Source organism: Lycium barbarum, chromosome 5, assembly GCF_019175385.1.
Source record: "Lycium barbarum isolate Lr01 chromosome 5, ASM1917538v2, whole genome shotgun sequence".
NCBI lineage: Eukaryota > Viridiplantae > Streptophyta > Magnoliopsida > Solanales > Solanaceae > Lycium > Lycium barbarum.
In genome coordinates, this window is record NC_083341.1 from 36,451,961 (window position 1) to 36,524,049 (window position 72,089).

General features: G+C 39.0%; 1 protein-coding gene and 1 long non-coding RNA gene across 2 annotated transcripts; both read left to right on the plus strand.

The window, feature by feature from the left end:
* The first annotated feature begins 29,244 nt into the window (after positions 1–29,244).
* On the plus strand, positions 29,245–37,540 carry LOC132642438 (uncharacterized). The gene is made up of 3 exons (XR_009583160.1): positions 29,245–29,577; positions 35,747–35,839; positions 37,237–37,540. It is a non-coding gene; the product is annotated as an uncharacterized LOC132642438 (long non-coding RNA).
* A 2,731-nt stretch (positions 37,541–40,271) lies between these two features.
* Positions 40,272–41,725, plus strand: LOC132642439 (uncharacterized). Its single transcript, XM_060359635.1, has 2 exons — positions 40,272–40,873; positions 40,973–41,725. The coding sequence occupies exons 1-2, from the start codon at positions 40,732–40,734 to the stop codon at positions 41,185–41,187; spliced, it is 357 nt and encodes a 118-aa protein (XP_060215618.1). The 5' UTR covers positions 40,272–40,731; the 3' UTR covers positions 41,188–41,725.
* The last annotated feature ends 30,364 nt before the right edge of the window (positions 41,726–72,089 follow it).

Here is a 72,089-nt window from a genome sequence, read left to right on the forward strand (position 1 = left end):
CGCAGAAGAGGCTGAATAGCCAAATGATGCCTCCGGTTGTCTTCGGAGATTTAATGTTGATTTCTGTAGAGTTCAGGGTAAGGTGGTTAAAGTAGGCAAAGTGAATGATAAAATAATTGATAATGTATGGAGTAAAGAGATAGCATAGCCGTCTGGCTGATGATGTTGATGGTATCATGATAGGCTGAATTAATGACACGTAATCCTGATTTGATTCGTCTTTAACCTACAAAACAGGTATATTTGTTAATGAAGTCATAAACTTGTTGTGGTAAAATAAAATTAAAGATAGAGTTAGAAATAAAGCCGTTTGGCTTTTGAGACGAGGCCATAATGAGCCGGATGATGCTTTTCTGCCATGATTGATAGACTTGACTGTTGATCTCGCGGTCTTAGGTTCCTGCACTCAAAGAAAAATTCTTAGTTGGGAGGGCGGAAGTTGATTCGTGTTGACTTGAAGCCTGACGTTGTTGGCGCTTCATTCGTCTTGTTTGTTTGGATCTTGTGATCTGCGTTTAAGCCTCGGTAGATGAACAATAGTGAAATAATTGAAAGAAAGTATTTCTTTTGAAAGGTAGGTATGTAAGTATATGTTTAAGGAAAGATATATATGTAAATATATTCTTGTGCTCTAATTTATGCTATTATGCTATTATCTGTTATTTCCTGTGCTTTGATTATTCTATGTTATCTGTGTCGCTTGCGTTACTTCATTTCCATATCGCTTTGAATCTCTTAGCCGTATCTGACCTCTTTTTATGTTTTTATTGAGTCGAGGGTCTCTCGGAAACAGCCATCCTACCTTGGTAGGAGTAAGGTCTGCGTACACTCTACCCTCCCCAGACCCCACGTTGTGGGATTTCACTGGGTTGTTGTTGTTGTTGTTGTATATATGTAAATATATGCATGTAAGGAAAAATATATAGGTAAATATGTGTATGTTAGGAAAATATATATGTAAATATATGTATGTGAGGACAATGTATATGTGAATGTATGTATGTAAGGAAAATATATACGTAAATACATGTATGTAAGCTGTAAAATACTTCTGCCAACTTCAGATGTGACACTTCTGAAACAATTGAAAAGTCCTTTGTTTATACTATTTCATGTCTGGTAGCCTTGATCTTGTTGATGTCTAACTCTTCTCTTATCTAATCTTTCAAAATATGCCCCAGTTTTGGGCTCAGAAGGGTGTACTAAACCTATGTTATGGTGTGACCGAACCTTGTATAGGTTGCCTACGTATCCGCCAAGGAATCAGGTCAGAACGTAGTTCATAAGGGTATATGAAATGGTTTGAAATTTTCTAATAAAGGGGACCGAACCCAATGTGGATTGCCTACGTATCCCACCAAGGGAATCAGGTCAGCGTAGTTCTGCTATGTAAATGGTAAAAGTTTATCAGATTTCCACCTAAATATGACTGACTTGTATGTTGATAGTCTGCGAATCTTGCCGAGGGAATCAGGCTATGTGTAGTCCTCCTTGTATAAGGATTTTTTTTTATTTTCTGTTATAATGCAACCGAACCCTATGTGGGCTGCCTACGTATCTCACCATGAGAATCAGGTCAGCGTAGTATGTACGCGTTAGGAAAGGTTGCGAACTAGGTTGTCTAACCTAATGTCGTACTTTGATTTCTCCTTGAATTGCTAGCTTTCTGTTTAGGTCATTGTCTATCGGCTATTTCGATTTCTTCCAAGTGGAATATTGTCTTGTACTCGAATTTTCTTTGTTACTCTCTCGAGATGTATGTTTTTTTATTCGTTTATTTTGTGTCACAATCGTAGAGTTGACAGTTTCGATAAATAAAGTAGAAAATAACAATAATAGATGATTTAAGGAAAATCAGAAATGCATTCATAGGTTTGCAATCCAAAAGATGAAGCAACGAAACAAAAGTTTTGAGCGTGATTCAAAAAATAACAATTCACTACATGTTCAGTCTACCAAGACTACCGGCGCATCAGAGACGGAGTACAAGTCAAAATCTTCAGAGTCTCTCCAGGTTCGGCACACCGTATTGTCAGTGCCTTGGTGTTGTGAGTAGTTGTAGCAGTAATCTTCATGTGTGTCTGTCTTTGGACTGTTCCCACGGGAGCGACAAAAGTTGATGACATGTCCCTTTCTACCTTTCCAATTGACACACTGGATTCTTTCAAATCTTGGTATCTTCGTGAGCAGGTAAAGGATTGTTGACCACATTGGGCTTAACTTCAGCGAGCTGGACTACTCCTTCCTTAATCAGGGCTTCGATTTTATTTTTAAGCCCATAACAATCTTCAGTGGCGTGCCCAACAACTCCAGAATGGTATGCACAGCGCTTGGAACCATCAAACCATTTTGGGATAGGATCGAGAATTTTTCCTTCAATCGGTTGTATTACGCCCGCTGCTTTCATTCTTTCAAACAACTGAGCCAAGGGTTCAGCGATCCGAGTGTAATTACGGGTGTTTTTGGTGTCAGTGTTTGGACGGGCTCTGGGTATAGCATATGGTCGATTTTGGTAAGTTGGGGCTTGGACGGGTTGATATGGTCGTGGGTTTTGATGTGAAGGTGCTCGGGGTTGGTAGTAGTTAGCTTGGGCGTTGTAGACAGGGTAAGGAGATAGTGGAGCTTGGTAGGGTTCAGGGTAGTGGTAAGGGTAGAAAGGTTGTTGTGGGTGGTTAAAGTATGTAATGGCTTGGCTCGGCTTATGCCCTTGGACGTTCATGACTGGAGTGACATCTTCCTTCTTCTTTTTAACCCCGTTGATAGAACCAGATTGAATAGCTTTGTTTATTGCTTGTAAAGCAATAAGATCCTGAATTTTCCCCGATTTGATTCCTTCTTCTAAGGCTTCTCCCATTCGGACAACTTCTGTGAATTTCAGTCCCATCATACCTATCATTTTCTCATAAAATACGCCAGCCTGGCATTCAATGAAAGTAGCAGTCATTTCTCTATCATTCATCGGAGGTTGAACCCTGGCCGCTTCTGACCTCCAGCGTAACGCATACTCGCGGAACGTCTCAGTTGACTTCTTGGTTAACTTAGTCATGTAGACTCTATCTGGCGTGATATCAGTGTTAAAACTAAATCTGTCCATAAAGTCTTGTGCCATGTCACTCCAACCACGCCATTTACAGACGTCCTGTTGTGTATACCAAGTAAGAGCCTCACCAGATAAACTTCTTATGAATAGCTTCATCCTTATATTTTGGTCTCTACCTACTCTAACCAGTTTGTCACAATAGGCCCTTAAGTGTGTATGAGGGTCGCCTGTTTCGTTAAACGTATCAAATTTTGGAGGTATGTAGGCTATGGGCAAATCAATGCCAGGCTGAACACACAGATATTCGAATTCTACGCTCTTGCTTCCCCTGGCAACTTGAAGGTTTCTCATTTCTTCTTTGAGACTGTGAATCTCTTTTAGCAACATATCGTCTGCCCTTGCTTTTGCTTCTTTTTCCATTTCCTCATATTGATCCACCTCGGGTTGGAACCTGACCGTTACTGGGTTGGTAAAGGCTTGTGTTTCCGCTGCATATACCGGAGGCACATACCGTGTATTTGGAGTGACAAAATGTGCCCCTTGTAGATGCTAGGTTGGATAAGTTTGGACGGTGGGGGTGTTTTGGACTGGAGGTGGTGTGTTATAAGTGGTGTTTGTAGGTGGTTGATTTGGTAGGTTTAGAGGAGTAGTTGTAGGTGGTGGATTAGTGTTGGTGGGCAAAGTAACATAGGGAGTGTGATCTAGCGATTGATTTGGTGGGTTGACGGGTGGTGGATTAGGAGTAGCATAGGTAGTATACGTGGGTGGTTGATTTTGTGCAGGAGTATAGTTAGTGTAAGTGGGTGGTTGACTTTGTGGGGGAGTATAGGCGGATGATGGATTTGGTGAATTTGCGGGGGTGATCAGAGGTAAGTTGTTGTTGGTAGGTGCATTGTTTTGTGGAGGAAAATGCTCAGGAACTGGAGATTCGAGTGATGGGAAATGAGGTGGGTTTGGTGTAGTATTTCTAGGTTCAGGGGGTGGACTTTGGAGTGTGATGGATAGATTTGTCAAGTCCCTAACCCGATTTAGTTCTCCACGTAGGTTCTCAATTTCTTTAGTCAGGCGGGCGATATGTTCATCTCGTTGAATAGTAGTTCTGTATTCGGAAGTCTCGGGGGGATCACTAGAGATCACGATGTTTTCCAAACCAGTTGAAATAGATGCGGCTGGATCAGACATAATAATTTCTTTTCCTTGAATAGCCCAACTACGTCGCGGTAATGACGATGTCTTCGACCTTGTGAGGTAAGGATGGTCAGCCAGCTCGAGTGTCAACATGAATCAACTTTTGGGAATAAAGTAAAGAAACATAAAGTGTAAATGATGTTAGTCTAATGAACATATCTAGGTAAAGTCATGATCACATAAAGTCAAGTAAGTCACGTAGCAAATAATTCATAAAGTTGTCAAACAAATGTAAACGAGTATATCAAACAATAACGCGTCCTAATATGCATGTGACCTCTTTGTGCCAGAGGTAGGCCTAACATTTGTTTGTAGGTAAAGTGTGCCATAATACGTCATCCTGTTGCTTTGATTAATTAAACAAATTCTATTTCCCCAAAATAAAGTATAAAAGTAGTGTAATATTTATTACATGTCAAATGAATACAACATAAAGTGTTTCCTAATCTAAGTAAAGTAAATACACTTTCCTATGTCTAAATTTCAGCTCCGTTTTGTGATGTCATTGATCTTCGTCATTCATTGTACTCCAATGCAAATCCATAGTCATTCCCTCCCTCCTAAAGTTTAATTAATTAGAGCAAATAGTCAATATTTAGGCACAGTTATCCTTCAAACATGCACATAAAGTATGATTGGTGTCACTTGGGGTCGTGAACCCGCTTGGACGTTTGGGTAAAGTCATCTAATGGGCTTAATACACCAAGGGTATTAAACCTCCTAGGTCATGAAATGTATGCTCTTAATAAAGGGTGTTGGTTTAGCTCTATCTTAGGCTGACTAAGAGTTGGCTTCTTATGACATAAGGCTCCCCCAAGCGGACAACTTGGGAGTGGAAAGTCCGTGGCCGTCGACTGCACCGCTGATCGACTAAATCCACAAGATCGATCCAACTAAAGGGTGATTTTGTAGTGTATGGCCGCGAAACCGCTTTAAGTGTGTGAATATGTGTGAGTTTTCCAGGAGTGGAAGAAATATGAACGGAATGACAGTTTTATCAAAGCAGTAACATTTAAACAGTTTATATCAAACAAACAGTTTATATCAAACAAACAATTAATAGCATGTAAAAACCGTTAACAAATAAATAAAGTAATTAAAATAAGCACACAAAGCCTATTTAAACTAAGTCCGTTATGGTTAGAACCTAATTATCCCCAGCGGAGTCGCCAAGCTGTTATACCCTATTTTAACCGGAGTTAAAACAGTTTATAACATTTCGGTAATTCCGGGGTTAATTAAAGTTAAGAGTCGCCACCTAATTATTTACGGTGAATTAGGGCACCTATGTTAATTAAAGCAATTATCTAAAGTTGATTTAAAGTCTACGAAACCAAATGATTCTAGGTACGGGTTCAACGAATCTAGAGGGAAGGTATTAGGCATCCTCTAAATTCCATTAATAATGGTTAACCGTCCGGACTTACGATTTAGTTAGGCTAAGTGTAAATATAGTATTATAGAAAGGAACACAGCTTTATAAATAGGACTAGAGGTATAGATAGACATGTAGGAATGCTATTTAAAATAGGACTTGTAGAAAATGATAATTTGCATAAAAGAGTTTAGCTAGAATAAACTAAAAGAAGCGAAACATGGAGTGTTTATATGTATTTGAAAAGGGCGAGTTATGCCGACTCACGAATTAAAAGAATTAATGTAAACATTAATGTTAAGGAATTTTAAAAGTTTCATAGGAAAAACTATTAGTTTAATATATATTGTGCAAAGGTTGTTTCAGATGTGTATTTCAAATGTTGAAAAGAAATTAAAGGGGAACAGTTATCCATGGGAACTAATTTGCCTTTTATTTCTCAAAAATAAGAGTTAACGTTAGTGTAAAATTAGTAACGCTTTAAATTTCTAAGATAGTAAGAGTGAATCTTGATTCTCAGAATATGTAGTCATGCTATTTTAAAAATCAATTATTCTAATAAAAAAAAAAGTATAGATACTATAAATAATTTAACATAAAAAATTAAAAAAATAAAAAGGGGGCGGGGGGCGGGGGGGGGGGGGGGGGGGGGGAATGAAACCTAAGAATTAGTTATTAATTCTCTTTTAAATTAACTACTCATTACACTAAACTAAACCTACTAATTCATTAGAGTTCATCTAAGCTAAGAAAGAACAAGAATACGATAAAGTGTTAGTCAATCTATACAAGTCAAATACACAAAAGAAAATAGAGTAGAGAAAATAGATGGGCCTAGCCCATTCAAAGGCTGTGGTATTCGGCTCCTTTGCTATCTGGACTTGGCCCAAGAATTTTCTTTTATATGTTGCGGATGGAGGACGACTCGAGAAGAGAATTTCGTTGGGCTTTGGCCCGACAACGAATGCGGCAGATGATGAGTCCTGAATTAGGACTCCATTTTCTCCGATGTGTACATGTAAAGGGAAAAAAAAAAAGATAAAGAGATTAGTATAGAATCATCATGTGATAAACTCAACAGATTTCGATAGAGAGCGTATGAAATAAATAAATCTTGAATGCATTATGAAAAACAGTGGCTTATAGATATGCTGAAGCTGTAACTGAAAGCAAATTCAGGTCATATAAGAGGGCTACTACCATGTTCATTCACGCATCAAAAGAGAAAAAAAAAAGGAATTAGCGTTCTAAACAGCGGACTGATACTGAACTTAATTTTGAACAAACTAAACAATGCAGATACGTTTAGCCAGTAGACACATGGTGCTAAAAATACTTCAAGACAATTCACATTCTACTGTATCAGCTTTTAACAGAACAGGGGATTGCCCATGATTAATATGTTAATGACTCCTAAACAAGCAACAAGGAAAGGAATTAGACAAACGTAGCAGACCCATGTTCGGATTAGATGTCCATAAAGGCAAGAAAATGAAGCGAGACACAAAGCAAACCAAAGTTGCACATATACTTCAACGAGCAGGCCCAATAGATTGTTTTGGAAGGACAGTCACCAATTTAAAACAAAAAGAAAAGAGGAATCTGAATCGTTTAAATTTATACGCTACTCAAGCATAACCACCAAACAACTACGCATGAAAGTTACAAACACATATCTCAAAGGAGAATTGTACTTATCCAAAATGTATGCTAGTCAACGAACAATGAAGTCACTTAGGCATACTGAAAAATGAAGTCACTTGCCACTCTTTTACAATGAATCCAGAAATCACAGAAGCTGGTTAAAGAACTAATTTTAACATATCAAGTTTAATCGAAATTTGGATTTGCACTTAACAGAAGGTTTCATCTAGACTGAAATTTCTATCCCAAAATTATCAAACCAGACCTCACGTTTAATGACGATGGTAGACATTTTTTTTTCTGGATTAAATAAACAGCTACCATAGAACATAACACATGATATTAGCAACTACAAGAAGGAAAACATCACATACAAAAGCTCAGGACCTTAAAACAGTTGAACATACTTAATTGCTGAATCAAGTCTATGAATACAGATTAACGCAAGCATCGATATTTAATCAAGCATACAAGCAGTCTTGGTGCCTAATCTTAGTTAAATTACCAACAAACAACATGATTAACATGCTGAGCAGGCTTAGAGCTACACTGCACAGGATTTACCCAAGAGCTCAACCAACTACAAAAATTAACTCACATATGCATCAAATAGAAAATGAAAATGCACTACAAGGAAAAAAGGGGAATCGTCGACCTGTTTTGGGTACAGTGAACTAGGTGTGGGAGTCTCGGATCGATGCTCGAACACGACGAACTTGAACTTGAACTCAACAAGAAAAGAAATGCAACTAAATGTAGACTTAACGGAAGTCGCAACTGAAAATTGGATTTTTTTTGAAACCCAGCTATATTTGGTAAGCCACTCGATATTTCAAAGGCATACTCCTTCAAATCAGTTTCTGTGCTAGACTTAGGCGACGACAGTTGAGACAAAATTCTAGCCAAGTTTTAAATATCAGTTGCAGCTCGTGCTAAGTCATTTTGAATAGATAAAGAGCACTAAAATCGTAATCGATTCATACTTCGTAATTCACAGACCAAAACAAAATGAAGCGACGACGCTCACAAAATCAAGCTAGGCTCTACTGAACTCTAAATACAACAGAAACGCAAGGTTAAGAACACTAATTTGATATTTCAACAGCAACAGAACATATGTGATTTCAAACCCACAGATGATTTCAACACAACATTATCGGCTAAAGAAACTACACAGCAGACGATATTACCTTTTGTGGTACAGTGAAGTGGGGATCGACGAGGCCTCGAATCTACACTCAAACCACGAACAGATCCGAATCCCAGATCGAAACGAGACCAGAATTTTATGTCAAGTAAATGTTCAAGAATAGATGATGATTGATCAAAAGTGTATGAAATGTGAGGGTAAGCTCAGGGAAACGCTGAATAATATTTCCCTGAGAGACGCTAAGCAAAAACTGGTTTAAAGATGTTGAGTAATTCTATTGTCCCAAAATACCGAATCAATTCCCAAAAGATCTGAAAATCCCCCCAAAACTGAAAATCATCCCCCCAAAACTGAAAATCCTCCTCCCTTCCCCCCTTTCAAACGATTCAACTTCGATTCCCTTTATAGGGTTTCGTTTCGGGTTTTTTTTAAAAAAGAGCGTATGAGAGAAGACGAAGGCGTGGGGGACAGGTGTGTGTGGAGAGGCAGAGAAGTGGGGAACAGAAGGAGGTGGAGATGGAAGAGAACGTGGGAGAGAGATGAAGGAAGGAGAAAGGAAGGAGGCGGCGGTGAAGTTTGAAGAAAGAGAGAGAATGAAGGAGGAGAGGAAAAAGAAAGAGAAAAGGAAGGGGAGCGGATTAGGTTAAGGAGGAAGAGGTGGGCTGGACCGGGTCGGGTAATGGGCTGGTCCGAATGGAAATGGTAATGGGTTGATCGTTTGAATTAAATGTGGGATGATATAATGTGGGTTGGGTATTAAAATGTGGGTTGTTTATTTGGATAGGGAAGTAATATTATATTTTTCTTTTGGACCATTAATTTGGTTGAGAATTATTGATCCTTTCTCCGCTATTTAATTATTTTTTGGGCTTCTAATTTACTAACTAGTACAATATATACTATATGGATACAATTAATAATTAATATGTAAAAAATAAGGATTTAATAAAGTGTTGTTTTGTAATTAATTTAACGAGTCCAAACCTGAAAAATGAAATGATGACGAATCATTTAAAATTTGTGGTAATGTAGCGTATAATGAATTTATGGGTCGAGAAATTGGATAAAACATCTTGTGGGATGTTTATGGAATATTTTTTTGTTGATAATATTGTTGTTGATGTTGGTATTGTTGTTGTTGTTGTTGGTTGTTGAATTGAGATTTTTGGCTAGGCATGTAAACAGAGGAGATGCTGCCGAAATTTCGGCAGATTCTAGAAAGATTTATTTGGAGGCTTAGGATAAGTAAATAACAACGGGCCTAATAATAGTATGAATGGTTTTATATGTAGATTTCAAGACAGGAGGTAGGTTGGAAAGTCGAGAAGCGAGTTTCCAGGTATGCTAAGGCTATCTTTTCCTTCTTTTTGGCATGATCTATGACAAGCGCGAAGTGTAATGATATCCATAATGAATCCATTCCTAGATGTATGATATCCGACTTCCTTGACTTCTTATGTCTCGAAGGGGCATCCATAAGTTGTGTGAATTCATAATGATGTCTAATTCCCGAAGGGGACATTCTTAAGGTTTCCTTATGCCTATGCATTTCACATTTGATTTTTGAGTCTTGAAGGAGACAAATGAAAAGGGGAAGAAGTTCTCATTTTTGAGAAAAAGGGGAAGAAGTTCCCATTTTTAGGAAAAGGGAAAAAGTTCCCGTTTTGAACTAAAAGTTTCTCCGAAGGGAGTCTTTTGATGGTTTTCAAAGATTTTCATGCATTTGCATATTTACATACATGCACAACATCATTTCATGTGGAAGGGGAAAGGGCTAAGGCGTTATATACGCAAACCACATGATCAGCTGGTATACGATGATTATGATGCCCGAAGGGGCCATTATGCTATTATGCCTGAAGAGGCTGCGAGCAGGACGAAGGCATGCATATTTATCATAGTTGGTTACAGGTACAGATTGAGTCTGTTACTCTTTTATCATTCGAGTCGAGATATATTATTTCAGTTCTGCCTTACATACTCGGTTCATTGTTCATACTGACGTCCCTTTGCCTGGGGGTGCTGCGTTTCATGCCACGCAGGTGTATACAGATGCGTAGAAGACATTGGCTATAGAATGTTCCCAGGCTATCGGCTGGATTGGTAAGCTCAATCTCAGTTCGGAGTGTTGCTGACTCAGAGTACTTATGTTATGGTATCTCGTGTATGTTAGAGACTTTTGCAGATAGTGTCCTGTGGAGAGTATGTCGCAGTTGTGTAAAGCGACCATATAGGTCGATGTGTTTTATGCTTTTTTTTTAAAGATTCTATTATGACTAAAGGTTTTCTTTGAATTAACGATAAGGGAGAAGTCCCTGATTTGACGAAAAAGTTTTATTAAAAAGTTTTTTTTAACCTGGCGGAAGCGTCATTTCGTAGATTAAAGGTCCATAAAAAGTTGTGACTCTTAGATGGAATAGTAGTATGGCACTCAGCCGAGTAGGGTCTTGGGTGTCAGTCGCGACCCTTCAGTTTGGGTCGTGACAAAGGAGATATCATAATGATTGGAGGTCAAACGAATCGAAAAGAATGCATTTTCGCAAAAAGTGGGGTTTGTGGGCAGTTTACGGCCACATATTGAGTTTGCTATGCAACACACTAGTCACAAACTTCCAATTTTTAGGCAGCTCACCGTCCAACACCACCCTAAGATGTGGTGGAGAGATGCGGCCACAAGTTGCCACTTGCTAGGTTGCATCTCCACAACAGGTTGAGACGGAGGGGCGGTTCAAGGGATTTCATGTATGCACTTTCCATAGTTCTCTCTCTACCTTATAAGGGCATTATTGAAGGTTCTCCATCATTCTAAACAATCACAAGAGAAGATCAAGCTCTAAAAACCCAAGCTATTTCATGGAAAATGATTGTTCTTGCTTCTACTTGAGGTTGTGGTGAAATTGGTGTTGGAGTAAGTTGTGGGAGGTGAAGTTCGTCTAGCATAAGGTATTTTCTTCATCTTATTTCTTAATTTTAGTTGACTTGAAGGTTTAGCAAGTCTTAAAATGAAGAGAATCAGTAGAGAAGTCACAACGTATTAAGTTGAAGATGATGGCTATGGGTTGTTTTTGAAAGGGAGTTTTGGATTGATTTAAGTTTAATTTGATTATTAATTTGAATGTAATCTCTTGGCTATGGTATTGTTGATATATTATTGTTGTTTGGGAGTTGTTTTGGAGTTTGGTGGAAGTAGAAGATATAGGAAGTGCTGCCCAATTTTCGCTAGCTCACCAATTAATTTAGTTTGACCTTATGAGAGTTTCAATGACTTGACCTTAGTATGAATCATCTTGAATGTTGATTTGCAAGTTCAGGAGGATATGTTGAGTGATTAAGTAGATGATGAGGTATGTTAAGGCTGTCCCTTTCTTTCTTATGGAATGATCTTATTGGAACCAACCTATACAAATGATATCCGTATTGACTCCATTCCTAGAAATACTAGAAGCTTATGGTTCTTGATGTTCTTATGATATTATTAATCTTTGTCTCATGATTATTGATCTTATCTTATGTTATTGATCTTACTTAGTGATGTTGATCTCATCTTATGTTTATTGTTCCTTCAAGGTGAGATATGTTCATGGTGATAGTTCCATAATAGTAATCGGAGGTTTGCTGACCTTACTTAACTCTGATAGAGTTGTAACGTTTCTTTGTACTCTCATGCATATATATATATATATATATATATGTAGCTATTTTCTCACACAGAGCCATGCTATAGTCGACCAGGTACAACACTTATTGTTCACACCACTACAGTTGGGTACGGATAACACCTAGCCTTATTATGGCCAGGTACGGATGACACTGAGCCTATATGGCCTGGTACGGTAATATGATATATGTATATGTACGAAAATGTTTTTTTAAAAGGAAAGCATGCAAGATATGTACCTTCAGAGGTATTCAGATGTACTGGTTATCTCTCTTATCTCATATTATTTTTCATATCTTTATTATGTTGTTATTCATTCCTTACATACTTAGTAGATTATTCGTACTAACGTCCTTTTTGTTTTTGGACGCTGCGTTCATGCCCGTAGGTAGATAGGGAGACGGATTAGGCCCTTTTGCTATTTCCTCATATTTTGTACAGGAGCGCTCCATTGTTTCGGATCTGTAGTTCTGTTGGCTCGATTATTTTGTGTATATATATGGGCATGGAGGGGTCCTGTCCTGTATGTATTTTGTTATGCACTCCATGTAGTGGTTCGTAGATAGATAGGTACAGTTAGATGTTCAGTGACCTTCTCGGTCCATGTTGTGTGGTATTATTATTTTGGTAGCCTCTTCGGCAAGGGTACTTGAGACCAGTTGATGACGTATATATATATCCTTTGGGCTGGAGTCCCTTACGGTTTATGATATCTATCAGTTAGCATTATGGCCCACTCAGGTATGATGATGAGATGCGTGTATATCATGTGGTGCTCGATATGTTAGCTTTGAGTTCCCGTCATGGCCCTCCAGTTGGGTCGTGACACTAGGCTAAAGAAAATATATGTATATCATATATATGCTGAAAATTACAAGGCTCTGACATGTCTCTCTATTCTTTCTAACATCAAAGATATAAGAAGGGGATGAGAATCCCTCAAAAGAGTAGAACACAATACTCGGGAAGCTGTATATCACTATGACGAGCTCTACTCAACAAGTTTCTAATCATCAGACTCATTAAGCTCTTACCTATAACAAAGGAATGCATATACGAACTTAGATGACACTAGTATATTGCGTATATCAATTGGTAATTTGGTTCGAAAATGAATCAGGCAGCATTGCCCCTGTCGTTTAATAGCTAAACTCAACCAACAACCAACAATAGCAACAACAACCTCTTTTAATCCTTTTTAAACTCACACCATCAGTAACTAATAATATACACCAAGACAACCTCAATATACGCTTTGTATACAATACATTGCACACCCTTCTTCCAAATTCATGAGGTAAATCAACAACAACATCAAATCCTATCCATACACAAGGAAATGACCTCAATAACATAACAACAACATAGTCAAAACAGTCCATAATCTCAACATAAGCTCTTAGTACAAGTTTGTGCTTTCATTCACACTTTCTTCTTACAATCAAGTTGTTTAAGAGCTAAATAATGTTATATCCCGTGTTTTCGCATAATTGGAAATCGTGAAAATAATTAAGACTTGTATGTTATAAGGAAATAATTTGATTTTAGTTAATATGTCTATGTTGTTTATGAAAGTATTGGTGCAAAGACAACGGGGAGGGCCGAGGGCAAATTTGGAATTTCGGAAATTAGTTTCGGGAATTTCAAATTGAGATTTTTACGAATTGGGCCAAGAAAAAAATTGAACAAAAATTGAGGCCCAAACCACTTAGGTGGCCGGCCAACTATGCTAGGCCCAAGCCCATGTCACATGACAAACATGTGACTTTTTTTTAAATCAAGAGAGCATATATATATTTGCTCATCCTTAGAAATTTCAAGAAAGACCAAGAAATTGAAAGACAAAAAATTAAAAGGCCCTTCGGCCGAACCCTTGGAGAAAAAGAAAAATAATTTTCTAGTCTTTGTGTTTGATCCAAAAATCTTGTTCTTCCCATATTTATAGAGTACTCAAGACGCTCTTCAACGTGATATAATTTATTTGGCGGAAGAATCACGTTTGCGACAAGTCGGAATTTCAAGAAAAGGTAAGAATTTTTACCCTTTTAATGTTATGGAATTGGTATGAATATGATAAGGATTGAGAATAGACGAGAACCTCGTAGTTTTGATGTATGTATGAAACCGTGGGTGTGTGTCTGTGTGGTGTTGTGGCCGTGACTTGTGTAGTGCGGAGGGCAAGTGAAATTGATTTTGTTTAAGTTGATTAGTTGCGTCGTTGTGGTATTTATGACGTAAATGAATGTTTAACGAATTGAATTGGCGTTGGAAATGGTTGCGGATTATTATGGGAAAGTATATGATTTCGGTATATTTGTATATATTGTTGTATAATTATGATATTAAGACTTTAAATGTGACTTATGGTTATTGTTAATGAACTTGGAATGAAACAATGCGCGTTAGTATGTTCGTCGTAATTGTTGACGATTCGGATGAAATATGAAAAGTGACGAACTTCTTGAATTTGCGTATATTGTTTGGAGCATAATTGGGATGTGTTTGAATAATCTTGAATGAGTGAATGAATACAATAAAGTGGACATTAGTTGATATTGTGAAGTTTGAATGAAAGTTGTCAACTTATATGATACGGAAGAATATTGGAGTTAGAATGATTTAGTTGTGGTTTATGTTGTTTGTGATGTTTGGATTGTTGTTGTTGATGTTTATTGAGCTGAGCTAAGTCTCGGGGGTGTTAGATATATAGGGGAAATGCTGCCGAAATTTCGGTAGGCAAAAATGAAGTTAAGGGAATTCTTAAGCCTTAGAATCTCTAATTAGTAACTTTGACCATTTGCAGATACTAGACGAAACGGGATTTGAGTTTGGGGTGAGCATAAGACGTCTATAAGGTATGTAAGGCTCCCCACTCCTTCTTTTGGCATGTCTTAGTATGCTAGGTTGATATCGGAACCCCGGGGGATATCCTGCTCCTCGAAATCCGATCTAGAAAATGGCTACTATTCATTCAATCCAATTGAAACCTAATGACTCTATTTTGGCTAAAAAGCAATCAAACGTTCGAAACTTATGCAAATGCAATCGGATTACTTCGAAACCTTTATGTATGATCCCATAGACCCTAAATGTCCGTAATTCATGTTCGCCACCTCGACTTGACCCGAGGTGGGCCCGCTAACCCCGAGATGCCTTATTTGTGCTATTAGGCTCTCTTTTAGGAAAAGTTTTGATAAGGGATCTTCGGTTATGAAATTGTCTTCTATGAAAGAATGTTTTGATTGTTATAAAATACTAAACTATATTTTGAGCCACCCGTACCACCTTGAGAACACTTCTGTGAAATGAACTTCCGTACTAATTGATTATTCGACTACTTTAATTAATGAATTGACTTATGAAGTAATTAAGTTTTGAAAAGCTATTTTGATATACGAATTGCATGGTTTGCTCACGACTCCGCTCGTGCCCTTATTATGATTCGTTCACCGGTTCCCGGGCCGGTTATGATTCGTGCGTACTATGATAAATTCGGCCGTATGCTGTGTTACGGTTCCCGAGACCTCGCCATAGGGCCGGGTTCCGTTTGGAGTTATGCTGTGATATGGCTGGTGATATGTTATGCTCATATGTGTGCTCGGGGATGTACGGAGATTTGAACCTTCTGGTGTTATGCTGTGTGTGGCACCAGCGTCGGAGTGGTGACCACGTTCCTGAGCTTTGCATGATTTTATTTGCATTATATATATATATATGTTTTGATACAAATTTTGATATATCATTCAGTACTTCCCTTTGTATCTGTTTGCTTTTAGTTGTGGCCCATATTTCTGTACTCTATGCTTTACATACTCAGTTTATCTTCCGTACTGACCCCCTTTTCTCGGGGGCTGCGTTTCATGCCCGCAAGTACAGACACAGGTGATCCACCTCTGTAGGCTCCACTTTCTGCTATTTCGGCGTACTCCCTTTGATCCGGAGTCCACTTTTGGTACATACATCTTTTGCTATGTATATATATTTCTGTATATCTGACTATTTGGGTACGGCGGGGGACCTGTCCCGTCATATGATTCTGTCGGTCTGTTTAGAGGTCTGTGGATATGTTTGTGGGTTAGGGTCTTTCTGTATGGATATGTGCATATGTTGTTTGGGCGATCCCATACGCCGAGGCGGCCGGTCCGCATATGTTTATACGTTTCTTTGTTAGCCCTGTGTGGCCTTTGTTGGTATTTGTTGTGTATAGGGTTATTTTGGATAGTCTGTAAAACAAAGGAAACTCTGCCGAAATTTTTCTGGAAATTATCTAAATTTGGAATATAGCCTTGTCGGCTTCTGCTATTTACTTGAATGCATTGGATAGATGGGTTCGGGTGTCCAGGTAGGGCGCCAGTCGCGGCCTACGGGGTTGGGTCATGACAAAAGTGGTATCAGAGCGGTTTGTCCTCGGAATGTCCACAGGCCGTGTCTCGTAGAGTCTTGTTTATCGGTGTGTTGTGCACCACATCTATAAACAGGAGGCTACAGGGCATTTAGGGTGTCACTTTTCTTTGGAATCTTAGATCGTGCGTTAGAGCTGTGCTATTAGGATGATTTTGATCTGATTCGTTATTGTGTTTGCAGTGATGCCTCTGAAGAAGGCAACGGCAGCCCAGAAGGGCAAGGTAGGGATGGCAGGCACTAGTCAGGCACAGCGAGTTACCCGGGCTCGTGTTTATGATTTGCCCGAGGTTGTGCCCCATTCAGAGGGATCTGCTACACCACCACAGGCGGAGCCTGGAACAGGTCCATCAGCAGCTCCAGGGGCCCGAGTACCCGCACCTGAGCCTCCAGCTCCTCACCCAGGGGCGGAGGACAGGACACTGAGAGAGGTTGTGCAGTTATTGACCACTCTGGTAGCGGGACAGGCTCGCAGACGCGGGCGGAGAGATGATGATGATGACGACAGGCGTGACAGCCTGAGGGTTCGAGAGTTTCTATTATGTGGCCCTCCAGAGTTTTTCGGGTCTAAGCCCGACGAGGACCCCTATGACTTTATTCGGGGGATGCGGCGCTCACTCGACTTGGTCAGGGCTTCAGAGACTGAATCTGTTGAGCTGGCTTCGCATAGACTACGGGATGTTGCTGCTCACTGGTATGAGTCCTGGGAGCTATCCAGGGGTGAGGGTGCTACCCCAGCTACTTGGGACGAGTTTGTGACTGCTTTCACTCACCACTTTCTGCCCCCAGAGTCACGGCGGGCGCGGGTTGACCGATTTTTGCATCTGCAGCAGAGGGGTCGGAGCGTCCGTGAGTATAATATGGAGTTTGATTCTTTGGCCCGGTATGCACCTGCCATAGTAGCAGATATGGCCGATCGGATGCACAGATACGTGATGGGGTTAGACCGCTATTTGATTGATGGCTGTATGGCGGTGGCATTGCAGGCAGACATGGATATTGCCCGAATACAGGCTTATGCCCTGGGTATGGAGGACCGACATAGAGCTGATTATTCTAGCAGAGATCGGGACAGGAGGCCGCCCAAGAGGGCCAGATCCGCAGGTTATTCTGGAGATTCTCGAGGCGGACAGCCTCAGCAGCAGCAGTCAGGCAGACATCCTCCTTCGTCAGGCCGGGGTACACAGCCAGCCGGTAGGAGATTTGACAGTGCAGGACAGTCTAGGGCCGGTCAGAGCTCCAGAGCATCAGGGTCACAGATAGCTAGAGGTCCCAGCCAGTCCAGACCACCCAGGCCCCGTTGTTCCCATTGCGGGAAATCGCACCCGGGAGAGTGTTATCGACTTACTGGAGCCTGATTTTCATGCGGTGGTCAGGGCCATCTTATGCGAGATTGTCCGTTGGCGAGCGGTTCTGGTAGTGTGGCTCAGCCGACGGGGTCAGCCGCTGGTTCATCATCTGCTCCATCTGTTGGACGCCCTACGGGGCGAGGTATGCCGGCACCGGCGAGACGCGGTCGAGGCCGTGGCAGTGCTTCAGGTTCTAGCGGTCCCTCGAACTGCATATACGCATTAGCCAGCCGCCAGGATCAGGAGGCCTCGCCGAATGTCGTCACAGGTACATTATTGGTTTTCTCCAGATCTGTATATGCACTGATTGATCCTGGTTCTACTTTATCATATATTTCCCCGCTCATTGCTAGTAAAATTGGGATAGTGTCTGAGCCTATAGAGCCATTTGAGGTCGCTACACCGGTCGGGGATTGTATTATAGCGAGGCAGGTCTATAGGGATTGTTCTGTGACTATAGGTGATCGTTGCACTAAAGCTGATTTGATAAAGTTAGATATGCTGTAATTCGATGTCATTATGGGTATGGACTGGTTAGCTTCCTGTCACGCCCCAAAACCCACCCTAGACGTGACCGGCATCCGACGTCATGAACAACATCGGAAGAACCTAAACGACATAATAATAATACTTGAACCCGCCAAGTTCAATATTCGCCTCCAACAATTTATAAATTAAATGTAACACATCATGAACACATGAATTTAATCAGCGGAAGTCTTTATAAGTAATAGCCATCAACGTGGAAAAACACCCATTAAGTCGTACGAGACTTTTGACAATCTACCCACAATTCTGACAACTATCTGTGGAGCTTCTAAGAGACATAACAATTGTCAAACTTCGGGACGCAGCCCGAAAATACAAAATAATAAACGTAACAGAAAGTGTCCCACGAACAAAGATGTGGGCTCACCAAATCCACAGCAGTAGCAAGTCCTCTTAATCGTCGAAAGTATCACGAACCTGCTCTTCTTCGTTACCTAACATACCATCAAAAACAACAATGGTATGCCTGAGTACTTTCGTACTCAGTGAGTGCCTTGGGGACAACAAGTATTATGAAAATAAAATATAATAATACATAAAGAAATCAGTTCTGAAAAAAAAGATGGCATAAAAGCAGTCATTCCACTTTGTGATTCTCAATATCATTTGTTAAATAGTTTACAAAGCCATCAATCAATATAAAAACAAGTATTCAGTATGTGTATATCCATAAGAATTATCAAAACTGATTATAAAGTCTTTGTGAGGCTACCCCCTTAGGGCCCTATTCACATACTCAGTATTGTCCATGTGTAGGCGCAAATCTAGCTCGACGTGTGACTTACACCATGTCGCAGCATGTCCCCCAGCCTCACTGAATGGGAATCGAACCCACAGGCGCAAATCTAGCTCGACGTGTGACTTACACCATGCCGCAGCATGTCCCCCAGCCTCACTGAATGGGAATCGAACCCGCAGGCGCAAATCTAGCTCGACGTGTGACTTACACCATGCCGCAGCATGTCCCCCAGCCTCACTGAATGGGAATCGAACCCGCAAGCGCAAATCTAGCTCGACGTGTGACTTACACCATGCCGCAGCATGTCCCCCAGCCTCACTGAATGGGAATCAAACCCGCGACCATGCACTTCTTTACACCCCAAAGGAGTCGCCTCTTATGAAATCCCCGGTGACCACTCATCCTCCCGAATGGCTAGGCATAAATACATCAACAGAGTTCATAGCTTAAAAGACGAATTACAATTCATCTTAAAGCAGTCACATCCATTTACCATTAAGGTTCGTTATGCCATAACGTAAAGATAAATCATTCCAATCAATGTTTTGAAAACATACAACTTCTTTAAAAAGATTTCCATGTCTTAAATCATCAATGGGAATATCATTACCAACCCTTAACCATCATTATTAAGCATCTCTTATAGAGGAAAACATTCATAATATCACATACATATATAGGGTTTGATACAATCTAGGTTTTAATGTGGGTTTGTCCCCTCACACACTTTAACCATTATTTAAACATGAATTAGAGTTCAAGGAACATGAGAAGATTGATTTTCATTTCATTCATTAAAGGATCTTGAAATTTAATCCATCCTTAAATTACTTCCAAAACAGCCCACTATACCTTCGGATGCCAATGCTTGTATACACTTCTTTATTTCCGTATATCCATAGTATAACAACAACAAAATATAAAACAGCCCCAAAATACACGAAAATCATATAAAACAGCCCCAAAATATTGTCACAAAACAGCCACGAAATCATATAAACAGCCCCCAAATATATCGTCACAAAACAGCCCGGTATACGCTTTGTATACAATATATTCATACACTTTATTCTCTCAATTTCAAGAACAACAAATTATCAACAACATCAACAACAATATCAACAATTATTTTATATCAATATCCAACTAATCCTATCCATTTAATCATACCAAAACAGCCCACAAATCATTTGATATCCAAAAATTATAACCGAACTTCCAATGTCGTTTTCTCTATTCTAACTCATCAAATCTATCAATGGTAAGGATAAAAACATCATTAAAATCTTAGGCATACCTTATATGAGCATCCACCACGAAAAAAACCTCCCCCAAGTTAAATTTTTAGCTTAGAACGACGGCAACAACTTGTGCTACACTTTATCCTTCACGAGCCTCGGGATTCGGGGCCTTGAACTTGATCGATTCTCCACTTTATCTCTCTACTTCTCCTCTCCCTCTCTCTCTCTAAAAATTCTGAACCTTTGGTAGGGGAAATGTGGATGCTAGGGCTGATCATTTCCCTTAAATACTAAGGGAAATGGGCCTGACCCGGTTTTGAATTGGGTTGGGCCAACAACTTGACCTTTCTGTCTTAAAACGTCCATATCTCCTTATCCCGATATCACATGGAGGCCCACGACCTATGGTTGGAAAGGTATTTCAATTATCTACAACTTTTGTTCTTTGAGTTTACCCAAATTCCCAATAAATAATGGGGTTATGGCCTCCCGAAGTCATAATCGTCTGAAAACGTACTGTTTTCACTGTGTTACGCCCCCAAGGGACGGTCCGTAACTCATGTTACGGCCCGTAACTTGGAGCGTAACACTGGCCAAATTTCCAGTGAGGTTCTGGAAATTTTTGGGACGTTACGACCCCAAGGGACGGTCCGTAACGCAGACCAAATTTCCAGTGCGGACAGGCTTCAGTAAAACGGTCATAACTTTTTGTACACAGCTCCGTTCAAGACCCATAATATACCGTTGGAAATATCTTTCAAATATCTAAAACTTGTATTTGAGGAAGTTTTTTTCCAAATTCTTAACAGATTTTTACGAAAATCGCCCAGAAGACAGACCTACCAAAACGTAGGCGAATTTAAGAGCCCTTAAGAACTTCGATTGTTGGTTTGACTTCAAAACGACCATCCTCCACCCGAATTCATCAAGAATGGTTTCATATAGATAAAATATCATCTTAACACTAGATTTTTACATATTCACACCTAGTTCAAATTTACGGGGTGTTACACTTCCTGTTATGCTAATGTTGACTGCCAGAAAAAGGTAGTCCGTTTTCAGTTTCCAGGGGAACCAGTTATAGAGTGGTTCGGGTCTACAGCATCGCCGAGAGGTAGGTTTATTTCGTACCTCAAGGCTAAGAAGATGATTCAGAAAGACTATATCTATCACTTGGTTCGTGTGCACGACACTACAACTGAGACACCTACCATTCAGTCTGTTCCGGTCGTTAATGAATTCCCAGACGTATTTCCTGATGAGCTTCCGGGTCTTCCGCCCGAGCGGGAGATAGATTTTTTACTATAGACTTGTTGTCGGATACGCAGCCTATATCTATTCCTCCGTACAGAATGGCACCGGCTGAATTGAAGGAATTGAAAGAGCAGCTGAAAGATTTGTTGGATAAGGGCTTTATCAGACCCAGCACATCACCCTGGGGAGCGCCGATATTATTTGTAAGAAAGAAAGACGGGTCACTGCGCATGTGTATCGATTATCGGCAATTAAATAAGGTGACTATAAAGAATAAATATCCCCTCCCCCGGATTAATGATTTGTTTGATCAGTTGCAGGGTGCTAAATATTTTTCGAAGGTAGATCTGCGCTCAGGTTATCATCAGGTGCGAGTGCAAGAATCAGATATCCCGAAGACTGCTTTCAGGACCCGGTACGGGCATTATGAATTCAGAGTTATGTCTTTCGGGCTGACTAATGCTCCAGCACTATTTATGGACCTGATGAATCGGGTATTTCGGCCTTTCCTGGACATGTTCGTGATTGTGTTTATCGATGATATTTTGATTTATTCACGATCAGTAGAGGAGCATTCGGATCATTTGAGGACGGTACTTGGCACTCTCCGTCGACAGAAATTATATGCTAAATTTTCCAAATGTGAATTCTGGTTAACTTCTGTGGCTTTCTTGGGGCATATTGTCGGAGCAGACGGTATTCGGGTCTATACACAGAAAATTGAAGCCGTACAGAATTGGCCCAGGCCTACTACACCGACAGAGGTGCGCAGTTTTCTGGGGTTAGCCGGATATTATCGCAGGTTCGTGGAAAATTTTTCTTCTATTGCAGCACCACTGACGAAGCTTACTCAGAAAGCAGTGAAATTTCAGTGGACAGATGCCTGCGAGCGCAGTTTCCAGCTGTTGAAAGAAAAATTAATTACAGCCCCAGTGTTAGCTCTTCCAGAAGGATCAGACGGGTATGTTGTCTTCTGTGATGCCTCTGGTATTGGGATAGATTGCGTGTTGATGCAGCACGGTCGAGTCATAGCCTATGCTTCCCGGCAGCTCAGACCACACGAGAAGAATTATCCCACTCATGATCTTGAGTTAGCCGCGGTGATTCATGCTTTGAAGATTTGGCGGCATTATTTATATGGGGTCCACGTTGGTATTTATACGGACCGTAAAAGTCTCCAGTATATTTTTAAGCAGAAAGAATTGAATTTGCGGCAGAGAAGATGGCTTGAATTATTGAAAGATTATGACGTTGATATTCTGTATCATCCTGGAAAAGCCAATGTGGTAGCGGATGCACTTAGTCGCAAGTCCATGGGCAGTTTAGCTGATGTACCATCTGATAAGAAAGACTTGGTTCGTGAAATTCATCAGTTGGCCAGCCTTGGAGTTCGTTTGGCGGATTCTGGAGATTCTGGGATTTCTGTTCGTGCAGTTGCTGAATCATCTATTATAGCAGAGGTAAAGCAGCGTCAGTTTGAAGATCCTATCCTGGTTCAGTACAGAGATGTGGCCCTTAATAAAGACAAGACTCCGTTTGAAATTTCACCTGAAGGGGTATTATTATATGAAGGCAGATTCTGTGTTCCGGATGTTGCAGGCTTACGGCGACAAATCATGGGCGAGGCGCATAATGCGCGGTATTCTGTTCATCCTGGTTCCACTAAAATGTATCATGATCTCAGAAGTTTTTATTGGTGGGACGGTATGAAGAAAGATATTGCTGAATTCGTTGGTCAGTGCCCAAATTGCCAGCAAGTTAAGATTGAACATCAGAAGCCCGGAGGGTTATTACAGGAGATGGAAATTCCAGCCTGGAAATGGGAGATGATTAATATGGATTTCGTTGTTGGGTTACCGCGCACTCCACGCAGGTATGATTCTATTTGGGTTATTGTTGACAGATTGACAAAATCAGCCCATTTTCTTCCAGTCCGGACTACTTATTCGGCTGAGGACTATGCTAGACTGTATATCAGAGAGATAGTTAGACTTCACGGAGTCCCTGTATCTATTATTACTGACCGAGGTGCCCAGTTCACGGCAAATTTCTTGAGGTCATTTCAGGAGGGATTAGGGACTCAGGTGAGCCTCAGCACAGCTTTTCACCCTCAGTCCGATGGGCAGGACGAGCGCACTATTCAGACGCTGGAAGATATGTTGCGGGCCTGCGTTATTGATTTCAGGGCAGCTGGGATGATCATTTGCCGCTTATTGAATTTGCTTTTAATAACAGTTATCACTCCAGCATTCAGATGGCACCGTATGAAGCCCTTTATGGTAGAAAATGCAGATCTCCTATTGGTTGGTTCGACGTGGGCGATACTAAGTTAATTGGGCCAGATGTGATCCAGGAAGCGGTGGATAAAGTAAAACTTATTCGGGAGCGATTATTGGCTGCTCAGAGTCGACAGAAAGCTTATGCAGACAGACGACGTCGACCGTTAGAGTTCCAGATTGGCGACTGGGTATTTCTGAAGGTGTCGCCCATGAAGGGTGTCATGAGATTCAGTAGAAAGGGTAAGTTGAGCCCGAGGTATATTGGGCCGTATCAGATTGTTCGGAAGATAGGAGAGGTCGCCTATGAGCTAGACTTACCATTCGACTTGGAGGTCGTACACCCGGTATTTCATGTGTCTATGCTGCGGAAATGTATTGGTGACCCTTCCAGGATATTCCCAGTGGATGACATTCGGGTAACGGAGCAGTTGTCTTATGACGAGCAGCCTGTAACTATTCTGGATCTACAGGTGAGGAGATTGCGCACTAAGGAAGTACCTTCTGTCAAATTCCTGTGGCGCAACAACAATCGGGAGGAGATGACTTGGGAGGCGGAGGATGAGATGAAGAAGAAATACCCCCACTTGTTTCCTGCAACCACAGGTAATTTAAACCTTCAAATTTGTTGTATTGATTGACGAATGAATTGTGTGTGCTAACTATAAAGGGAGACTCCCCCGTTATATTATAAGACTAATTTAACATTCGGGGACGAATGTCCTTAAGGGGGGGAGAATGTTATATCCCGTGTTTTCGCATAATTGGAAATCGTGAAAATAATTAAGACTTGTATGTTATAAGGAAATAATTTGATTTTAGTTAATATGTCTATGTTGTTTATGAAAGTATTGGTGCAAAGACATCGGGGAAGGCCGAGGGAAAATTTGGAATTTCGAAAATTAGTTTCGGAAATTTCAAATTGAGATTTTTACGAATTGGGCCAAGAAAAAAATTGAACAAAAATTGAGGCCCAAACCACTTAGGTGGCCGGCCAACTATGCTAGGCCCAAGCCCATGTCACATGACAAACATGTGACTTTTTTTTAAATCAAGAGAGCATATATATATTTGCTCATCCTTAGAAATTTCAAGAAAGACCAAGAAATTGAAAAACAAAAAATTAAAAGGCCCTTCGGCCGAACCCTTGGAGAAAAAGAAAAATAATTTTCTAGTCTTTGTGTTTGATCCAAAAATCTTGTTCTTCCCATATTTGTAGAGTACTCAAGACGCTCTTCAACGTGATATAATTTATTTGGCGGAAGAATCACGTTTGTGACATGTCAGAATTTCAAGAAAAGGTAAGAATGTTTACCCTTTTAATGTTATGGAATTGGTATGAATATGATAAGGATTGAGAATAGACGAAAACCTCGTAGTTTTGATGTATGTATGAAACCGTGGGTGTGTGTGTGTGTGGTGTTGTGGCCGTGACTTGTGTAGTGCGGAGGGCAAGTGAAATTGATTTTGTTTAAGTTGATTAGTTGCGTCGTTGTGGTATTTATGACGTAAATGAATGTTTAACGAATTGAATTGGCGTTGGAAATGGTTGCGGATTATTATGGGAAAGTATATGATTTCGGTATATTTGTATATATTGTTGTATAATTATGATATTAAGACTTTAAATGTGACTTATGGTTATTGTTAATGAACTTGGAATGAAACAATGCGCGTTAGTATGTTCGTCGTAATTTTTGACGATTCGGATGAAATATGAAAAGTGACGAACTTCTTAAATTTGCGTATATTGTTTGGAGCATAATTGGGATGTGTTTGAATAATCTTGAATGAGTGAATGAATACAATAAAGTGGACATTAGTTGATATTGTGAAGTTTGAATGAAAGTTGTCAACTTATATGATAAGGAAGAATATTGGAGTTAGAATGATTTAGTTGTGGTTTATGTTGTTTGTGATGTTTGGATTGTTGTTGTTGATGTTTATTGAGCCGAGCAAAGTCTCGGGGGTGTTAGATATATAGGGGAAATGCTGCCGAAATTTCGGTAGGCAAAAATGAAGTTAAGGGAATTCTTAAGCCTTAGAATCTCTAATTGGTAACTTTGACCATTTGCAGATTCTGGACGAAACGGGATTTGAGTTTGGGGTGAGCCTAAGACGTCTATAAGGTATGTAAGGCTCCCCACTCCTTCTTTTGGCATGTCTTAGTATGCTAGGTTGATATCGGAACCCCGGGGGCAATCCTGCTCCTCGAAATCCGATCTAGAAAATGGCTACTATTCATTCAATCCAATTGAAACCTAATGACTCTATTTTGGCTAAAAAGCAATCAAACGTCTGAAACTTATGCAAATGCAATCGGATTACTTCGAAACCTTTATGTATGATCCCATAGACCCTAAATGTCCGTAATTCATGTTCGCCACCTCGACTTGATCCGAGGTGGGCCCGCTAACCCCGAGATGCCTTATTTGTTCTATTAGGGTCTCTTTTAGGAAAAGTTTTGATAAGGGATCTTCGGTTATGAAATTGTCTTCTATGAAAGAATGTTTTGATTGTTATAAAATACTAAACTATATTTTGAGCCACCCGTACCACCTTGAGAACACTTCTGTGAAATGAACTTCCGTACTAATTGATTATTCGACTACTTTAATTAATGAATTGACTTATGAAGTAATTAAGTTTTGAAAAGCTATTTTGATATAAGAATTGCATGGTTTGCTCACGACTCCGCTCGTTCCCTTATTATTATTCGTTCACCGGTTCCCGGGCCGGTTATGATTCGTGCGTACTATGATAAATTCGGCCGTATGTTGTGTTACGGTTCCCGAGACCTCGCCATAGGGCCGGGTTCCGTTTGGAGTTATGCTGTGATATGGCTGGTGATATGTTATGCTCATATGTGTGCTCGGGGATGTACGGAGATTTGAACCTTCTGGTGTTATGCTGTGTGTGGCACCAGCGTCGTAGTGGTGACCACGTTCCTGTGCTTTGCATGATTTTATTTGCATTATATATATATGTTTTGATACAAATTTTGATATATCATTCAGTACTTCCCTTTGTATCTTTTTGCTTTTAGTTGTGGCCCATATTTCTGTACTCTATGCTTTACATACTCAGTACATCTTCCGTACTGACCCCCTTTTCTCGGGGGCTGCGTTTCATGCCCGCAGGTACAAACACAGGTGATCCACCTCTGTAGGCTCGACTTTCTGCTATTTCGGCGTACTCCCTTTGATCCGGAGTCCACTTTTGGTACATACATCTTTTGCTATGTATATATATTTCTGTATATCTGACTATTTGGGTACGGCGGGGGCCCTGTCCCGTCATATGATTCTGTCGGTCTGTTTAGAGGTCTGTGGACATGTTTGTGGGTTAGGGTCTTTCTGTATGGATATGTGCATATGTTGTTTGGGCGATCCCATACGCCGAGGCGGTCGATCCGCATATGTTTATACGTTTCTTTGTTAGCCCTGTGTGGCCTTTGTTGGTATTTGTTGTGTACAGGGTTATTTTGGATAGTCTGTAAAACAAAGGAAACTCTGCCGAAATTTTTCTGGAAATTATCTAAATTTGGAATATAGCCTTGTCGGCTTCTGCTATTTACTTGAATGCATTGGATAGAAGGGTTCGGGTGTCCAGGTAGGGCGCCAGTCGCGGCCTACGGGGTTGGGTCGTGACAAATAATTACATGAACATGAAGATGAGATGATAACTTACCTCAAGAACTCAGGAACACACAAATTTAGGGACTACTTCATCACGAAGTATATTCCAAAACCTCCACAAGAAGAGAAACTATAACTCAATAAGACAACTGGAACTTTCAACACTTGAATTAAACTTTAATCTTGGATTTCACCTTGAGGTTACCTTAGATATGTTTGAGAGGGTTTTTAGAGTTTTTAGGAATCTGGGGAAATGTTAAACTGAACTAAAATGAAGAAGGACCGAAATATATACAAAAAGAAGCTTCCACCGCCTTTGATATATACGGTCCGTATAGCTGGACTGTAAATCAGCCACAAGATAACACCCACCCATTTTTTCAATTATATGGTGGGGTCCCTCAATTTTACGGTCTATATTCCCATATATGGTCAGTATATCACCCCTCAAAACTCAATCTTAGTTGAAACATATTCTCGTCGATTCGTTTAACTTATAATCCTTCCAATAATTACTATACAAGAACTTAAACTCTTATATACTTAAGGTTAAGATGGTTAAACACTTTCAATCTCAAACACAAACTTGATTCCCAGTCTACGCAAGTCAAACTTAAGGCAAAACTTTACGCATAAAAGTACGAGGTGTAACAAGGTCTGGGTTACGAGGTGTAACAAGGTCTAGGTGTGACTCTGATCACATGTCAAATTTGGTATTGAGACTAACTCACACCCAAAAGCTAGCTCAAAGGAATGACGATTTTCCAAGCCTTATAAGAAGCCCAAGATTCTCATCTGTCATTGATGTGGTTTATTTTCATCAATTTCAATTACAACCCGCCTTCTTTTTCTTTCTTTATTAAATCAGCTCACACCTAGCAAAACAAATAATATGAATTTTACAAAAATGCTTATCTTCATTATAATAAAATAATAAAGATGAGAAATACATGCAATCTTTTTATTTTATTTTTTGTTTTTAGCATAGAGAAATACATGAAATTGTAATAACCATACACGGTAGATTTCCATTAGAGAAGATAAAAAGCACACACAATGAGACAATAAGAAAATAAACTATTACTTTCTCAAGATAACTCTTGAAAGAATGTGACAGGGGAAGGGGAAGTAACGCAAAGGAAAAGAAATTATAATGATTTGTATGTCATTGAAAGGTCATATATAAGAGGTTAAGAAGTTAGATCTTCATTCCAACTCAAATTTCTTTCACATTCAAATTCGAAAATCTTATCAATTAATAAATTGTTAAAATTAGATTTTTTTTTTTTTTGTCAAAATTAAGAAAATGTATATTTGAAAGATAGGATTCTGAGATCCTATTTATCCTTATCCTACAATGATATAATTATTTATATAATCCTACCATAAGAAAATTTTATAAGAAGGAGCAATTAAAAATTGGAGATCAAACTTATTCGTCTACAAACAACTCATTCTCTTTCCTTATAGTAATGACAGATCTAATTCGTATGCTTTTTTTTTTGTTACATTTAAAAATATCTATATATATATAATCTAAAAAGTATTACTTATTTGATGATTTTTTTTTAAAAAAAATTCAATTATGCCCATATGGGCTTTTTATTAATTTCAGAAAAAGAAAATGTTCAAAAGCCCAACCCAAAACCGTGTCGGCCCAAAAATAGAGCAAAAATAAAGAAAACAAAAGCAACAGAAAAACAAATAAAAAATGTCACTTTCCTAAATGAAACACTAAAAAATCGGGGCTTCATCTCTTTCTTTCTCTATATTTGTCACTGTTGTTCCTCGCTGTCGGTGGTGCGAAGGTGATGAAGACCTTGGTTCCTTTCTGATTCACACTTCCAGGTGTGGAATAGTTCTTCATCTTCTTTTTGAAACACTTCCAGGTAACTCAGCTTCAAATTTCTCTTCATATTCGACTAAAATTTAGCTAATATGTCTAATACTTATTGTTTCTTTACTCTGTGTATTCGATTGTCCCTTTTGCCGATTTTCCAAAAAATCCACCTCGATGTTGAGCTTGTGCAAGTCTTGAGTTCGAGTCACTGGTCAGTGTACCTTCATGTTATCAGGTATTTCCTTCCTTTCAAACTCGACTTGTTTGTATGGTGTGTTGTGATGTGGATTTGTCTCTGCTTTGGCTGACTCTGAATAGTCTGGACTATTGTGTGTGAATAGTTGTGCTGATGGTTGGCAAAAGTGGTTTCTTTACTGATTGAGTTCTTGCAATATATCTGTGTGAGTAATTCTCCTTAAATAACATAAATATAGACTTGTTGTATGTCCCTTGGATTGAACATCATGGGCTGTTAATACCACCAAGTAGACAAACAATTTCTCTACATTCGTGAAACTTAAGTGAAAACTATAGTATAGAGATATGCGTTGCCCCTTGATTTTACTGTACTGCTTCAAATGTCCAGACAATCCATGATATATTACCATTATGCTTGATCCTGTACTCCTGCTGCATGTTATGTTTATACCTGCACAAAGAAATAAACTGTTAGTTAAAAAACTTCCTTTCTCATCCCTAAGGATTTGAAAGGAAGAGGTTTTTCCCCTATTCTTCCTCTTGATTCTCCTATCACTTCTCCTCAGTCTTTTCTTCCCCTGCATTATGAAATTACCTTATTTGAATTCTCAAATATGGAGTCTGTGATTTATCACTATTTAAAATCCTTCTCAGCTATACATCCATGTACATGAAGTGCTCAAATTCAGTGATTCCTTTGTCTAAGGCTCTATTAGCTAAAGAATCAGCTAATTGATTACCTTCCCTAAGAATATGAGCATAAATCACTTGCCCCCCTTTCCCCAGATCCCTTATTTCTTCAATCCAACCTGGAGCCTTTTTGGATGGGCTTAAAAAAAGTAGCTTATAAGTTGTTTTCAGCTTTATAAGCTGCTTTAGATAAGTTAAGCCAAACAAACCCAATTAATTTTTTGGGCTTATTTTAAGCAAAAAATGGCTTTAAGCTGGCCAACCAAACACTCAAAAAAGCTGAAAATAGCTTATAGGCAACTTATAAGCCAATCCAAACGGGCTCCTGGTATACTCCAAGGAGATTTCCAAGCTTCAGCCAGAATCCTCTGCACCAATTGAGAGTCTGTTTGGGTAATAATTCTTTCAAGATTCTTTGATATGCACCACTTTAGTGCCTCCAAGATAGCCACTGTTTCTGCTGCATTGTTAGTCACTTGACCAATTTCTTCAGATTTTGCATGGATAAGATTTCCATGCTCATTCCTCACACAAAAGCCAAATGATCCTCTCCCTGGATTACCTCTAGATGCACCATCAGTGTTGCACAAGACCCAATCCTTGGGAGGAGGATTCCAAACCACCTTCCTGTAGGTCACCTTACTTCTGTATCCCTTCAACATTTCTAGTAAATCCTGCCATTTATTAGGAATAAGTTGAATGGAAGGGTTCCTGAATTTGACTACATTCTGAATAGTGGCAAAAATTTGAAACTTGCATTTGGCTATAGTCCTCTTTTCTCCATGTTAAGAGCATTTCTTATCTTCCAAAGTTCCCAAATTACTATAGCAGGCACAACACAATAAATTGGCTTCAACTTATTAGAGACAGGTTGTTGCTACCATTTACCTATGACCTGTTGCAACTGTAATCCCTCAATATTAATTCCTACATAAGAAGCAAAAAAGGACCATGTCCTATTAGCAGCAAAAGACCTAGCAAAAGTATGTTGGATTGTTTCCTCCATAGGATTTATGCAGCACTAACATCTTGATGCTAGGTTGATTTGCATTCTCTTCAAAACATCATCCAAAGGCACCTTGAATTTCCAACATCTCCATATGAAGAATGAGATCTTAAATGGATGTCCTTTTACCCAAATGTACTTATATAAATCACTCTCCTGATCCCTCAATCTTAAATAATCCCATGCTGTGTTGACAGTAAATTCTCCTTTGTTTTTCAACAACCACCATACTTTATCTATGACTTCTACTTGAGATACAACTGGTAGTTTTATGATATCACATATATGTTGAACCACATCTTCAGGTAAACAATTCTTTAATCTATCCACATCCCAATTGCCTTGTCTGACCAACTCATAAACATTCTGAATTCTATCATCATAAGTGTCCCCAGTAATAAGATGACACAAAGCACCCAGACCTGCCCAATTATCATACCAGAATAGGGCACTGCCACTCTTTAATTGCCACCAAATATGATGTTCTACTTAATCCCTAGCTTTAAGCATCTTCTTCCAATTTTGTGATCCATATTTCCATTGTACTACAACTGCATTTTCATTCTTGCAGTATTTATTACTCATGAATGCACTCCATAAAGTTGGTGAAGTTCTAAAATTCCACCATATCTTGCAATATAAGGCCATTGAGACATCATATAATGATCTAAAACCCAAACCTCCCTCCTTTTCTGGTAGACATAAATTCTTCCATGCTGACCAATGCCTAATCTTTCCTCCAATAGTATTATTCCAGAAAAATTGTGCAAATAACTTGTGCATTTGATTGACCACACAATCTGGAGGGTTTAGAGCAGATAAGAGATGAATTGTCATTCCTTGTAACACATGTTTAACGAGAATAGCTCTACCCCCAAAGGATAGCATATTTCCTTTCCATGACTGCAATATATTCATAATTTTGAGCAAAATGGCATTTTAGAAAATCTTTTTCCTTCTACTGTAAAAGATGGAACAACCTAAATAGGTAAAAGGAAACTCTATCCTGCCAAAAGCAATACTCATTTCCACAATCACCCTTATATCTCCTGTGACATTGTGATGCATGTAAACAAAACTTTTCTCTCTGTTTATTTTTTGCCCTGATGTTTTCTCATATTTCCTCAACACCTCCATGATTAATTTTAATGACATAACATCTGCTGAGGTAAAAATGATCATGTCATCTACAAAAGCAAGATGATTCACCTTGGGACTCCATTTTTGGAGTCCATATCCTATAAACTGTGGCACATGATGTAACTGATTTAGGTTTCTAGACAGAACCTCTTTAGTTAATATGAATAGTGTAGGAGATAGGGGATCACCCTATATTACCCCCCAGGAGATTGAAAAAAACCATGCTGCTGTCCATTTATCAGTATAGAGTACTAGTTGTTACTAACTATCCTGAAAATCATGTCCATTATTTCAAGAGAAAAAACAAATTGCCTCATAACCTTGGTAGGAAATAACTATGTAACTTTGTCATAAGCTTTTACCATGTCCAACGTCATCACCACATTTGCTGACTTGGTCCTCAATTTTATATCTGCAACTATTTCTTGAGTCAACAAAATATTCTCAACAATGCTTCTCCCTTTTACAAACCCTGCTTGATTAGGAGAGATCAGTTCCTCTAAACCTTCTGCCATTCTTTCATGAATTAACCTTGAGAAAATCTTATTACTAAAATTACTCAAGCTGATGGCTCTCATGTCTGAGAAAGTAGTAATGTTTTCTTTCTTTGGCAATAGGACTAAATTTGTATGAGTCACAAATCTTGGCAATTCATTACCACAAAAAACGATTCTTACCATATTAGTCACATCCTCTCCAATGATATCCTAACAGGATTGGTAGAATAAACTTGTAAACCCATCAGGGCCAGCATCACTTTCTCCTTTGAGCTTAAAAACAATATCTTTTACCTCCTCATTCTCTGGCATAACAGTAATTCTACTGTTTTGTTCATCTGATATTATTTTAGGGAAATAGTCCAGAATCTCAAAGCTAATAGGGTCAGGATCCTTAGCAAATTGATTAGTGAAATATCTAATTGCTTCACCTGCAATGTCTTCCTTGTCCTCCAACCATGTGCCATTCTGATCTTGTATTCTTGTTATCTGCAATCTCTTTCTCCTCCCCTGTACATATGCATGAGATAACTTAGTATTCTTGTCACCATCATCAAACCACTGCATTCAAGCCTTCCGCTTCCAAAATGCTTCTTCTAAATAGAGATATTTGTATAAATCTACTTGGACCTTATGCAGATTTTCCTTGTTTATAGTAGAAGGGTCCACTTCAAAATGTTCTTCCTACACTCTTATGATATCTTCCAAAGATTTAATTTGCTGAAAAATATTCCCATAATTATTTTTGCTCTAAGAGACCAAAGTAACTTTTATCTTCTTCAATTTAAAGTGGAAAATAGGGAATGAATTAGCCATGAAATCTGCCCTCCAATTATCTTTCACCAAATCCAAAAAGGACTCATGTTTCACCCAAAAATTTAAGAATTTGAAAGGTTCCTTTATATGTTCAGTATTCCCAGTGTTACACCCCGGAAAATTTTGCGCTACCTAGACTGTAGATAGCTTAGTGTGAGCCCGAACAAGAGTAAAGTTATAGAGGGATTAAGGAGGAAGGTTATATTATAAGAGTGTAATAATATGTATATATGATATGTGGAAACCATATGGGGTGAATCGGTTCATATATCACTTGACGAAAAGCCCTTGTTACTGTAAGCTAAGTGGGGCCCACACGTAGGGAGTTTTATAAAGGACATATGAAGAGATATATGAGTATTACATGGGAAGTTGAGCAAGTCCTAAGAAGGACCCTTAAGCCAAATATGGGTATAAGCCTTCCAAAAGGACGATTTTTAAGAAAATATTTTTGGATGATCTGACTTGGAGGGCCCAAAACGCCCTTATAAGTTTGGAATTTGGACAAACGCCAAGCATGACAGTTGTAGATAATTGAATTATCTTTCCAACCATATGTTGTGGGCCCTCACACGGTATCGGGATCAAGCGTTATGGCCTTTTTACGGAATGAACATGCAGTCAAAAAAATTAAGGCTGCGCGAACGCGACCAAAGGTGGCGTGATCGTGCTGAGTTAATTTTATGTCGGTCCAGGCAAAACCTGGACCGTTATATAAAAGGGGGATGCCCCCTATTTTCACACCAAACACACCCAAACCTCCCCAAAACATCCAGAATATTCTCCAACTTTCCAATATCAACTTTTTAGCCCAAAACCAGGTATAATTCCCAAATCCTGGTCCAGACGGCGTATCGTTGCAACTGCCAAATTGTGTATTGATGCGTTGTGGCTTAAGATCAAGGTGGAGGAGTGAATATATAGCAATATTACCAAGATAAAGGTATGAATCTCTTCCTATTTATGTTAAACCCGACTTATTTATGAAGAAAGCGTGGCAAAATAATTGTATACTGAGTCGATTAGTTATGAAAGTTGGGAAATAGCATGTGGGCTGTTTTATGGAATACTTTGGTGTTGGAAATGATGCTATTGATGTTGGTATTGTTATTATTGTTATTGGTTGTTGAATTGAGAATTCGGGCTAGGCATATAAACAGGGGAAATGCTGTCCGATTTTCGGCAGAATATAGAATAGTATGATTTGAAACTTAGAACAAGTGTGCGATAAAGAGGCTTACTTTAGTGTAAATCCTCTTAAATGTACACTTTCCAGCCCGGGCAAATAAGCGTAGCTAATAAGAGGTGGAACAGGTATGTTAAGGCTTTCCCTTTCTTTCATTTTGGCATGATCCTATGATACAAGCGAACAACGAGTAATCGAGACTCCATATTACTCTACACTTAGAAGTACTAGGAGTATCTCAGTTATTGATGATCCTGTACCCCTCTATTATGATTATTCCTTCTGTTCATGGGTCCTAAACGTTGTATTATGATAATGTTAGTTTATGTTATGCATCACATTTATTTGCATACATGCATATTGACCCGTGACCAGAAGGCATTATATACGCGTATATTATATGTATGTGGGGTATGGGGAAAGGGCGAGGCGTTATATACGCATTACCACCTGATCAGCTGGTGCACAGTGATAATGATTATTATGCCCGAAGGGGCCATTATGCTATTATACTCGAAGGGGCCATTATGCTATTATGCCCGAAGGGGCCATTAGTCTGCTATGCCCGAAGGGGCCTATATGGAACGTTCCTCGGCACTATGACCTATGCATTGCATATCATACGCCCTCATAGGCATTTTCAGCAAGCAGAGATATATAGATATGTTTAGATAGTCAGACATACAGATGCATTCATACAGATATGTTCAGACACTTAGACATACAGATGTACTCAGTCAGTCAGTTTAGTTTATGACTTTCTGATTGTCTTCATGACTCCTATGTGTATGTTACTCTTATGCCTTACATACTCGGTACATTATCCGTACTGACTCCCCTATTGTTCGGGGGGCTGCGTTCATTCCCGCAGGTTCAGATAGCTAACCGGAGTAAGCCAGACCAGTAGGGCCTCTTTCCAGTTCCAGCCAGTGAGCTCCATTTGGACCGGAGCTACAACCCTTGGGTACGCTATTTCGATATGTATATAGTTGGGTATGGCAGGGCCTTGTCCTGTCTCTTCTACAGTCTGTATCTTATAGAGGTCTGTAGACAGTGATATGTAGTCGTGATGTTATGCAACCTCGTTGGCGTTTATTTTGTTGTACAGTATATATGTAGCTTCCAAATCGGCTTGCGCTGTTACTCTCAGTATTTATGTTATATGTACGCGTTTGTCGTGAGTTCCCGGTACAGTGCCTTTTATGTTGATTGTTCGGGAGATGGTGCAGCTCAGTTACAGTTTGTGTATGGGCCCAGGATAGTCAGTGAGCAGTAAATGCAAGCATAGGACTGCTTGGCTAGTAGTGGTCGGGCACTTGTTACGGACCATCGGTTTGGGTCGTGACACCCAGCATATGAAATGAGTAATGGAGCATGATCTGAGCGAGCTCTAACCAAATGTTGAATATCAATATTAGGATAAGTATCCTGAAGCTTCTAATTACTCAAACACCTGTCTAGTCTCTTGAAAATACAATCCACTCCACTTTGGCCATTACACCATGTGAACTGACTTCCTTTAAAACCCAAGTCATTTATCCCACAATTCTGTATGCCTGATTTAAAGTCTTGCATTTCATACACACTAACTGGAAGATCCCCATATTTCTCCTCTTATGAAGTAATTACATTAAAGTCTCCCCCTATCATCCATGGAATATTCCATGTATCTGATAAATCTTCCAAACTTTCCCACATTTCTCTTCTTTGTACTTGAGTGCATTTTGCCTAAATCACAGTAATAAGGATGGCCTCTTGTAATCCTTGTGCTTGCAATTTTACTGTGACCAGTTCTACAGTGAAACTTTCTTCAACAAATAACCAGATCTTCCCAGTATTATTAGCAACAACTATGTGTATATGTAATTTATCTTCATAATCATCAATTGAATTAGAATTCTGAAAAGGCTCTAGCAAACTAATAAAACCAAACTGATACTGTAAATGCATACTTGTTAATCTTGGAAAAGCTTCCATAGTATTAATAGTTCTGATATTCCAGATTAAAGCATTCATATCAAACATTGTTCTTATATAGGGCTCTTCTAGTTTGGTATCCTCCTGGAGGAGCACTTGTATCTCTTGGTTTTTTCTTCTTGCCTTTACCCCCTTTGTAACACTTAGGATATATATCCCCTTCCTTTATGGCCTGTTGAAAATGCTGTTGCAATGATTGCCCATTAATGTCTTTCCCTCCACTCTGCTGCTGTTGTATTTCATGGTTCACCTGTTTAGAATTTTGGTTGTTCCCCTTCATATTCTCCTTATTGCTACTATCATTGACTTGATGTGACACCTTATTAGATGATCTTTGTTGCACTGAACTGTTACTCATCTTTTCTTCTTCCTGTTCCTTTTCAGAATGTGCTTTGTTGACCTCATATTATCTGCTGGACCTGCTACTACCTTGTGTACTCTGAGGTAACATCTGCACTTTCATGTTTTCTTTTTCATCACTACTTATTACCTGCTCTCCTTCTGCCATAGTTCCTTTACTTGTTGTTGATGCTTTTGCTACATTCCCCATGACTTCCTCATTGATTGTATTAGTATCAGATATGTCCTGTCTCTCTTTCATTATGCTTTTATTTCCTCCTGAATCTGCTGTTGAGAATTCCTTGTCTGTTTGCTTGTCTTTCCCTGATGCATCTGTACTTGCTGCTCCTCTTCATCCACCTGATACTTGCTTATGTTTGCATTCAAACCTGATTGAGATGGTGACACCTCTTTCCTTGCTTGCCCAATTGATTACTCATATTTGATTGAGTAATCTCTGCAATCTTGTCCAGCTTCGTATTACTTTTCTATATGTCCCCTGTATTTGAATTTGAGTCTCCAAAACTATATCTTGTTCTGTATCATTATCAATTGCAACCCCATTCTTTTCATTTGTACTTGCATTATTTCCTTTTTCCCCTAATGCTTCAAAAGCATTCTGAACTAACACTCCTTCTTTATGAGTATTTTCCTTTCCAACCTCTGCAATTATAACTCCAGATTTATCCGTAATATACTTGTTTTCCCTCCTTAACATCTACTCCTATTTCCCCTGATTGTGCCACCCTCTTGGCTTGTTTTCATGTTGTTGTTGAATTGGCTCTGCTTGTAAAGACTTCATTTCCTCCCTATGCTTTTTTTGTAACTCAGGATTCAAAACCCTGCATTCATTCTCTCCATGACCCTGTAACTTGCATTTCTTGCAATATTTGGGAAGGTAGTCATAATTAATCATTATCCATTTTGATTCTTTCTTTCCAGTGCTGTCATCAATTTCAGAGATATTGATTCTTTTAGGATACTTTGCTAAAATATCAATCCGTACCTTCACCTTGGCACAACTAGGCCTAGTTCTATTAACAGTTGCCAAATCTACAGTCAAAGGTTTACTCACAGCAGATGCCATTGAGAAAATAGCCTCTTTGGCAAAAAAAAAAATAATAATTGGGAGGTAGTTCAGGAAAGATGATCCAAGCTATTGCTTTTGTAGTTTCATCTTCTGGTTTAAACCAAGCGTCCCAAATTAAGGGCCTCATATGACAATGTCTATCTTTTACTTTCTGGTAATAAGCATGAGTGGAAAGCATTCTTACATAATCTTCCAACAAAGACAGTCTAATAAGGATATACCTCTCCTCTATTAGACTAGTTGTAGCTCTTCCTTTGATACCACATTGTATAGGAATTATGTCTCTTAATTCTTTCATGCTTATGATATCATAGGAGAATTTACCAAGAACAGCCTAGGTAAGGACAACCCATTGAAGATCTTCTTTCAATGTCATTTGTTGTATCTGTGTAGAGTTCCATTCAATATGAGGCTCACAATTTACAAATGTAATGGGCTTGGAGGGGATATTAATTTGATCCGCTTCTTGAGTTGATACTGTGGGTTTCAAAAGATCTGCATACTTACTTTTTTCGATAGGCAAAATACTAGGCTCGCACACAGGTTGTTTTCCCGACTATGATCTTTCATCCTTTGTATAATTATCATTAAGAACTAATGGAAAAATGTGTTTATAGGATGTTGATGGTTTGGCTAGCTATTGTGACACATGCGTAGGCAAACTGGAAGGTTTCTTAACAAAATTGTTGGATATAGTAGGAAAATGGTTTATTGATGGTGGAACAGTCACAGGTGGTGACTGTCCACCGACGGTGGTGGCCATATTGGCCGGCAGCTGCTAGGGTTTTGTATTTTATGAATTAGGAGAGAGAAGAGAACGTAGTGTGGGGTATTCATAGTCTATTTGATGAAATTATATTTAATCATTAGGAGGTAAAAATCATAACACGTTCCTTAGTTATTTCCAATAGGTAAAAATTTGCAGTAACAAAATTACAACAACAATGTATAAAGTTACACTTTTTACATATAAATTCTAATAATAAAATTCATGTTTTTAGAAGAATGTTAAGATTAGTAATTGAAAATTTTCGTTTAAAACAATATTCTTCACCATTATTATTCATGTTCTTTTAAATAAATATTTGTCTTTCGACTCAAAATAATTTTTTGAATTGAACAATCCAAATTCAAAAACTTTATCAGTAGATTCAAAAAAGTTTCTTTTAATTGTAAAATTCAAGCCTTTATCTTATAAAATTTGGTTTTAAATTTCAAAAGCTTCATTAGTTAGCTAGTAATTGTAGTCTCACTTTATTGATTTTGTATTGTCGTAAATAAATTGATAGGAGTACTAACTATTTGTTAGAGAGTAATTCAAGTGGTTATCATATGTGAATGAGTTATGAAATGTGCATAATTTGTAGAATTTTTTCTTTTCTTTTTGGTCTCTAGTTAAGATAGAAAATTTATAGGGCAACTAAACATATTTTTCTTCTTTATAGTAGAATTAAACTTCTACTACAAAAAATACTCCTTCATTTCCCCTCAAAAATCTTCCACTGTAAACCTTAAAAAACAAACCCTAAACCCTATTGTTTGATTTCGGCATGGCTACTGCCACCGCCGGTGCATGGACACCCCTACCTGGGGGTGACCAGTACCGGGTTCCAGAAGAACCACCACCGAAACAACATCTATATGCTCAGATATTAAACCCTTTGATTGAAACAGCCACTATAAAACCTAAACCAAACCCTATTAAAGAAAAACCTCTAACGTATGTGCATGGCGAGCCCATGGTGTTGTGGGATGAAGTGGAAGTGAATGCAATGATAATACAAGAGAAGCTTCAATACGCAGTGATAGGTAAGTTCTCATATGGATGGCCTGAACGTGGAGAACTACGCAAAATAATCCCTCTTCAATGCGAGATAAAATCTGAATGCCCCATTGGATATTTGTGTGAAAGACATCTTCTCCTCAAATTATCATCCATGGAAGACTATATTTATGTGATGTCCAAACCTGCGTACTACTTGAAGGTTAAGGATGGTTTCTAGCAAACGAGAGTGCAAAAATGGGAACCTTGGTTCCATCCGGAATATGAAACCTCGACTGCCCTTGCATGGATATCTTTTCCTTCATTAGCTCCTAACTTTTTTGTGAAGGAGTCTCCTTTTACAATGGCTAACGCAGTAGGGAAACCTTTACATGTTGATATGGCAACAAAGAACAAGTCTAGACCTAGTTGTGCAAAGGTGAAGGTAGAGGTTGATTTGTTAAAAGAATTCCCTAAAAGAATTAATGTTGGCATGAAAAGGTCGGGCACTGGAGAGATCATTGCAAAATGGATTGATATTCAATATGATTACATGCCAAAGTATTGTAAATCATGTAGACTTCAAGGACACAATTAGAAGGAATGTTTTGTGCTTCATCCAGATTTAAAACTAGCAAAGGAGAGTAAGGATGAAGAACATGCAGAGACAAATGTTATTGATGCAAATATGAAACAAAATTGGCAGGTTGCAAAGGATGCTACATGCACAAATCTTGTAGTGTATAAAGGGAAGAAAGCAATGAATAATGAAGTACCAGCAAAAGATACTTGGAATCATGGAAAGAGGAAGAATGAAAGGGCACTAATAAGTTAGTATTTTACCAACTTATCTCTTCTTTAATCTTATGTTTTTGCTATGTTTGCTTGAGAAAATAGTGCATTTAATATCATTTACATCTATTTTACAGGTTTATCTGATTTAGAAGTGATCGGAAGAAACCAAGTGAAAATAAAGTCAAAAAGAGGTCAAATTGGAAAAAACTGCACAGTTTTGCAAAACTGTCAAAAGTGGACAGTTTTGCAAAAAACGGAACAGATTTGCAAAAAACGGGCAGAACTGCAAAAACGAAAACCTGGGGCACATTTTGTCACTTTTTGGACTTGGAAAAATTGGGAAACATAAAAGGAAGACAAGGGGGCAAAATATTTTCATCTTTGGCATAACACATAAACTTGGAGGCTAGGGTTTCATCACCAACACCATTGGTGGAGAAGATTGGAAGCACTTTAATGAGATATTTCTTAATCCTTTCTTCAATTCCTTGTTTTGTATTGAATATTTATGTGTGTAGTATTTCATTTCAATATTTGAACCTTGTTTATGGAAGTATACATTGTTTAAGTTTGGATTGAATCTCTTGTTTTGCTTATGTGTTGAATGATTTTATTCCTAATGAAGTGGGTTATTGTTTCTTTAATTAATCTCATTTTGAATGATTCTTAAGGGAGTAGCTAACCCTAAGACTTGCCCATTTATTTCGATTTAAACTTGGAAGAGGCAAACTCGGGATTGGGAAAGATTAATTAACAAGAATTTGGGGCGTTAACCCTCATCTAATGGAAATCGACCTAGGAATAGGCGACACCACTTGTAGCCATATTCGGGTGTTCTTAATGCTCCTAATTGCTTTAGGGATATTCAATTAGGTAGTCTAGTTAGTCTTCGGAAGAAGCTAATTTAGAGTCATTATCCGAGGCTAAGTAATATAAACTCACTATTATTTGTAAATCATGAAGTACATTAGATCGTTACTTGAGCGTAGTTTCCCTTGTATCCATGCTTGTGGCCATTGATCATTTTACTTGCTTTCTAGGTTAGTTTACATTTTTGCATTAGTTATAATTTTCTCTCAAACAAAACCAAAATGTTATCTATCGTTTGGCTTTAGCTATTATTGGTGAAAATTCCTACTTTTCCTAATCGCCTACATATTGTTCTCTGTGGGATTCGACCCCGACTCATAGTTAGGTAAATTATATTTGCATACGACCGTGCCCATTCTAATTAATATGGTGGATTTGGACGTTATCAGGCACAAAAGAGGAAACAAGAGAATATGAAAAAGAGGGCGGAGCATGAAGGAGTGATTAATGGTTTGGGGATAGTAAAGGATAACAGAATCAATAATCCTCAGGCTGATGATTTTGGTAAGGATATGCAAATTAATAACTCTTTTGCAGTCCTTGATGAACAAAATGAGAAGGAAATCAACTTGGAGAATATAGAGAAACAAGACAAAGAAAACTCTGAAGCAGAAAAATAATCAACAAAACCTTGGGTAGAAAAGTCTTTTAGTAAGCAAGCAAAAAATAGTGTTCCAGCTGAAGATCAAGTGGAACTGTCAGAAAGTATGCAGCAAAATCAGAACTGGACAGTTTTTGCAACTGGACAGTTCTGCAGAAACTGTTCAATTTTGCAAAAACTGGACAGTTACACACAAAAAAAAAATAATCTATTTTTATGTTTTGTTTTGATTATGTGCAATGAGGACACTGCAATATTTTTAGTTGTGGGTGGCATGTGGTAACACATTATATTTTGGTTATGCTTGATTGTGTGCCCTTGCCGGGCTTATTTTGTGACTGTTGGTTTAGCTGTGGATAGCTGTTGTTATAAATGGAACTTGCTCAAATTTTTGAAAATTTCGTTCTTTTTGCATGTTGTGGATTAGTCACTTTTGTTATTTTATTTCCGTTCTTAGTTAGGTAGTTTAGGAGTAAAAATGGTGTTGGGATGTGATTGTTTACCCCTTGGCTAATTTTTGGCTTGCTTGGTACCAACATATTTAAACCTTGACATATGAATTCTTGAATTTTGAAAAAGAAAAATGATTGAAGGAAGGATTCTTGTTGGGACTTTTAGACTCAATTTTTGGCTCTTACTTTCACTAATTAGTCTCTTTAGGCTATAAGTGACTTTCTTTGAGTTCATTTGTTTCAATTGGGTTTTGGATACATATTCTACTTGGATTATCATGTGCCATGTGTGGTGAGGTTTTTGTGAGTTCTTTTACATTACTTGTGGTCTAGAACTTGCCCGGAATGTATTTCAAGGCGAAATTCTAGGTTACACTTGGTTTGAAAAATGATGTTAGGCCTTCTTTGGATCATTTTGCCTTAAATTTCCTACCCTTGCATATTTTCCCTAGTCAACCCCTTTTGAGCCTTTAATCTTTTCTTTGGCAACCATGTTACAAGCTTTAACCTTTTGTTCTTCATTGATCCACCTTTTGGTACCCTACCTCCTTAAGTGTGTTGAAAGTGCAAACGTAGGCTAAAAGCCTAAGTTTGAGGGTGATAGTTGGAAAAAGTTGTGATGTGGGAGTTACTTTAAGGTGAAAGAAAAAAATGAAGTAGTAAAAAAAAAAAAAAAAAACAAATTGGAAACTTCCTTGTTATTTTGAAAAAGAAAAAAAAAAAGGAAGGAATAATAAAGAGTTGTGAATAAAGGGAAGACTAGTTGGCGAAATGAAAAATGAAAAAAAATGGTGGAAAAGCTTGAAAGGAAGTGTGCTTTGATTGTTGAAAATTGTAGTGCTTAGAGAGGTTTTTGAGTCACTATTTCCAAATTATGTCCCTACCTTAACTAAATGCCTACATTACAACCCTTTAAGTCCTAATTGATTTTGAACCAAGTGTGTCTATATTAGTGGAGAAATACATGAAGGGCAAGCTTATGGTACTACTTGTGCAATTGAACATCTTTGTGAGAGAAGAGAGTTAATTCTTTCTATTTAATATCCCATTTGTGTTTTGAATTACATTTTCTAAGTGTGGGATTCTCTCTTGAGTGTGAGGGCACATGAGAATTTAAGTTGTGAAATTGTTTCATTTTCCAATTGAGAGGAATGAACAAAAGAAAGTTGTTTTGTGATAAGGAGGCAAATTTTGAAGCTTTAGTGTCATGACTTGATTGCTACTTTGATTAACTTGGTGTTTGGGCACTTGAAAGGAAAATGAAGTTTTTAAGAAGAAGTTGGTGATTCATATGTTTTGAATTAATTGTTGGTACCAATCAAAGTCACGTTTTTGTGCTTAAAGTAGACTTTTTAACTTGGTATGATGTTGGTGTACTATTGAGTCGATTTCTTCGAAAGAGAGTGTATGTTTTGAATTGCTTGAGGACAAGCAATAGTTTAAGTTTGGGGGTTTGATAAGTTAGTATTTTACCAACTTATCTCTTCTTTAATCTTATATTTTTGCTATGTTTGCTTGAGAAAATAGTGCATTTAATATCATTTACATCTATTTTACAGGTTTATGTGATTTAGAAGTGATCGGAAGAAACCAAGTGAAAATAAAGTCAAAAAGAGGTCAAATTGGAAAAAACTGCACAGTTTTGCAAAACTGTCAAAAGTGGACAGTTTTGCAAACAACGGGACAGATTTGCAAAAAACGGGCAGAACTGCAAAAACGAAAACCTGGGACACATTTTGTCATTTTTTGGACTTGGAAAAATTGGGAAACATAAAAGGAAGACAAGGGGGCAAAATATTTTCATCTTTGGCATAACACATAAACTTGGAGGCTAGGGTTTCATCACCAACACCATTGGTGGAGAAGATTGGAAGCACTTTAATGAGATATTTCTTAATCCTTTCTTCAATTCCTTGTTTTGTATTGAATATTTATGTGTGTAGTATTTCAGTTCAATATTTGAACCTTGTTTATGGAAGTATACATTGTTTAAGTTTGGATTGAATCTCTTGTTTTGCTTATGTGTTGAATGATTTTATTCCTAATGAAGTGGGTTATTGTTTCTTTAATTAATCTCATTTTGAATGATTCTTAAGGGAGTAGCTAACCCTAAGACTTGCCCATTTATTTCGATTTAAACTTGGAAGAGGCAAACTCGGGATTGGGAAAGATTAATTAACAAGAATTTGGGGCGTTAACCCTCATCTAATGGAAATCGACCTAGGAATAGGCGACACCACTTGTAGCCATATTCGGGTGTTCTTAATGCTCCTAATTGCTTTAGGGATATTCAATTAGGTAGTCTAGTTAGTCTTCGGAAGAAGCTAATTTAGAGTCATTATCCGAGGCTAAGTAATATAAACTCACTATTATTTGTAAATCATGAAGTACATTAGATCGTTACTTGAGCGTAGTTTCCCTTGTATCCATGCTTGTGGCCATTGATCATTTTACTTGCTTTCTAGGTTAGTTTACATTTTTGCATTAGTTATAATTTTCTCTCAAACAAAACCAAAATGTTATCTATCGTTTGGCTTTAGCTATTATTGGTGAAAATTCCTACTTTTCCTAATCGCCTACATATTGTTCTCTGTGGAATTCGACCCCGACTCATAGTTAGGTAAATTATATTTGCATACGACCGTGCCCATTCTAATTAATATGGTGGATTTGGACGTTATCAGGCACAAAAGAGGAAACAAGAGAATATGAAAAAGAGGGCGGAGCATGAAGGAGTGATTAATGGTTTGGGGATAGTAAAGGATAACAGAATCAATAATCCTCAGGCTGATGATTTTGGTAAGGATATGCAAATTAATAACTCTTTTGCAGTCCTTGATGAACAAAATGAGAAGGAAATCAACTTGGAGAATATAGAGAAACAAGACAAAGAAAACTCTGAAGCAGAAAAATAATCAACAAAACCTTGGGTAGAAAAGTCTTTTAGTAAGCAAGCAAAAAATAGTGTTCCAGCTGAAGATCAAGTGGAACTGTCAGAAAGTATGCAGCAAAATCAGAAGGAGGTTCTAATAGTTGATGAAGATGGAAGTAATGGCTCAAAGATCAATGAGGTAGGAGACAATACTGAACAACTGAGACATCAGGTCATCAATAATACTACAGTCATGATTAGTACAGAAGTAGTAGAGATAAATGGAAAGCCTGCAGAATCAATAGAGAGGCAAGAGGCAAATGGGAAAAGTATTAGCACAAGCCAGGAAGTAGTGGTGGAAAAGGGTGAACATGATAAGTGGAAAGAGGATAAGATAGAAGAAGAGGGAACTGAGGAGCAATCCTTAGAGATCAGTCCTAGTAATTGTTACACCTTGGAAAAATCCCCGTTAATGTACAGTGAATAGTCTAGCGAGGAACACGAGGTATACGATGATTTGGGTAAGTAATAAATAGCATTTGATGGTCCTAATAGATATTCAAAGACATGTGACAAAAAGGAAGAAGTTTGGCAAAGAAAGTAAAGGATATGTTATGTGTCGGGTAGGAATTATGAGTGAAAAGTTAATGATGTCATAATGGTGTCTTAGAGAAGGGTGATAACGTCCCATAGATTGTTATTGAGGTGTTAAACAAGTGTCAAGAAGGTTCCATAAGGATCGGAGATCAAACGAGTCGACGAGAACGAAAACGGAACAACTGGGCACTATACGGCCAAACATACGAATCGTATAAATTATACTGGCCGTATGTGAGGCCATATAATTAGCCAAGAGGGACACCACTCTTTGGACCAAACATACGGACACACATACGGTCCGTATAAAATGTACGGACCGTATGTTGGTTAGTATAAGTTGGTCGGGACAGCTTTCAATTTAATATAAGGGACCCTTTTCTCATTTCATTTCATTTCATTTCCACTCTCTACACTTCAAGAAACCTCTAGAATATTATCCATCATTCATCCATAAGAATTCAAGGGAAAACCAAGATTACCAACACCAAATCCATCAAAACAAGTGTATGAAATCTAGCAAAACTTCATCTACGCCAAGAAAACACAAGGTGAGAGAAATAGGGTTTTTGTGCTAGAAGAGTATTTCCATTCAAGGCTTGTTCATCCATCATCTAAGGTAAGTTTCATGAACATACCATGTTGTTTAAGGTATTGGAAGGATAAGACACTTGAATTGTAGAAAGACATAGAAAATGGGTCATCAATGAGTGAATAGTGTCATTGTTGAATAGTGGTTGGGATGAATGATGAATGTTGGTATGTTGCGATTGTGAATACGTTATAAATGACATTTAGACCATGGAATAGGTATTATATATGAGAAAACGTGATAGGGAGTCATAACCATAATTGTGGAGAAATTGAAGGGAAATGGTGAATTGTGGTAAATGTAGATAAATGACGATTGTCGTGTGCGACATTGTGAATGTTGATATGAATGTTTGGGAGTTGATATAGAACATGAGAAAAGTAGTATAAACAAAGGAAGTGCTGCCCAATTTTCTCTAGAGTTAGTAAGTCCGTTCTTATAATTGTTAGCTAATGTCGATACAAATTCTCTTGAAGGTATAACGTGTGCATTAAAGGAGAACAAGCAAGCGATAGATTAGTTAAACGACAAAGGTATGTAAGGATAATCCCTTCCTTCAAAGGAATGAATCTTCTAAGTTTTTCCATGATCCTCCTATATGATGGAGCTTATGAGTTCGTAAATATACCAAACTACATTCGAGCAAGATAATGATGATGATGAGTTAAAGTATAGAGATTCGAGAGTTCATGGTATGATGATCCGATAACGTTAATGATGTCATTATTGTTAACACTCACCTTACATACTATTTCCTTCAAGGTGAGGCATAATACTCATAAATGTTCATAATATAATCGGGGGTTCACGACCTTACGTCACCCCGACATAGCCATGATTGCCTTCAAAATCTAATGTATGCTCCTAATGATAAATGTGAAATGATACTAAGTAATGATATGTCTATAAGATGATCAATAATGCTAGCCTGTAATATGCCTATGTTATGTATGAAAATGCCAAGCTATGATAAGATTATGATATCTTCATGAGATGTGTAATAATGATGGGTTATGATTGACTATATGACGATACGATTCCACCGTGCCTAAATGGCCGGGCATGTCACCGCTAAGGCGGGCTGCATATGATTCTACCGTGCCTAAATGGCCGGATATGTCACCGCTAAGGCGGGCTGCTATGTTTACACCGAGCCTAGAGGGTCGGGCATGATCACCACTAGTGGGCGGCATACGATGAATACGCGGACGCGGGTTAACGATGAGGATTATGATATGATGATATATGTGATGGGATGACATATGTACCATGATTATATAAATATACGATATGTGTACGAAATGTATTCACCTATGAAACTCATGCAGGTTATATCTTTCTCTTATGGCTCATGATCCTTCTATTATATTTATTTCATTCCTGTGTTACATACTCAGTACATTGTTCGTACATACGTCCATTTTCTTTGGACGTTGTGTTCATGCCCACAGGTAGACAAGTAGGCGAGGTTGATCCATTCTCGTAGGAGCTGATAGCTGATTGAAAGCACTCCTTTATTCCGGAGGTGCTTGATTATTCTTTTGTGTATATTTTTATATGTTGGGCACGATGGGGTCCTGTCCTGTCCTTATGTCTAGTACTCCAGTAGAGGCTCGTAGATGCGCAGTGTGGGTGATGTGGTCTCACGAGGTTCCTACTATGTATATATATTATTTTGATGGCCGAAGGGCTTAAGTATATAAAAGTATTCATGTTTTCAAATGAAAGATGATTTTCTTATAATTTGGGTATGAAATTGATAAAGGAACGTTGAATGAGTATAATGAGTAATAGAACGAGCGGTGCTCGGTGGTTAGCCCCAGGTACCCGTCCCAGCCCCTAGCTGGGTCATGACAAAAGTGGTATCAGAGCAATTCAGTCCTAGGAAGTGTCTATGAGCCGTGTCTAGTAGAGTCTTGTTTATGGTGTGTGGCACGCCACATCAATAAACAGGAGGCTATAGGGCATTTAGGAAAAACGACCATCTTTCTTCTTAAGATATCATGCGATAGAATTGTCTTATAAGATTTTTTCCCTCCTAATAGTGTGTTATGATTTCAGAAATGCCGCCAAAGGAAAAAGCTACAGCCGCCCAGAAGGGAAACACTACGACAAAAAGGCGGGTAGAAAGGGAGCCGCCCATGAATGTAGAAGAGGGCAAGTCACATAATGAGGCCCAATCTAATACTTCCTCCACCCCGCCTAATGTGGAAGAACAAGGAGGAGCTCTAGCTCCAACTCCTCCACCGGGTGCTTCGGGTCAACAAGTTGTCACGACCCAGCCCCGTGGGCCATGACTAGTGCCCGAGCTGGGTACCTATATGTACCTGTTAGACCTAATCAGACTAACAATATAGACAACATGGGAATCGGCATAGACCCAAAGGTTCCCATTCAATCATAACGTAATAAATACGCAAGCCGACGAGGCTGCCACAATATATCATTATAATACGCAAGCCGACAAGGCTGCCACTACATGTCAATATACTACGCAAGCCGACAAGGCTTCCACTACGTATTGATAACATATGAAAGCCGACAAGGCTGCTACAACAAACAAAAACATCCACAACAACTATATAGACACAGCTGATCGTAATCTATATACAACCCACAAAGACGTCTACAGACGTCTAAGAGTATCAACACTGAAATATGACGGGACAGGCCCCGTCATACCCCTGAACAAAAAGATATATATATATATATATACATCAGAAGGTCGGTACCAAAAACCTAGGCTCCGGAACAACGGAGCTCTCCAAGACAGCTGAATGGAAATCCTAAGCTGGGGGATCACCGAATCGAGCGTTTGTACCGGCGGGCATGAAACGCAGCCCCCCCGAAGAAAGGGGGGTCAGTACGGCATATGTACTGAGTATATAAAGCATGAAATACAGTAAAAAGGATCATAACTGAAATAGGGAGTACAGGAGACAAGTATAATATCCAGAATACCAAAACACTTGCCCTTTTGAAACATAAATCATGCATGTCAATATCATATGTCATACCCGGCCCATTATGGGACTCGGTGAATACTGTCGCCACATACCATCCTTGGCGCCATAAACACATCATAACGCCATAACATCATCGCATCATCACGCCATCACATCATAACACCATCATATATCTATATATATATATATATATATATATATATATCGTATCCCGGCCCTCTAGTCAGGGGCTAGGTGAACAATGCAGTAAAACTGTGCACGAAACCGTATCCTGGCCCGGGACTCAGTGAAAGACATATTGAGGCATGCACGAGTAGAGTAGTGAGCAACCATATGCAAATTAAAACATTATCAAAGAATCAATGGAATAATCAAAATGAACTATCATTTGAAAATCAAGACAATAGTCATATTAAATACATTTCGAATGTCACAGTGGATTATATCAAAATAGAACTCCTGGAATCATATACACGTATCAAGATATAATAAAATAGCTTCTAGAAATCAAGAACAGTAGCCATCCTAGTGGCTCTAAGAATAGGAACTTCTTTGGAATCATATACACATCGTCTATTCGTTTCATAAAGATCATGCCAAAAAAAAAAGGATTACTTTACATACTTGTTAAAGGTTAATCGTAATCACGTTCGCTTCGTCGCCCCTTTAGCCTATTTAATATAAAAGTAACGTTATCATTAGTAAACTATACTTCCTAGCTCATAAATCTGTAACCAGTCGCCTATAGGACTTATACTTTCTTGATTAGGGTTTTCATTAGTTAAGGACTTAACGGAAATCGGGCAGCATTTCCCCTATATATTCGCCTAACCCGAACTTTCAATTTACCTCCTGTTATAACAGAAATACCAACAATGATAGTAATAGAGATATGCATATAAAGCCCTTACAATTCAGCCCATAACAATTCTAATAATCCAACAACCCTTCTTAATCCTTTTCAACCCACAATTTCATATAACAACAATTTCATTTCTTACATCCAATTTCATCCAATCTAATTTTAATCCTTCCATTACAACACCATTAATACAATTATACCACAAAATAAGAAAATCTTACCTAAACTTTCTCGGAGGAATTTCTAATATCATAATTTCTTCCTCCTCAATTCAATATCCAATGTTGCTATCACCTCCTTGTACTTGTAATTCACTTGTAACTTGATCACAATATGCAACAAACAATATTTTTTTCAATCACCGTGGCTGGCAGCCATGGGAGTTTTTTTTTTCTTCTAAGCTTTAATTTTTAAGAAATGAAATGAAATGTTTGTTTGTTCAATATTCAACCACCTATATATGGTTTCCCTTATATTGACACGTGCCCCCCCCCCCCCTAATGACTCACCAAATGATTTCTTGAATTGTTATTTTATATTTTTTTTATCTCGGGTGGGGCCCACACATAGTAATTAAATTAATTAATTTTAATTAATCATTAATCCTTAATTAATAATGTAATCACAATTAATTAGTCCCTAATCTCCAATAATATTTCTACACTAAATAAAATTTATAAACAATTTGTGTACTAATTAAAATTGAAAATTAAAAGTTCCTATTTCATATCCGAAAATAATCCTGTCTTTAACTTAAGTCGATTAGCTTGCGAATAACTCGACGTATAAAAATACGGGATATAACATCCTTCCCCCTTTTATAACATTCGTCCTCGAATGTTGAATTGGTCCTGTAAAGTCTTATAAAAATTTCGGGGAAGTCTTCCTTATCACTGTAACATATAGTTCCATCGATTAATCAATATAATCAAGTGAGGTGTTTAAGTTACCTGTAGGCGTAGGGAACAAGTAAGGATACTTATTATTCATCTCCTCTTCGGCTTCCCAGGTCATCTCTTCTCTATTGTTGTTTCGCCATAATACGTTGACGGAAGCCATATCCTTGGTACGAAATCTCCTGACCCGCCGATCAAGTATGGCTATAGGTTTCCCCTCATAGGACAACTCCTCCGTCACCTGGACATCATCCACAGGAAATACTCTGGAAGGGTCGCCTATACATTTGCAAAGCATTGACACGTGAAAGACTGGATGTACTGCTTCCAAATCAGACGGTAGGTCCAACTCGTAGGCAACCCGTCCTACCCTACGGATAACCTGATAAGGCCCAATGTACTTCGAGCTTAGCTTCCCTTTTTTGCCGAATCTCATGACACCCTTCATGGGTGACACCTTCAAGAACACCCAATCACCAACCTGAAATTGTAAGTGTCGACGTCGATTATCTGCATATCATTTCTGTCGACTCTGGGCTGCCAGTAACCTCTCCTGAATAAGCTTCACTTTATCAACAGCCTGCTGAACCATGTCTGGGCCTATTAATTTAGTCTCACAAACATCAAACCAGCCAATAGGTGACCTGTACTTCCTCCCATACAAGGCCTCATACAGTGCCATCTGCATACTCGAATAGTAGTTATTGTTATAAACAAACCCTATAAGTGGCAAATGATCATCCTAGCTACCTCTGAAATCAATAATGCAGGCCCGTAACATATCTTGTAGTGTTTGAATAGTACGCTCGGCCTGTCCGTCAGTCTGAGGGTGGAATGCTATGCTAAGACTTACCTGGGTCCCTAATCCTTCCTGGAATGATCTCCAGAAGTTAGTTGTAAACTGAGCTCCTCTGTCGGAGATAATAGCTGTGGGGACCCCGTGAAGTCTCACTATCTCCTTGAGGTATAACCCAGCATAATCCTCAGTGCTAATTCTATCCCGGTAATTTGGTTCAAACCATGTTTCACCTTTCCTTGTCACACCCACATTGTTGTTACTGAATTCTTACCCGTCTTATCAAGTACACTCTTGGTCTCATTCTTAACATACAAATATTCGTAGATCGCATAACTATTCTTGTACAACTTGTATAAAGTATATCCAATCTTAGTCATAGTCCTTTCTTCTCCTGGTTCATCCTGTTTTGCATGTGTTATTTGTACTAAAACTCAGTTGCGATCTATCTTGTCATACTCCCTTCCCTTCCTTTATTCACCATTTGATTTTCTCATATCCTACTATAGGAGATTTCCTATCCTTTCTCCTTTGCTACTTATAAGTTACAGTATTATTAGCAAGTAACCCCATTGACAACGTCTTAACCTCTAATCCGGTATTGCATTGCTATCCTTTATAATATCTCTTAAGTTACCCGTTATCATTTCCTTGTCGTATTCTTCCTTGTCATAAGTATCCACTTTCTAATGTCGTATTATCCCTAATCTTCACCAATAATTCTCAGCACTGTCTCAAATACCATCCTGAATTCGATCCATTGATTGTTGGCTTTCAGATCTTATTAACTTGCTTTAGCAAGAGATCTCACCTAAAATTTAAGTATCCATATCAAATATATTGTAGTGTCAATTGTTTCCATCTTATACTTGCATTTCTTTTTGTCCGCTTCCCCCTTAAGGGTGTACTTATACTATTATCCGTTTATATTCCGCTCTATGTCCCTATTCCTAATCTCAAATTCACTCGATCCTTTTTCTAACTCACTTGGTATACTGTACCATACTCACGTCTTTCTCTATAACTTATAATTTGCTTATCCACGTACGAAACTTTAATCAAAGTCAGGAAGCAACGAGAACCTTTCGATATATAGTACAAAATCTTATTTGATAATTTGTACTCGAGTAATGTAATCAATGTAGCAATTCACCCAAGGCCACATTCCATGTACTCCAATCCATAATTAACTAGTACTTGTAGTCATTCCAAATTGTCAATTAGGTAGCACTTATAATCTGATGATAAGTATCCAAGGCTCTCTTGTAAAATTATTTTTCCTAACCTGTATCGTCTGTTTCCTGTAACAAATTTACCTTGCATTATTTGTTCCTCCGGCCTACAGTCCTTGTCCTTTATGGATTTCACTGTTTCCGAGGTAAAGTCATATATATGCAGCACTCCTTTGTGCCTTATGCTCTTTTACTCTTGTTGTGTACCCAACACTGACTTCTAACTTACTCAAAATCATATCGAGTTCATCTTAATGACAATCTTATTTTATCACCTTGTAGCCATACTACACCTTTAAGTTCATAGCTATATATTTCTTTTTTGTTCTATAATCGTACTCAATTAATCATGTCTAACTTAGGTGTTTCCTTTAGAATTCCCTTACCATTTCTCCAGTCTATGTCCATCTTTTATTCTGTACATGAGGAATCTTATGCTACCTCTATATTCTTCGGAAAACACTACTTCTACATAACCCCTTTCTCATTCAAAACGTATTCTGTTCATCCCTATTTGTTCTTATCATACCAGTCATTTTCTGGCACTCATTCTGCTTCGTTGCTCATCATTCTATAGTTTGGTCTTTCACAACTCTGTCACTTATATTACTCGTGTTCTCGACTGCGCTGTTATCTCGCTCGCTTCCTTCTTATTTCCTTATTTCAATTAACTCCTCCTTTTCTTATGCTAGCTTCCGTTTTCGTTATCACATAATCTCCATTCTGAACTTCCCCTATAGGACTTTGTAAGTCTTTCTTATTTGTTCTATACCTTGTCTTTCTATTTCACATTTGCTTTTATACTTTAGTCGCATAGATCACGTCATCTCTTTTAGTCACTTCCTCACCAGACTTTACTCATTTTCATAACAATCCTTATTATATTCACATTACATTCTGGTCGTAATCAATCCTATAGTGTAACACTTCTTAACCTTTTATCCTTTCTGGTTAATCTTATCCTTAATACCTCACAAGCTGTCTTATCAATTCATTCATATTCGTGACAATTCTTCTTTCTTTGTATTCTTGTCTCAATCATACTATTACTTCTTTTAACTATAAACTCGTCGTAATTTACCCTTGCTTGTCAATTCCGTTGATACCATAATATAACACACTATTAAGATTTGCCAGCCTTTTCTAAATCATCTTTTAGTATCTTAAGCCCTTCCAAATTACCCTAGCATTTCCCTTTTTACCATATTGATACCGATCTCATAATCACTATTACCATCAATTCAACGATTAACTTATTTCTCGAAGTCGATCGTACTCGCAACTTAGTCAAATCTTATCATCACTATTGACACAACCTTTCAAGAATATTACGAACTTATATCTGATTCTCTTTTTATTTCTAGGAAAATTTTGGCAGAGTTTCCTCTGTATTTCTCACTATCCCAAAACCTGCACGCAGGAAATATCAACAATGCCTCACAGGGCCAACATACACATATATATTATATCGTATCGTAGCCGCACAGGGCTTCCCATATCAGTCACAGGATGAAAATGACGAACTTACCTCGTGTATCCAACTCAAACTGTACCTGTCACACTTTCCTGTTTATTTTCCCTTTCAATCTTTAACTGCAGGTTTCAAACACACCTGCAGCATTCATACTATGTCTAACATATATTCTGCTTACAGTCACTGATTCCTTTAGCTTCTTCTGTGCACACTTTCTAACTGCACTTATCTACAATATATATACATTCAACCCATTTCCTTGCTATACTTACCATAACTCACCATAATGATGGCCAGTTTGCCATTCCGTATATACAAATTCTCATTATGTAACCTTGATATCAAACTTTCACCTGTACATACAACTATTTTCCATCTTAGATTTCAAAATTCCCACGGTGATGGGAACACCTTGGTTACTGTTACTAGTAAATACTTGGTTGTCGACCCCTTTGATTTCCACTCACCGCCATTAGGTAACAATCTATAACAAATGCACATACATAGGAAATTTCAATAAGGTCTCATATACCTTTAGTCGATCGGTCTCCAGTCCGATCTGGTGATCTATAAGGCGAAGTGTGCTCCTTGTCATCATCTGCCCGCCATCTACTCGTTTGGCCTTCATCATCTTCCTCATCGAAGTCCGGGGAATGTAGATAACCAGGCAACTCATGGTTTACCGACGACCAGGATAGGGGGCTGGAGTAATCTGTAACGCTTACCGGGGTAGTCGGTCTAACGTGGTGTCCTGCCGTAGAAGCAACTGGTACGACCTTGGGGACCGCCTCCCTAGATATCAAAAACTCTGGAGGAATTGTTGCTGGGTCCTCCGATGGGTCAGTCTCGATAGAATAACTGAGGCTCCTCCTGCTCGGTCCTGGAGCCTGGGTCCTGAATTTACCCTAGGGGCCTTCTTAGCACCCCCACTATCTGAAGCTGGGCTCTTCATCTTTCGCAATTCTGCACCTACCTACAGGGAAAAGAGGTCAGAACAATCTTTCCTAGGCTCTGGCTCTATCGCACGATCTAAGACAGAAGGAAATATAATATGCTAAATGTCCTGTAGCTTCCTGATTATAGATGTGGTGCACAACACACCGATAAACTAGACTCTACTAGACACGGTTTGTAGACACTCCGAGGATGAACTGCTCTAATACCATTTTTGTCAAGACCCAGCCCCGTGGTCCATGACCAATGCCTGAGCTGGGCACCCATATGTACTTGTTAGACCTAATCAGACTAACACTATAGACAACATGAGAATCGGCATAGACCCAAAGGTTCCCATTCAATCATAACGCAATAAATACGCAAGCCGACGAGGCTGCCACAATATATCATTATAATAAGCAAGCCCATAAGGCTGCCACTACATGTCAATATACTACGCAAGCCGACAAGGCTGCCACTACGTATCGATAACATATGCAAGCCGGCAAGGCTGCTACAACAAACAAAAACATCCACAACAACTATATAGACACAGCTGATCGTAATCTATATACAACCCACATAGACGTCTACAGACCTCTAAGAGTATCAACAGTGAAATATGACGGGACAAGGCCCCGTCGTACCCCTGAACAAACAGATATATATATATATATATATATATATATACTTCAGAAGGTCGGTACCAAAAACCTAGGCTCTGGAACAATGAAGCTCTCCTAGACAGCTGAATGGAAATCCTAAGTTGGGGGATCACCGAATCGAGCATCTGTACCTGTGGGCATGAAAGGCAGCACCCCGAAGAAAGGGGGGTCAGTATGGAATATGTACTGTGTATATAAAGCATGAAATATAGTAAAAAGGACCATAAATGAAATTGGGAGTACATGAGACAAGTATAATATCCAGAATACCAAAACACTTGCCCTTTTGAAACATAAATCATGCATGTCAATATCATATGTCATACCCGGCCCATTATGGGACTCGGTGAATAAGGTCGCCACATACCATCCTTGGCGCCATAAACACATCATAACTCCATAAACACATCATAACGCCATAACATCATCGCATCATCACGCCATCACATCATAACACCATTATATATATGTATATATATATATATATATATATATATATATATATATATATATATATATATCGTATCTCGGCCCTCTAGTGAGGGGTTCGGTGAACAATGCAGTGAAACTGTGCACGAAAACGTATCCTGGCCCGGGACTCAGTGAAAGACATATTGAGGCATGAACGAGTAGAGTAGTGAGCAACCATATGCAAATTAAAACATTATCAAAGAATCAATGGAATAATCAAAATGAACTATCTTTGAAAATCAAGACAATAGTCATATCAAATACCTTTCGAATGTCACAGTGGATTATATCAAAATAGAACTCCTGGAATCATATACACGTATCAAGTTATAATAAAATAGCTTCTGGAAATCAAGAACAGTAGCCATCCTAGTGGCTCTAAGAATAGGAACTTCTTTGGAATCATATACACATCGTCTATTCGTTTCATAAAGATCATGCCAAAAAGAAAGAAAGGATAACTTTACATACCTGTTAAAGGTTAATCGTAATCACGTTCGCTTCGTCGCCCCTTTATCCTATTTAATATAAAAGTAACGCTATCGTTAGTAAACTATACATCCTAGCTCATAAATCTGTATCTAGTCGCCTATAGGACTTATACTTTCTTGATTAGGGTTTTCATTAGTTAAGGACTCAACGAAAATCGGGCAGCATTTCCCCTATATATTCGCCTAACCCGAACTTTCAATTTACCTCCTGTTATCACAGAAATACCAACAATGACAGTAATAGAGATATGCATATAAAACCCTTACAATTCAGCCCATAACAATTCTAACAATCCAACAACCCTTCTTAATCCTTTTCAACCCACAATTTCATATAACAACAATTTCATACAATTTCTTACTTCCAATTTCATCCAATCCAATTTTAATCCTTCCATTACAACACCATTAATACAATTATACCACAAAATAAGAAAATCTTACCTAAATTTTCTCGGAGGAATTTCTACACTTAATTGCTCCAATTTCATAATTTCTTCCTCCTCAATTCAATATCCAATGTTGCTATCACCTCCTTGAACTTGTAATTCACTTGGAACTTGATCACAATATGCAACAAACAATTTTTTTTTTCAATCACTGTGGCTGGCCGAGAGCTTGGCAGCCATAGGAGTTTTTTTTTTTTCTTCTAAGCTTTAATTTTTAAGAAATGAAATGAAATGTTTGTTTGTTCATTATTCAACCACCTATATATGGTTTCCCTTATAGTGATATGTCCCCCCCCCCCCCCCCCCCTTAATGACTCACCAAATGATTTCTTGAATTGTTATTTTATATTTTTTTTATCTCGAGTGGGGCCCACACATAGTAATTAAATTAATTAATTTTAATTAATCATTAATCCTTACTTAATAATCTAATCACAATTAATTAGTCCCTAATCTCCAATAATATTTCTACACTAAATAAAATTTATAAACAATTTGTGTACTAATTAAAATTGAAAATTAAAAGTTCCTATTTCGTATCCGAAAATAATCCTATCTTTAAATTAAGTCGATTAGCTTGCGAATAACTCGACGTATAAAAATATGGGATATAACACAAGTGACCGAGGCCATTCACTTATTGACACAGTTGGTTGCCGCTCAGGCACAGCGGCAGAATGCGGGCCCAAGTGATCGGTCAGCTAGTACCCGAGCCCGTGACTTTATGAGTTTGAATCCTCCGGATTTTTTCGGGTCAAAGCCGGATGAAGACCCGCAAGGTTTCATAAATGAGATGTTGAGGACATTGAAAATTATTCATGCCTCCGAGACTGAATCCGTGGAGTTGGCATCGTATAGACTCCGAGATGTGGCGGTATTGTGGTATAATAATTGGATAGCATCGAGACAATATAATGCGCCCGCACCCGTATGGCAAGAATTTTTAGATGCTTTTATCCGTCACTATTTGCCACCCGAGGTCCGCCGAGCTAGAGCGGATAGATTTCAAAATTTGAAGCAAGGAAATATGAGTGTCCGGGAGTATAGCATGCAATTTAATTCTTTGGCTAGATATGCTCCGACTATGGTGGCCGACATGGGAGATCGGGTACATAGATTTTTGAGTGGCTTAGGACCACATTTATTTGAAGATTGCTTAACGTCTTCATTGCAAGACGGGATGGATATTTCTCGAATACAAGCCCATGCCCAGAACTTAGAGGGACGACAGCAGCCACAAAGGGGTGATCGCGACATTGATGGAAGGCAAAGCAAGAGGGCCAGATCTATGGGGGCGGGTAGCGACTATAGAGGGGGATCGAGGCAGACTTATTCCCGACATTCAGGCCAGTAAGTGACTAGTGCGCCTTTACGATTTGCAGATAGGAGATTTGATCGCTCTTTTCCTTCAGGACAGGGTCAGAGTTTGAGAGCTTCGGGTTCTCAGTTTAGGGGTGATTATAGTCAGAGGAGACCACCAGTTCCACGATGTAGCCGGTGCAGGAAATTACACTCGGGGCCATGTCGCCAGGACACAGATGCTTGTTATGTTTGTGGACAGACTTAGTATTTGATGCGAGATTGTCCCTCGCAGTATGGTAGAGGTGGGGTTTAGCCCACAGGTTCAGCAGCTGGTTCTTCTTCAGTGCGCCCGGTAGGGCACACTCCCCAGATGTTAGCAGGTCGAGGTAGAGGCAGAGGGGTAGCATCTACTTCAGGTGCCACTCAGCCCCGTGTATATGGTTTAGCCGGACGGTAGGATCTTGAGTCCTCCCCAGATGTGGTTACAGGTACATTATGCATATTTTCCCATGATGTGTATGCCTTGATAGATCCGGGTTCTACTTTCTCTTTTGTTACTCCATATGTTGCTGGTCGTATTGGGGTGAAACCTGAGCCAATCAAACCTTTTGAGGTATCCACTCCGGTTGGTGATCCCGTGATAGCGAGACAAATGTATAAAAATTACGTACTGGTGATATGTGATCGCCAGACCAAAGCTGATTTAATTGAGCTGGAAATGCTAGATTTTGATGTAATTATGGGTATGGATTGGTTGGCATCATGTTATGCCAATGTCGATTGCCGAATGAAAGAAGTTCGATTCCAATTTCCGGGAGAGCTCGTGCTTGATTGGAAGGGTAATGCAGCATCTCCGAAAGGTAGGTTTATTTCCTACCTTAAGGCAAGAAAGATGATAGCCAAGGGATATATTTATCATTTAGTCCGAGTTCATGACACCGAGGCAAAGTCGCCAACTTTCCAATCCGTTCCGGTAGTGAATGAATTTCCAGATGTATTCCCAGATGAACTTCCAGGTGTTCCTCCAGAAAGAGAGATTGACTTCGCCATTGATGTGTTGACAGACACCACACCTATTTCTATTCCTCCGTATTGAATGGCTCCGACAGAATTGAATAAGCTAAAGGCGCAGTTGAAAGATTTTCTTGAAAAGGGGTTTATTAGACACAGTTCATCACTGTGGGGAGCACAGGTCTTGTTCGTGAGAAAGAAAGACGGATCTCTACGAATGTGCATCAATTACAGGCAGTTGAAAAAAGTGACGATAAAGAACAAATATCCTCTCCCAAGGATTGATGACTTATTCGATCAACTACAGGGTGCCAAGTGGTTTTCTAAAATAGACTTGAGGTCGGGTTATCATCAAGTGAGAGTTAGAGAAGGAGATATTCCCAAAACATCTTTCAAAACGAGATATGGCCACTATGAATTCTGAGTAATGTCGTTTTGGTTGACTAATGCTCCGGCAGTGTTCATGAATTTAATGAATAATGTGTTCAGGCCACTCTTGGACTTATTTGTGATAGTATTTTCATTGATGATATTCTGGTGTACTCTCGCACAGAATAAGAACAAGCAGATCATTTACGAATTGTTCTTGGCATTCTTCGAGCCCGGGAGGTATATGCAAAATTTTCAAAGTGCGAGTTTTGGCTAAATTCTGTAACTTTTCTGGGCCATGTTATTTCAGATGATGGCATTCGAGTCGACACTCAAAAAATTGAAGCTGTGAAGGCTTGGCCAAGGCCTACGACGCCTACAGAAGTTCGTAGTTTTCTAGGATTGGCAGGTTATTATAGAAGATTCGTAGAGGGCTTCTCATCTATTTCAGCCCCATTGACGAAGCTAACCCAGAAGTAGGCCAAATATCAGTGGAACGATGCTTGTAAGCATAGTTTCTAGGAGTTGAGGGACAGATTAACCTCAGCTCCAGTCTTAACACTTCCAAAAGGGCCAGATGGTTATGTTGTGTACTGTGATGGTTCCGGCGTTGGGTTAGGATGCTTATTAATGCAGCACGGTAGAGTTATTGCTTATGCTTCGAGACAGCTGCAGAAACATGAAAAGAACTATTCAACTCATGATCTCAAATTGGCTGCGATTATTCATGCATTGAAAATGTGGAGACATTACTTGTATGGAGTGCATGTCGATGTTTATACAGATCATAAGAGCCTTCAGTACATTTTCAAACAGAGGGAGTTAAATCTGCGCAGAGGCGGTGGTTAGAATTATTGAAAGACCATGATATGAATATTTTGTACCACCCCGGAAAAGCGAATGTAGTAGTCGATGCGCTTAGCCGCCGATCAATGGGCAGTTTATGTGAAGTTCCTCCGGAAAAGAAAGAGATGGTTCACGATCTCCATCAATTAGCTAATCTTCGAGTACGTGTAATTGATTCGGGCAGTGCAGGGATTGGCATTAATGATCCCACAGTCTCGTTCTTGAACATGGAAGTGAAAGAGCATCAGTATGAAGATCCTAAACTGTGCCATTACAAAGACATCTCATGAAAAAGAGAAGTCTCCATTTGATGTTTCCACGGATGGAATTCTTAGATACCGAAGCAGGCTATGTGTGCCAAATGTGGCAGAATTGCGCCGACGAATTCTAGAAGAAGCCCATTTTCTCGGTATTCTATTCACCCAGGTGCCACCAAGATGTATCATGATCTTAAACTAATATATTGGTGGGATTGCATGAAGAGAGACATAGCAGAATTTGTAGGTCAGTGTCCAAATTGCCAACAAGTAAAAGTCGAATATCAAAAGCCAGGAGGATTATTGCAAGCAATGGAAATCCCTACTTGGAAATGGGAGGTGATCAATATGGATTTTATCGTGGGATTACCCCGTTGCCGAGGCAAGTATGATTCCATATGGGTGATTGTGGACAGACTCACGAAAGCAGCTACCAAATAGCTTGGCGAGTTCAGAATCATGCTATGGATATCTCTCTTCCAGGTGGAGAAAATGCTTTGCTCATAAAAGTGGATGCCACCAACGGAACTACCATGTGCACCCAAATCCCAAAACAGCTTTCTAGAGAAGGACTTATCAAAGTCCTTCCAGATACATGGGTCACGAATTATGAAAAGCTGAGAGAACCTGTTCAACCTCTCCAATCTTCTGAACCCACTTTTTCCAAAAAACCCGATAAAACAGTCACCATAAGCTTTGACCACTCTCACCTTAAAAAACCCAACAAAACAACCTTCTCTTTCCAGATGTACCAACCCAGTCATAACCAAGCACACCAATATGACCCTGAAACATTCGCTTACCATCTCCCAAGTATCATGAGCGAACATGACTGGATAAAGCAGTTCGATAATGAAGGTCATGAAGTATGGTGGTTCAAATGTCCTTTCACGGGACACTGCCCATGGGATATCCAATGTGACTGTCAAGAATGTCTTGACGATGAAATTGAATGGGATAAACACCATACAAGAAGAGACAAATCAAAGAAAAAAGGGGGAAACTCTGAAAGAATGTTCCGAACAAGGTATGAAGCAGGAGACTCATCTATCAGTTCACTGAGCCGTCTAGGAAAATATGAATTCCTTGTTTCGTACAAACCCCAAAATTGGCCATCTCTCCCTCACCAAAATTTACATCACAAACCTTCAAACCCAAGTATCCCAAAGCCAGAAATATTCATGATGAACCCCTCCAGCTCCAGTCACACCACTGAATTTCCTCCACAACAACCTTTTGAAAAGGATGGTGCAAGCCATGCCCCAAAAATTCCAAGGCAAAATGTTGTGCTTCCCACGGGAGAAAAGCCACCAACAAGTGAAGTGGAAGCGACAATCAATTGGCAATCCGAAAATGCCATTTGCCAAAACAAAGTGTTAACTAATATTAGCACTTCCATCAGAAATGTTGCTCACACACAGAATAAAATGATGAGCAGAGTGGAGACAATTGAGAAGAAGGTGGAACAAGCATCTTCTCAGCATGCTGGACTGATCAAAGCCCTGGAATTGCGAATGACAAATATGCAGTATGAGATTTGTCCACCAGGCACTTCCCTTTTCCATTTCTTTAACCAACAACAAAAGGAAATGGCTGACCTTAAAGAACAAATACAGCTACTGAGATATGGTCACCTTGAACCGCAAAAAACACAAAGCTGTCCATCAAAACCCACATTTTTCCCTATGTCCTCACAAACATACTCAGCACCAAAGCTTGACCATTCTTTCACTGTGCTCCCATCCACAAAGCGAGACCCTATGCCTTCTGCCCAAAAACAAAACAATGAACCTGAGTTTGAAATTGCAAAAATGGTTTGGGAAAGGAAAGACTCTATGGCGGCCCAAAAGCAGTCCAAACGAAAGAAAGAACTCAGGGAAAGTTCAACAGAACCCGAGCTGGAAAACTTGATGATCTCGGCCCATAATGTTCCTAACCTCTACGTGACCCGACCCACAAAAGATGTAGAGGAGGATGATACCCAAGGATCCAGTGACCAAGATTCATATGATACTGATCCTACGGAAGCAAGCTTTGAGACAAGCGAAGATTCCTCAGTTGACTCTTCAGAAGAAAATAACCCGCCAATATTCATGAATCAACCCAGAGAACCAGAAATCTCTGAAGTAGATGATGATCAGGACGGAATGACAGATGAGCCAATTCTAGAAAGAAGGCTAGAACCAACAACAGCAAAATTCGTTGGGACTGGATTCCATACTTTCAGTCTGGATGATATCAAAGTATTAAGATGGCCCTAAAGAATGCAAGATTTCTTCACTTGGATGGTGACAAAGAATCTTGTCGAACGGGAAAAGTATATGATCCTGTCAGAATTCACTTCAAGGTTCTCCGGAATTCTCCGAGACTGGTGGAATTCACTTGGGACACAAGACAAGAATATGTTTCTCATATCCCAAGACATTGCTTACAACATCAAAATACTCCAAGAGGTATTTTGTCGAGATATCGGCCAAAGGCAAGAAAAACTAAGGAGACAGTTCTTTGAAATGAAATGTGTAGCATTTGACAGAGACGCCATCGATATCCATTTTCAGAAGATGGCTAAAATGTTCTTTGAGTTAGGCGGAGAAGCTAGTCTGAAGCAAGCCTTTGTTTCATCACTTCCGAAGATGTTAGCAAGCCGGACCATAACGATCGCTGAGGAGAAGTTTCAATTAATAACGATCCCACCGATCGGCTACATTAGGCAAGCCATATTTTTAGCGTTGTATGATATCTGCACAAAGAGATCTGTTTTGAAGCAGATCATACGAAACAATCCAGCCCTTGATAAAGCTTGCGGAAAGTCTGACCTAATTACTGGGTCAAGCTGTTCGTGCCATGTCCCCAGACGAAAGGGAAGGTTTAAGCGATTCAAATGGCCAAGGCCTTTACGAGAAGGATCCCAGTTCAGGAGGCGCACGAAATATTTCAGGAGGAAGAGCCCAGGCAAGTCCCGAAAAAATGATAGATGCTTCATCTGCAACAAGATTGGGCATTATGCAAAAAATTGTCCCCAATCCAGAAGATCGATCAAGCTTTCTTACTGAAATAGAGGACTACAGTGGTATCCATCTAGATGAAGATGGCGATCTTGAATCTGTACTCTCATTAGAGGACGAACCCACAGAGAAGACCTTCTTTTCCATAGATGTGTACGAAGAATATGGCGATGAATATTACCAGATTTCAGAACCAGAGGGAAAGGCTCAAGAAGATATCAACAGCATCATGGTGATCCCGCAGGTCCAACTTAAAGTTTATCCATCCAAATGGGATAAACCAATCCAGGTTATTGCCTTTATGGACACTGGAGCGGCATGTTCATTGATGAACCCAGCCGTCTTTCTTGAGGATCAATGGATTCCACATTTCAAAGATTTCAACACTGTTGGGACTGGAGTCCTGACCACCACAGTCATCACAAAGCATCCAATCACAATTGAAATCTTCCCAGGGTTGAAGTTTCGAACAAAGCTGATTGGATCAGATGTACCAGGAAAAGATCTCATTGTCGGATTTGACGTCTTCAGCCAACTTAAAGATAAGCTCCAGATCAAAGCCCATAGAATAACGTTCAAGAAACAATTCAAGCCATATACAGATGTTTTACAATTATTCCAAATAACTGATGCTGAACAGATCAAGGAGATAAAAAAGCAGTTGGTGGAGCATTCATGTACGGATTCTCACAAGGAGTTTATGGGAAAATGCAAAAAGCCTCTATGGCTAAATAAGGAGTTTTTCATTAAACTCCCCTTCAAGAAGAATGAAAGCATTAATCCAACGAAGGCAAGTCACTTCGGCATGAATCCGGATCATCTTCAGCTTGCGAAAAGAGAATGTGAAGAGCTCTTGGAGTTTGGACTTATCGAGCCCTCTAATTCACAATGGTCATGCGAGGCGTTCTATGTCAATAAACGGGCAGAACAAACAAGAGGTAAACTCAGATTAGTCATAAACTATCAACCTCTTAACTATTTCCTCCAAGATGATAAATTCCCTATCCGAAATAAACTCACCCTTTTTTCACACTTAGCCAAAGATAAATACTTTTCCAAGTTTGACCTTAAATCGGGGTTTTGGAAATTGGGAATACACCTAAAAGATAGACCAAAAACAGGGTTCTGTATACCCGATCACCACTTTTAATGGAAGGTCATGCCCTTTGGGTTGAAAACGGCACCCTCATTGTTCCAAAAGGCCATGATAAAATTATTTCAACCCATCCTCCATACATCACTAGTCTACATTGATGACAGCTTACTCTTTAGTGACACTATGGAAGAACACCTCACGTTGCTGCAACAATTCCATGACCTAGTGGAGAAAAATGGAATCATGCTCTCACAGAAAAAGATGATTCTTGCTAGGAAGGAAATTGATTTTCTAGGGATGCATTTTGTTCATGGAGCATACAGCCCAGGGCCACATATTTGTCAAGAACTGCTCAAATTCCCAGACACCAATTTCACAACGAAGCAGCTCCAACAGTTTTTAGGTGTGATTAATTATGTTAGAGATTTTATCCATAATGTCTCTACATACATTGCTCCACTTACAAAAATGCTCAAAAAGAATGCCCAAGGTTAGGGAAAGGAACAGGATGAAGCAGTTCAGAAGATAAAAGAAATCTCAAAAGAGGTTAAAGCCCTCCATATTCCATCAGACGGGATAAAGATATTGCAGACATATGCCATCAATGAATATTGGAGTGCGGTACTTTTTGAAGTTGAAGATGGCCAACGGAAAATATGCGGATATGCCAGTGGAAAGTTCAAAGATGCTGTGCAACATTACCATTCCACATTCAAAGAAATTCTTTCTGTAAAAAATGGGATTAAAAAGTTTAATTTCTTTTTAATTCACACAGAGTTTCTTATCGAGATGGATATGAAATCTTTCCCGAAGATGATCCACATAAATCCAAAGATTATCCCAAATCCGCAGATTCTCAGATGGGCATAATGGTTCTCCCCTTACAAATTCCAAGTAAAGCACCTCAAAGGGAAAGATAATATTCTAGCGGATTTCCTATCCAGGCCAGATGAGTTTTCAAAGAGATTTCAAGCCAAGCTACAGAAGAGGCTAACTAGCAACATTTTCATGCTTACAAGCTCATCAGGAGCTAGTCCATCTAGAATAGCAGATCATCCGCCAGAAATTTTCAGCAAGTTTGTGGACCCGTTTGATCCATCCATCCTCACAGAAAGAAGGACTTTCTATGAGCTCCTAGTAGTCAGAAAATATGGAGGATCCATCCTTCAGCCATTCGGAGTCAATCCAGAATACCCATTCTGTCACATATTCATAGCTATACACAATGATTTTCCACAGGAGCTATTATGGTTTTTCTGGTACTTGTGTCACCAGTATTATATTTTCATGGAATTCAAGTGCGACATGTTTCGATGTTTTGACAAGATTGAACCTGCTCTCAAAAAGTTTCTGCAATGGTTCAAACCACGAAGATATTGGGTTCAATGTTTCCAAGACTTCTATGCAGCAAAAGTGTTCATGTGACGTGCTTAGAGGAAGGATACGCAACCACGAAAACAAAAAAAAAATTCAAGCAAAAACATGGACCAGAATGGTGTATAGAGGAAGGATACCAAACTCCGCCGTCGACTCCATCAAGCACCGCTTCGTCGGATAAATCTTACTGATGTGCTTACAAGAAAGACAAAATCGGACCCCACGGTTACATGCTTGCACATGGTTGTCATGCTTCAAATAATGTTCCCCTCGTTTTACTAGGCTTGTTTTATTAGGCGTGTTTTATCAGGTTTGTTTTATTAGGCTGTGTTATTAGGCTCGTTTTATTAGGTTTGTTTTATTAGGCCCTTCACATGTCTAGCGGGGCCCGTGTGCTATGTAAGATAAGTCTTGTGGAAGCCTCCAACTCCTATAAATAGGAGGCTATGTAGTAGTTAAAGGGCATCAAACAATTTCCCTGTAAATTTTTCGATATCAATAAAATGTTTGCCTTCTAAATTTCTCTTGTTCTTCTCTTTGAAAGGCATGGAAAGGCTGATCCTAAGTTAGTATAGGGTTAGGAAATATTGGGCAAGTTGAGCTTGCTATGAGTACAATAGTTTTCCGAAGCTTTGACAGTATGTATGTAGTAGTGCGAAAGTTTTTCCGAGTTGAGTAGCTTGGCTAGGAAGCCAGCCCATTTGTAGGAAAAAATTTCATATCTACGATCTTTCAAACTGTCCGACTAACTTGACAAGCCATCCTTCGGGTTGTTGAAGTCAGGTTTGTGGCAAGCCGTCCTTCGGGATGTTGAAGCCTAGTCCTACTATGTAAGAAAACTATTGTGCTTGTAGTTTGGCTGTCTTGCTTGGTGTTTTCCCACCCTCTACATACCCGTGGTATCAGAAGGCTCAGCACGACATTCCATCCACAAACTAATGGGCAAGCCGAACGTACTATACAAACCTTGGAAGATATGTTACGAGCATGTGTGCTGGATTTCGGTGGTAGTTGGGACGATCACTTACCCCTTATTGAATTTGCATACAACAATAGATATCATTACAGTATCCAGATGGCTCCGTATGAAACATTATATGGAAGGAAGTGTAGATCCCCGATCGGATGGTTTGAAATAGGAGAAGTGCAGTTAATAGGCCCTAAATTGGTTCAGCAAGCGGTAGTAAAATTCAAGGTGATCCGAGATCGATTGTTGACATCCCAAAGTCGCCAAAAGTATTATGCGGACAATCGGCGACGGGACTTGAAATTTCAGGTTGATGATTGGGTATTTTTAAAAGTGTCGCCCATGAAAGGGGTGATGAGATTTGGTAAGAAAGGGAAGTTGAGTCCCCGATACATTGGACCCTATAGAATTACCCGCAAGGTGGGTCATGTAGCCTATGAATTGGACTTACCCTCAGAACTTGAATCAGTCCATCCAGTCTTTCATGTCTCAATGCTCCGCAGGTGTGTTGGAGATCCTACGAGGATTGTTCTGATTGATGATGTCCGAGTGACAGAAAAGCTAGTACATGAAGAAGTGCCCATTGCCATTCTAGACAGGCAAGTACGGAGACTTCGAAATAAGAAAGTAGCTTCAGTCAAAGTCTTGTGGCGAAATAATAACCGGGAAGAAATGACTTGGGAAGCAGAAGAGAGTATGAAGTCCAAGTATCCGCACTTATTCCAACCCCCAGGAGAGATTCAAGATGAAACGCCAACAATATAAGGTATGTAAGCTTACTTTTCATGCTTTTGGTCGTATGTGGCAAATTTATAAGTTCTATTGTGTGTGGCCCTGTGAGGCAATGTTATTATGGGCTGTTGTGGCAGGGTGATAGTGCCATATTACAGGGGAAACTCTGGAAAAAATTTCGTAGAATTCCCGAGTGTTTAACATTCGAGGATGAATGTTCCAAAAGGGGGGAAGAATGTTACACCTTGGAAAAATCTCCGTTAATGTACAGTGAATAGAATAGCGAGGAACACGAGGTATACGATGATTTAGGTAAGTAAGAAATAGCATTTGATGGTCCTAATCGAGATTCAAAGACATGTGAGAAAAAGGAAGAAGTTTGGCAAAGAAAGTAAAGGATATGTTATGTGTCGGGTAGGAATTATGAGTGACAAGTTAATGATGGAATAATTATGTCTTAGAGACGGGTTATAACATCCCTTAGATTGGTATTGAGGTGTTAAACAAGTGTCAAGAAGGTTCCATAAAAATCGGAGATCAAACGAGTCGACGAGAACGAAAACGAAACAATTTGGCACTATACGGCCAAACATACGGACCGTATAAATTATACTGGCCGTATGTGAGGTCGTATAATTATCCAAGAGGGACACCACTCTCTATACCAAACATATGGACACACATACAATCCGTATAAAATGTACGGACCGTATGTTGGTTCGTATAAGTTGGTCGGGACAGCTTTCAATTTAATATAAGGGACCCTTTCTCATTTCATTTCCACTCTCTACACTTCAAGAAACCTCTAGAATATTATCCATCATTCATCCATAAGAATGCAAGGGAAAACCAAGATTAACAACACCAAATCCATGAAAACAAGTGTATGAAACCTAGCCAAAGTTCATCTACACCAAGAAAACTCAAGGTGAGAGAAATAGGGTTTTGGTGCTAGAAGAGTATTTCCATTCAAGACTTGTTCATCCATCATCTAAGGTAAGTTTTATGACCATACCATGTTGTTTAAGGTATTGGAAGACTAAGACCCTTGAATTGTAGAAAGACATAGAAAATGGGTCATAAATGAGTGAATAGTGTCATTATTGAATAGTGGTTGGGATGAATAATGAATGTTAGTATGTTGCGATTGTGAATACGTTTTAAATGACATTTAGACCATGGAATAGGTATTATATGTGAGAAAACGCGATAGGGAGTCATAACCATAATTGTGGAGAAATTGAAGGGAAATGGTGAATTGTGGTAAATGTAGATAAATGACGATTGTCGTGTGCAACATTGTGAATGTTGATATGAACGTTTGGGAGTTGATATAGAACATGATAAAAGTAGTATAAACAAAGGAAGTGCTGCCCAATTTCTCTAGCGTTAGTAAGTCTGTTCTTATAATTGTTAGCTAATGTCGATACTAATTCTCTTGAAGGTAGAACGTGTGCATTAAAGGAGAACAAGCAAGCGATAGATTAGTTAAACGACAAAGGTATGTAAGGATAATCCCTTCCTTCAAAGGCATGAATCTTCCATGTTTTTCCATGATCCTCCTATATGATGGAGCTTATGAGTTCGTAAATATACCAAACTACATTCGAGCATCATAATGAAGATGTTGAGTTAAAGTATAGAGATTCGAGAGTTCATGGTACGATAATCCGATAATGTTAATGATGTCATTATTGTTAACACTCACCTTACACACTATTTCCTTCAAGGTGAGGCAGAATACTCATAAATGTTCATAATATAATCAGGGGTTCACGACCTTACGTCACCCCGACATAGCCATGGTTGCCTTCAAAATCTAATGTATGCTCCTAATGATAAATGTGAAATGATACTAAGCCATGATATGTCTATAAGATGATCAATAATGCTAGCCTGTAATATGCCTATGTTATGTATGAAAATCCCAAGCTATGATAAGAATCTGATATGTTCATGAGATGTGTAATAATGATGGGTTATGATTGACTATATGACGATACGATTCCACCGTGCCTAAATGGCCGGGCATGTCACCGCTAAGGCGGGCTGCAATGATTCCACCGTGCCTAAATGGCCGGACATGTCACCGCTAAGGCGGGCTGCTATGTTTACACCGAGCCTAGAGGGCCGGGCATGATCACCACTAGTGGGCAGCATACGATGGTTACCCGGACGCGGGTTAACGATGAGGATTATGATATGATGATATATGTGATGGGATGACATATGTACCATGATTATATAAATATACGATATGTGTACGAAATGTATTCACCTATGAAACTCATGCAGGTTATATCTTTCTCTTATGGCTCATGATCCTTCTATTATATTTATTTCATTCCTGTCTTACATACTCGGTACAATGTTCGTACTGACGTCCATTTTCTTTGGACGCTGTGTTCATGCCCACAAGTAGACAGGGAGGCGAGCTTGATCCAGACTCGTAGGAGCTGATAGCTGATTGAAAGCACTCCTTTGTTCCGGAGGTGCTTGATTATTCTTTTGTGTATATTTGTATATGTTGGGCACGACGGGGTCCTGTCCTGTCCTTATGTCTAGTACTCCAGTAGAGGCTCGTATATGCGCAGTGTGGGTGATGTGGTCTCACGAGGTTGCTACTATGTATATATATTATTTTGATGGCCGAAGGGCCAAAGTATATAAAAGTATTCATGTTTTCAAATGAAAGATGATTTTCTTATAATTTGGGTATGAAATTGATAAAGGAACGTTGAATGAGTATAATGAGTAATAGAATGAGCGGTGCTCGGTGGTTAGCCCCAGGTACCCGTCGCGGCCCCTAGCTGGGTCGTGACAGTAATCATCCAAAGGAGCCTGGTGGATCAGTCTCAAAGACTCCAAGAAGTAATGCCCCTCGGGAAATAAAAGATCAGGAGCTTAAGGAAGATTTGCTCAATTTTCAAATTGATCAGGTGTCAAGAGCAGCAGATCTCTCTCCTAGACAGACAAGGCAAATGAAAAACACAAAATTAAAAGGAGGAAAGAAGGAAGCTGTTCCCCCTGTCAAACTAGTATCAAAGAGGCAGGTAGCCTCCAAACA

What these genes read in the sequence shown, in the direction of transcription:
- LOC132642439 (XM_060359635.1), top strand. Translation starts at nt 40,732, where the DNA reads ATGAAACAAAATTGGCAGGTTGCAAAGGATGCTACATGCACAAATCTT. An exon ending in GAATGAAAGGGCACTAATAA is followed by an intron (nt 40,874 to 40,972) that starts GTTAGTATTTTA and finishes TCTATTTTACAG; the next exon opens with GTTTATCTGATTTAGAAGTG.